A 72,089-nucleotide genomic window follows, 5' to 3' on the forward strand; every position below is an offset into this window, starting at 1 on the left:
TTCCAGGCAGTGGGATTCACTTGCTGCCAGGGCATCTCAGTAACGTGCAGGTGGTCTTTCCGCGAAATATAAGTTGGTGGCAGTAAAATTGTACTGCAGTCAGCCTCAAATGCTGGTTCTCTAAATTTCCTCAGTAGCGATTCACGGAAACAACGCCTCCTTTCCTGCAGACACTCCCACCCGAGTTCCTGAAGCATATCCGTAACACTCTCGTGATGATCAAACCTACCAGTAACAAATCTAGCAGCCCGCCTCTGTATTCCTTCTATGTCCTCCCTCAATCCGACCTGATAGGAATCCCAAACGCTCGAGCAGTACTCAATAATAGGTCGTATTAGTGTTTTATAAGCGGTCTCCTTTACAGATGAACCACTTCTTCCCAAAATTCTACCAATGAACCGAAGACGACTATCCGCCTTCCCCACAACTGCCATTACATACTTGTCCCACACTTCATATCGCTCTGCAATGTTACGCCCAAATATTTAATCGACGTGACTGTGTCAAGCGCTACACTACTAATGGAGTATTCAAACATTACGGGATTCTTTTTCCTCTTCGTCTGCATTAATTTACATTTATCTATATTTAGAGTTAGCTGCCATTCTTTACACCAATCACAAATCCTGTCCAAGTCATCTTGCATCCTCCTACAGTCACTCAACGACGACACCTTCCCGTACACCACAGCATCATCAGCAAACAGCCGCACATTGCTATCCACCCTATCCAAAAGATCATTTATGTAGATAGAAAACAACAGCGGACCTACCACACTTCCCTGGGGCACTCCAGATGATACCCTCACCTCCGATGAACACTCACCATCGAGGACAACGTACTGGGTTCTATTACTTAAGAAGTCTTCGAGCCACTCAAATATTTGGGGACCAATCCCATACGCTCGTACCTTAGTTAGGAGTCTGCAGTGGGGTACCGAGTCAAACACTTTCCGGAAGTCAAGGAATATGCCATCCGTCTGATATCCTTCAACCATGGGTCGCAAGATATCATGTGAAAAAAGGGCGAGTTGCGTTCCGCAGGAGCGATGCTTTCTAAAGCCGTGGTGATGCATGGACAGCAACTTCTCTGTCTCAAGGAAATTCATTATATTCGAACTGAGAATATGTTCGAGAATCCTGCAACAAACCCATGTTAAGGATATTGGCCTGTAATTTTGAGGATCCGTCCTTCTTACCCTTCTTATATACAGGCATCACCTGCGCTTTTTTCCAGTCGCTCGGTTTTAACGTTGGGCGAGAGATTCGCGATAAATGCTAGCTAAGTAAGGAGCCAATGCAGTAGAGTACTCTCTGTAAAACCGAATTGGAATCGCATCAGGACCTGGCGATTTATTTATTTTCAACCCATTGAGCTGCTTCACAACCCCAGGGATGTCTATCCCTAAGTCCTCCGTACGTGAATCTGTACAAGACTCAAACGACGGTATGTTTGTACGATCCTCCTGCGTGAAAGATTTCTCAAATGCTAAATTTAAAATTTCAGCTTTCGTTTTGCTGTCTTCCATTGCCAGGCCAGACTGATCAGTGAGTGACTGGGTGGAAGCCTTCGACCCGCTTGCCGATTTTACGTAAGGCCAGAATTTCCTTGGGTTTCCAGCAAGATCTTTTGCTAAGATATGACGGTGGTAGTGGTTGAATGCTTCGCGCATCGCTCTTTTTACAGCAGCACGAATCTCTAATAACTTTTGCCTGTCCTCATTCTCCCGATCTTTCTTGTACCGCGAGTGCATCTGCCTTTGCTTCCTGAGCATTCTCCGAATTGCGCTTTTAAAATCACGGTGGGTCTTTTCCGTCCGTAACCCACTTTTTCGGCACATACTTGTTCAATGCGTGATTTACAATGTGTTTAAATTTTGCCCATAATTCTTCCACGTCCATCGCACCGGAAGTAAATGAAGTCGATTCATTTACTATGTGGGATGCTAACAACTGCTTATCTGCTCTTTCTAGTAAGAATACTCTCCTAGCCTTCTTGGCCGACTTTTTAACTTTCGTAACCACTGTCGTAATGACAACATCATGATCACTAATCCCTGTCTCAACACTGACACCGTCGATGAGGTCTGGTCTGTTCGTGGCTACCAGATCTAAAATATTTCCATTACGCGTTGGCTGTCGATTTAGCCGCTCAAGACAGTTTTCGGATAATGTGTTCAAAAGTAATTCACACGACGGCTTGTCTGTACCACCTGTAATGAATCCATAGACATCCCAGTCTATACTAAGTAGGTTGAAGTCGCCTCCGACTAATATAGCATGATCCGGGTACTTCTGCGATACAGAGTGTAGACTCCCTTTGAATGATTCTAGAACTGTCACAGTGGAATCTGGTGGCCGGTAATAACACCCAACAATTAACTTTATTCCTCCTAGCCCTGTTAAACGTGTCCGGATAACTTCACAATCACACTCTACTTCGACCTCAGTAGACACAATATTTTTGTCAACTGCAATGAAGACACCACCTCCTACGGTGTCTAATCTGTCTTTCCAATACACGTTCCAACCCTCACTAAATATTTCAGAACTTCCTACCTCAGGGTACAGCCAGGTCTCAGTCCCGAGAATAATTTGCGCGCCACACGCTTCCTGGAGGGCAGTAAATTCAGGAACTTTATTCCGAACACTGAAAATTTACTGCTAATATCTTGATAGCTGAAGTTTCTTTACAATGAGCGCGTCCTGATTTCCCTGCCCGCACGTCGACTGGTGAGTGTTCATCGGGACACCTCGCACTACTGCCTAGCCTAAAGAACCCCCATGTGCACGCCACAAGTACTCTGCTACCCGAGTAGCCGCTTCCTTTGTGTAGTGCACCCCTGACCTATCTAGGGGCGTCCTACAATTCCCCACCCAATAGCGGAAGTCTAGAAATCTGCAGCCAAGACCGTCACACAGTCGACGAAGCCTCTGGTTGAGACCCTCCACTCAGCTCCAAACCAAAGGACCCCGATCCACTCTGGGAACGACGCTGCAAATAGAGAGCTCTGCTTGCACCCCGCGTACGAGGCCAGCGGTCTTCACCAAATCCGCCAGCCGCCTGTACGAACTGAGGATCGCCTCAGAACCCAAGCGACAGGCATCATTGGTGCCGACGTGAGCAACTACTTGCAGACGACTGCACCCCGTACACTCGATAGCCGCAGGCAAGGCCGCATCCACATCTCGGATGAGGCCCCCCGGCAGAAAAACCGAGTGCACGTTGGAATTCTTTCCAGCCCTGTACGCTATTTACCTAAGGGGCTCCATCACCTGCCTAACGTTGGAGCTCCCAATAACCAGCAAGCCTTTGCCCCATGTGCCTGCTCGGACCCTGCTGAAGGAGCGGCCACCTGCCCACTGACAGGAGAAATGGGTGAGGCCAGCCGGCCAGCCTCCACATTGACCCTCTGCCTCGAGCCACGCGAACCCTTTGCAGTCCGCCACTCACCCTGAGGTGAGGGCGGCCCCAATGCGCCAGGTACACTAGAAGGTGCCTTGGCGGCTGAGTCAGCGGACGCAGCAAGCGACACCTGGGGTGTCTCAAGCGATGCACCAGACCCTCCGCCGTCGCTGCACCTCGAGGCATCAGCCTGAAGGCTGCTGACCGTGGCCAACAGCACGCTCAGCTGCTCACGAACCGCTGCCAGTTCCTCCTGCTCCCGCACACAGCACACACACACCCTATCCATCCCACTGCTAATATCTGGACGTATAGAGTTGCGACAAATAAAACAGCAATACCCGACTGCACAGTTGTGTCACCAGCACCAGATTGAGCTGCGACATATTAAAAATTACTTACGAACCAAGCAATCAAATGGCCATGACTATGCCACTATATAGATATTACAATGCGATCCTACACCTGTCTTAGTACAAATGACAACCGTCTACGTGATGTTACGCTCTACCATTATTAAAATTTGATGCTAACCCTTTCTAATTAGAAAATACGCAAAGATCTGAAAAATTTCACCACGCAAGCACACAAACACACAAAGTAATTTGAATTAAACCAGCAGAAATAATACGAAAATCTGAATATACGACTAGTTTCTGCTACTGCTGCTCGCACACGTCACTCTGCAAGAACAGATGAAACTGCACTGGCCTCTGTCTGCTGCTAACTTACTCTACGAAATAAACAGAAAGCACTGGCTGTCCAAAACAAACAACTGACTAAAGACTCCGCGAATTTATACTTTGCAGCTATCAATAAGCAATATAACTCCTCTCAAATACGAGAATATGCAAGGATTTTATGTAATTAAATATGCAAGAACACAAACACTCAGAAAGAAATTAAGGATAAAACTACAAAACAAATATGCACTGCTGCTGCACTACTGCTGCACTGATACTTCACCAGCGGCTGTTCAAGGCTCACTGCGCTGTGTCAAAAGCGTTCGAGCTTTCCATGTGATTTATTGTTTCCAACTACAGTGCTGCATTCCCCATTTCCTGGTCCCGGTATGCTGAGGACGCCACCCCAGGTAAGGGCTCTGCTAATGTGTTCGCCTTGTACAGTCGTGTTGATATGACGACATCAGGGCTGCACTGCCACCTGACTCAGCAGTATTTGTCCTGAGCTGCCTCAGCGCTGCCTGCTGACAACTGGAAGGTGGCCTGCACCGTGCGTCCCCGCCGGTGTGGCTTGGGTCGTGGCAACAAGCACCTGCTATCCGGCAGCTGAGTCCATGGCCCTCGCCCTGGATGTGTCCGGTGTGTGTTGGGAGCCGAGACGACTGCCCGCAGTAGCAAGTCGTGGAGTGGCCCGCCACTGGCTGGCTACGATCCCCATGTCGGCCTCAGAGGGTCATACCTGCGACCTACCATGGACTGGAACACTGGCGCCCCATATGCGACACACCCCACCGTCAAGGTGAGCTGCCACATTTGACTGCTTTGTTAGTGACCCGGCACCTATTTATATGCAGCTGTGTGCCTCTGTTTTCTAAATGCGCCACTCTACACCACATACTCATAACACTTAGTTTCGCCAGTGGGCTCCTTCTGCCTGTGACTTGCGCCATGCAAACTGCTGCGTGTACTTTTTCCGGCGGTTCTATGCCCCTGTGGCCCCTATTTTACTTCGCAACTGCTAGTGAGTGTAACTCAGTGTACACAGGCCCGTGCCTGGCTGTAATTGTGCTCTCAGAAATATTGCAACAAAACTGACTTTTCCTATCCCAAATGGTAGTGCCGCTACAACGAGTATGTTGTATACTGTTGACCGTGGAATGGTTAATCCTCATGACAATGCATGAGCACCAGAACTACCTGTAGTCAATGCTGCATCGTCAGTTACAAGAACAGCAACCTCGTCAACAACTTCCTCTTCGAGGTGCCACACCAACCTCACCCGTGTTTCCGAATTTCATTATCATCTTCTTCAATCCATTTAATATGTAAGATGGCAAGATCTATGCCCCTTACATGAAGTCATTAAAGATCACCTAACTCACGTTGAGCGAACAGTAGGGCTGAACAAAAATGACTGACAAGGCACAATGCATCTTCTAGAGGGTATAGTATGGACGTATTGGAATAATTAATGTTGGGTGATGGTTTTAAAGTAATTCACACGACATGAAAACTTCGTGGAAACACGTCGATTTACTGGAGGCTAGTTTATCCCAGGGAAGTATTCAGAGTTGATCATGGCCGGCTGGGGAGCGGCGAAGGAAAGTGACAATAGGCAGCTTAGGGCAGCTCAAGGTTGCGGCCTCCAGCTGCCTTGAGATGTGTGACAGTGAGTGGGTGGTAGACCCCATGCTGGTGTACCAGGAAGCAGACGAAGAACTTGTACGCCTGTTGATAAATGTCCGTCATCCTGTTTTCAGTGAAACTCGCGAGAAAGCTGCGCAAAGCTAAGGTGGAGCAGTCAACAGAGGCCAAAATATGCGTGTTCGTGACTATAGCAACTTCATGCTGAATTCATAGTCCGCAGAGTCTGAAGTAAATCAGGTGAAGAGCGACAGAATGAAATACGCCGGCCTCCGATGGGAACGTAGGACCGAGGAATTTGAAGTACTCTCCTGGGACTCAGAATTTCGGAAAAATTGGCGTTTTATGCAGACGCTAACCTTGATGGGTGGCCTGGGAGGAGCTAAATAGCAGAAGTTGAGAGGAAGGGAAATTTTGTGAGAATTTGTTCACTTCCCAGAGCAGGCATTGGTCAGTGCTGGGAAGCGATGCATAATTAACGCGACTTTCGCTGCAATTGGCGTAAGTGATTTTGCTGGAGGGGAAACCGAGGCAAAGAGCGGACTAGGAGAAGTCTCTGTAGGGGTCTTTCGTCCCCAGCTTGCCTAGAGTGCGGACGTGGCTTCCTTTACTCAGCTTTCCTGAGAGAGAGTGAGCATCTCTGCAGTTTAGGACTTAGCAAACGGAACGCTTGAGCTTGGAGATAGAAAGTTTTGGTTCAGCTATGTACTGAGAAAGATAGTTAGGAGTGAATATACGAGCACAGCCTTGCAGCACCACGAGACCGGCCGACGTCCGCACAACGACGCCGCACCGCCACGCTGAATCCAGTGATATTGCACCCACTCCGGCTTGAGTTAGGCACTGATTAATTTGTTGGATCACGTCGGCAAAGTATCCACGAGGGTTTCATGGGCCGCGTATTGTGGAATTCTTCTCCCACTTCGCATTACGCCTGGGTCATTCAACAGGAATTAATTTTGATTTATCGCACTTTACTCCACGTAAATGCAATTTATTACCACTGCCTGTTACGAGAGTCATGTAATGTAATGATTGAAGGTCCGGATTTAAAATAAATTTGTGCTAATTGTCTGCATCTGTTTTCAATCAAGTAGTTGAAATCCCAAGTCACTTTCTTAATTAATTTTATGTTCAACATTTGCATCTTGTGTTCAATAGCTGAATATAACATCAATGTGCACCCCTTTTTAATTAAAAGTGATGAATTCTGAATCAATTAATTTCAACACTGCCACCGCAGTTCAATAAGGAGTCACAGGGCCTTATTACTTTCTTTGCGTCATCCGATATTGCGGCAGTTTTGCACTCTCTGTTGATCTGTTAGTCAATTAGCTAGGGTGAACACACGCCAAAACCAGATAAGTGACGGTCGGGGTCAGAGCAGGAGTTTATCGCAGACGTTTCTTTAAACTACAGTGCTGTGGGGTCCCACTTCCCTCCTAGAGCCTCTGTGACTAACCTTTTGTCGTCAACCAAGACCTGGGCCTGACAGTTTCTTAACACAATTTGGAGCCTTGTTCCTGAGTTAGCAAGCCTAGTACTTTCCCCAAAAATAGCTAAGAACTGAGTAAAAACATTTACATGTATTGCTTAGCTGTCGCCTGTCATCTCAGAACAGTTTAGGTCTAGGGCAGAAGGAGGCCAGTAGCGAAGAGATATCTCATTCTGTTCTGAGAACCACCCCTGTACCGTTGCTGACATGTGTGGAGGATACTGGCTCTACTGGAAACTGAGTACTCCCGCATGATATTGTTACACACTGTTGGGATCGTAATGTTACTCGTAATACACCCAGCTGCAACATGGTGACAATCTATCTCGTGAAGCGTCCAAGCCCGAGGGAAACCCATACAGCCCCAAACTGTCAGAGGCACTCGACCACTGTGGGATTAGTCATGGACGTATTTGGGGTCGAAACGGGCACCTTGTGGGCTGTATAATCGTACTGGACCGTCATTCGCTGAGGACAATACGGATTCGTCTGAAATATCACGTTCCATCAATCACTGTGCTAAGCAACCACATAACCTCTCCCTGATGACCACACGTTTCCCTAGAAGTAGTCCAGCCTCCTGAAACCCCCCTCAATAACCCGAGACCCACAGTTGTATGCTTCAACTGCAGCATGTTTAAGAAAGGATTTTGACGTGATGTGTTGAGTTCGTTGGCCTGGACAAATGTTGTTACGTATGAAGAAACAAACAGTCTTGGTTGAAGTGTAGTAAAATTTTTATTATATCCCAATAACGCGTTTCACCTTCATTTAGGCACTGTCGAATTGACCTACAGCAAAAATACAAAATTTTTTGATTGTAGCGTGATCCCGTTTAGTGATATTGGATTACCAAGGTAGTATTAAATAAGTTACTGATATTTCGTATTGATGGGTACATGGGTTACCGAGCATAAAATATCACACCGGGTCATTTCCCCTTGTAAGGCTTTAAAAACATTGCTCAGTGTCCTATAAAATGTGATGAAACAGAAGACGTGTAACCTGCTTTGACCCTAAATAAATTTCTAGTGGAGGATATCGATTTAGGGAGAAAGAAGGTTACATATCTTTTTAAAAATATCTTTCGGTCATCTTCTGCATTATTCTGTTTTGTAGGACACAGCGCAGTGTTTTTAGGGCCTTACATTGGGCATTTTATGCGCGGTGTCTCATGTACCCATCGCTACAAGATATCAGTAAGTTCTTTAATATTTTCTTGGTAACTCAGTCGCACTAAATGAGATCACGCCACAGTTATGAAATTTTGTTTTTTTTTTCTGTAGGCCAGTCTGAAGATGCCTAAATAAAGGTAAAACTCATCACTGGGAAATAATAAAAAAATTTTAGCACTTCAAGCAAGACTCCTTGTTTCTTGATACCATACATACTGGTTGCTATACCAACCCTGCCATGAACTCGAAGATGTTGTTACACGCCAAAGTCCGGTTCCCACACGCCTACTGTGTTCTCCAGTATCTATGAGTGTGGCGTTTTCTCAGTTGTGTTCGGGAACGCCATACCATCGCCTCCACACCTGCATCAGTACACCGCAAACAACCTGACGGTGTGCGGCGAAGAATCCTTCTGGTACCACTAACTTATACCTTCTTCCCTGTCCTATTCGCGAATGGCAGGTGGGAATAATGATTCTCGGTAAGCCTCCGTATTGGCTCTAAACTCTCGAATTTTCTCGTTGTGGACATTTCGCTGCATGTGTGTGGGAGGACGTAGTACGTTGTCTGGCTCTTCCCGGAATACACTCTCTCGAAATTTCAGTAGTTTATCCCTCCGCGGTGCGCAGCGCCTCTCTTGTAGTGTTAGCCACTGGAGTTAGTTGAGCATCTGTGTGGAGCTCACGCGTCGACTAAACGATCCCGTGAGGAAACGCGCCGCTCTTATTTGGATTTTCTCTATATCTTCTATCAGTCAGACATGGTAACGGTCCCAGACTGATGAACAAAATTCAAGACTGGGTCGAACAAGTGCCTTGTAAGCCACTTCTTTAGTGGTCGACTTACATTTCCTTGAGATTCTTTCTATGAATCTCATTCTCGCATCTCCTTTTCCTACTATTTGTTTTAAGTGGTCATTTCACAAAAGGTTGCTGTGAAGAGATACTTCTAGTTATTTGACTTTAGTTATTGTTTCCAGCATTTTTTTCATCAGTACTTTAGTTGTACAGAACTGGATTTCTTTCCCTATATATGCGCAGTCATTTATTTACGTTCGGGATCAACTGCCAGAACCTGTGCTATTCATCAGTTCTCTGCAGGACCTTCTGCAAATCGTTACTGTCTTCTGGCGTGCCTACTGTCTCACAGAAAACCGCATCATCTGCCAACAGTCTTAAAGAGCTTGAAACCTTCCCGTCTCCTCTATATCTCTTTTGTTAATGATAACCTTCCCTTTTACAATAACCTATGTAACCCCCGGATTTCTATCTCTTGCTTAATAACAACAAATGAAATCTTCCCTTTGAAATTTATTCTCTTTCTCAACCTTCGCATACAAATTTAATTGCTGCTTATTAAAAGTGATTTTCTGATTATTTCGACGAAACATAGAATGTGCTGTCGTCGTGTGGCCCTCAGTCGTTACCTGCAATAACCCAAAACTGTTCCTTACCATTTTTACTGTTACTGGATCGCCATCTGACTGCTACATCGAACTGCGACATGAATATACTTACTCTGTTTTACTATACTCTGTTAGCTGCTGGTGGGCTTTCATAATAAATGGCTGTGTTTATTATCAAAGCTGGCGTTATTCTTTAATAGCAAAGCTGACTTAATTCTTTAATTAATTTGACTGAAGTTACGTAATTCATAGTTACACTTTTTCTTGACAACAATAAAATTTTTGCAAAGTTTTACGTTAATGGTTTTTGGGATGGATTATAATCAGTAATGCAACATTACTGGCAAAAATTAATTATATTCTGAAAACGCTTCAAATATTTACTGCTGGTAATGAAATGATTTTACAAACGTTAAAATGGGACTTACTTTTTACAATAATCTTACAACTAGCATTGCGCGAACATACCTTCAGTAGTCTTGAGTTTCTCAAAAAAAAAAAAATAATTCAATAATATTAGTTCCTCTTATGATAATAGTTAGCTGATGTCCCTGTACATCCGTTTATAATCTCTTGTAAATCATAGCTGGTGGCTGGCAAGCACACCGCTCCTCTCAACCTCTTGCTTCAGACCTGCTACCGACTCGCTTCACTTCTCGCTTACTACTGACTTCCTACGAACTCTAAAGTGCGGTCTGTCCTCCCAACAATGCTTTCCGGTGCAGACAATCCCTGCTACCATTACAAAATGTATCAATGCGCGGTCTTTCCCGCTCTTTTCTTAAAATGTATCCATACGCAGTCTCTCCCGCCCTTTTTAAAATTATATCAATTTGCGGTCTCCCTTGTCAACACTACTTTGGTGCAGACATTCCCTGCTACCACATTTCCAACATGACAAATATTAATTGTTCCTACTTAATCCTATTAATAAAATATAAACATCTTTCATAAATTGTGATTTGACAATAGACAATAGAAATATACGCGTCTTACAAGCTTTCGATGCATTCTACCCGATTATTTATGTACACTGTAAATAGCAACGGTCCTACACACTTCTTTGGGGTACTCCCGAAATTACATTTACATCTGTTGATTTCGTTCCGTTAAGAGCGACATGTTGTGTACTATCTGCATGGAAGTCTTGAAGCCAGTCGCAAATCTGCTCCGGTACTCGGTAATTTCATATTTTTTTCACTAAGCGGTAGTGCGGGACAGTATCAAATGCCTTCCTAAAGTTGAGGAACACTGCTTCACCCCGAGCATCGATGTCTACAGCACTGTGGATCTCATGGAGGAAAAGAGCGAGCTGAGTCTCGCAAGGTCTCTGCTTGTAGAATCCGTGTTGATTTTTGTAGAGAAATTTTACAATTCTTGAGCATAAAACATGTTCCATAATTTTACAGCAGACTGATGTCAACTATACAGGGTGTTACAAAAAGGTACAGCCAAACTTTCAGGAAACATTCCTCACACACAAAGAAAGAAAATATGTTATGTGGACATGTGTCCGGAAACGCTTACTTTACATGTTAGAGCTCATTTTATTACTTCTCTTCAAATCACATTAATCATGGAGTGGAAACACACAGCAACAGAACGTACCAGCGTGACTTCAAACACTTTGTTACAGGAAATGTTCAAAATGTCCTCCGTTAGCGAGGATACGTGCATCCACCCTCCGTCACATGGAATCCCTGATGCGCTGATACAGCCCTGGAGAATGGCGTATTGTGTCACAGCCGTCCATAATACGAGCACGAAGAGTCTCTACATTTGGTACCGGGGTTGCGTAGACAAGAGCTTTCAAATGCCCGCATAAATGAAAGTCAAGAGGGTTGAGGTCAGGAGAGCGTGGAGGCCATGGAATTGGTCCGCCTCTACCAGTCCATCGGTCACCGAATCTGTTGTTCAGAAGCGTACGAACACTTCGACTGAAATGTGCAGGAGCTCCATCGTGCATGAACCACATGTTGTGTCGCACTTGTAAAGGCACACGTTCTAGCAGCACAGGTAGAGTAGCCCGTATGAAATCACGATAACGTGCTCCATTGAGAGTAGGTGGAAGAACATGGGGCCCAATCGAGACATCACCAACAATGCCTGCCCAAACGTTCACAGAAAATCTGTGTAGATGACGTGATTTCGCAATTGCGTGCCGATTCTCGTCAGCCCACATGTGTTGATTGTGAAAATTTACAATTTGATCACGTTGGAATGAAGCCTCATCCGTAAAGAGAACATTAGCACTGAAATGAGGATTGACACATTGTTGGATGAACCATTCGCAGAAGTGTACCCGTGGAGGCCAATCAGCTGCTGATAGTGCCTGCACACGCTGTACATGGTACGGAAACAACTGGTTCTCCCGTAGCCCTCTCCATACAGTGACGTGGTCAACGTTACCTTGTACAGCAGCAACTTCTCTGACGCTGACATTAGGGTTATCGCCAACTGCACGAAGAATTGCCTCGTCCATTGCAGATGTCCTCGTCGTTCTAGGTCTTCGCCAGTCGCGAGTCATAGGCTGGAATGTTCCGTGCTCCCTAAGACGTCGATCAATTGCTCCGAACGTCTTCCTGTCGCGACACCTTTGCACTGGAAATCTGTCTCGATACAAACGTACCGCGCCACGGCTATTGCCCCGTGCTAATCCATACTTCAAATGGGCATCTGCCAACTCCGCATTTGTAAACATTGCACTGACTGCAAAACCACGTTCGTGATGAACACTAACCTGTTGATACTACGTACTGATATGCTTGATGCTAGTACTGTAGAGCAATGAGTCGCATGTCAACACAAGCACTGAAGTCAACATTACCTTCCTTCAAATGGGCCAACTGGCGGTGAATCGAGGAAGTACAGTACATACTAACGAAACTAAAATGAGCTCTAACAGGGAAATTAAGCGTTTCCGGACACATGTCCACATAACATCTTTTCTTTGTTTGTGTGTGAGGAATGTTTCCTGAAAGTTTGGCCGTACCTTTTTGTAACACCCTGTATAGGCCTATAATTATGTGCATGTGCCTTACGACTCCTCTTGGAAACGGGAATGACCTCCCCTTTTTTTTCCAGTCCTTAGGTACCCTCGTTGCTCCAGCGACTTACGATAAACTGATGCAAGAAAGGAATCAAGTTCTTTCACATAATCTCTGTAGATCCTTACAGGTATCTCATGTGGCCCTGATGCCTTTCCACTGGTAATCAGTTATAGTTGGAAACTTCCTGGCAGATTAAAACTGTGTGCCCGACCGAGACTCGAACTCGGGACCTTTGCCTTTCGCGGGCAAGTGCTCTACCATCTGAGCTACCGAAGCACGACTCACGCCCGGTACTCACAGCTTTACTTCTGCCAGTACCTCGCCTCCTACCTTCCAAACTTTACAGAAGCTCTCCTGCGAAACTTGCAGAACTAGCACTCCTGAAAGAAAGGATATTGCGGAGACATGGCTTAGCCACAGCCTGGGGGATGTTTCCAGAATGAGATTTTCACTCTGCAGCGGAGTGTGCGCTGATATGAAACTTCCTGGCAGATTAAAACTGTGTGCCCGACCGAGACTCGAACTTGGGACCTTTTCCTTTCGCGGGCAAGTGCTCTACCATCTGAGCTACCGAAGCACGACTCACGCCCGGTACTCACAGCTTTACTTCTGCCAGTACCTCGCCTCCTACCTTCCAAACTTTACAGAAGCTCTCCTGCGAAACTTGCAGAACTAGCACTCCTGAAAGAAAGGATATTGCGGAGACATGGCTTAGCCACAGCCTGGGGGATGTTTCCAGAATGAGATTTTCACTCTGCAGCGGAGTGTGCGCTGATATGAAACTTCCTGGCAGATTAAAACTGTGTGCCCGGCTGAGACTCGAACTTGGGACCTTTGCCTTTCGCGGGCAAGTGCTCTACCATCTGAGCTACCGAAGCACGACTCACGCCCGGTACTCACAGCTACTCTGGAAACATCCCCCAGGCTGTGGCTAAGCCATGTCTCCGCAATATCCTTTCTTTCACGAGTGCTAGTTCTGCAAGTTTCGCAGGAGAGCTTCTGTAAAGTTTGGAAGGTAGGAGGCGAGGTACTGGCAGAAGTAAAGCTGTGAGTACCGGGCGTGAGTCGTGCTTCGGTAGCTCAGATGGTAGAGCACTTGCCCGCGAAAGGCAAAGGTCCCGAGTTCGAGTCTCGGTCGGGCACACAGTTTTAATCTGCCAGGAAGTTTCATATCAGCGCACACTCCGCTGCAGAGTGAAAATCTCATTCTGGAGTTATAGTTGGTTTTATAGTCGTGATAGGTTATCACAATATGTGCCAATTCGACGTCCATATGATGATTGAGAGGAGGGACCATGTTGCCATCTTCCGTGGTGAAATAGTTTCGGAAGACCGCACTCATTCTTTCGGCCTTCTCTCTCTTTGCTGCCATTATGCTCACTGAGTAATAGATGATTTCGGAACGCTTTCTGTGTTTACATAAGACAAAAGCCTCTTAATGCTTTAGTCAGATCGGTTGACAAAATTTCACTTTCATAGTCATTGAATGCTTCTTGTAGAGTCTTGTGGCGTAGGAAGCAAGGGAGAGGATGTTGTTAGGGGTGGCCAGTATCGTCCTTCTACAACACAAATACACACGTGGATTAACACGGTTCTGTAGTGTCACGGAATAGTAAAGAATATTGTCAAAGTTTCGTTGCCTATGCCGAGAGCCAGAGGCAGTAGGTTAGCCAAGAGGTAAGAGGATTGCACATGTATCGGAATGTGTCGTCACGCAGGGGCAGTGGCCTGGTTACACACAACAGGCGAGAGAGAATTGCTTAGCACGCGGGTTTGTGTTAGACAGAGACTTTCGTAGAGTGTAAGGCCGAGGTATAGCGTCAGCTGTACTGCATTTCACAACTTCGCGTGAGTCTGCCGTAACAACACGTAACTCTGTCACAAGAACACCTAAGGGGCGAGTACGACAGATGAATCAGCAGTATAAGTGGAACGAATGCGTTCATTAAAAACGAGCATGACGTCAGGACGTCGCTCGTGCTTTCTTTAAATACGCCAACTTTGATAGCAACAGAACACTCGCAGTTAGACTTGCAGTTAGATGTGTACTGGGACGCTCAGCTCGGTGATCGACATGTTAATCTTTATTAAGGAAATGTTGCAGTAAGGGCGGCCCATCCAGCAGCAGACGTGAGGGGACAGTACCAGCCCTGGTCCTCTCTGCTGCCGCTGTCAATCATTAACCCAGGATTAGCAGACTTCGTGGCAGACTCGCTAACCGCCAATGCTGACCACATCAGTGAGCCATTGTCGAGGCCTAAGCCCTGTGCATCCGCCGTCACAACCGGGTGAGCCGACGACGCTGGGGGACTGCAGCCCGTTCCGCCCGTCCACCGCAGACGAGCCACCAGGAGGAGCAGGGAAGAAGACGGGGTGGGATAGAGTACACTCCGCACTACGAGGACGCCTCTCGTGCCGACAGCACCAGGACTCCAACCCGGAGCCTCCTACGCCTACGCGCAGCGACCTGCTGTCCGCAGCCGAGCCGGCCGGCCAGCCGAGCGCCACCAGCCACGCCTGGCTGAAGTATGCAGTAAGGACATTCCTTCGCTACGTCACAGCACGCGGCGCTGCGCTAGCAAGACTGCGCAAGCTTCTTCATCTCCCAGTACCTACTGCAGCCTACATCCTTCTGAGTCTGCTTAGTGTATTCATCTCCTGGTCTCCCTCTACGATTTTTACCCTCCACACTGCCCTCCAGTACTAAATTGATGATCCCTTGATGCCTCAGAACATGTCCTACCAACTGATCCCTTCTTCTAGTCAAGTTGTGCCACAAACTCCTTTTCTCCCCTATTCTATTCAATACCTCCTCATTAGTTATGTGATCTACCCATCTAAGCTTCAGCATTCTTCTGTAGCACGACATTTCGAAAGCTTCTATTCTCTTCTTGTCCAAACTATTTATCGTCCATGTTTCACTTCCATACATGGCCACACTCCATACAAATACTTTCAGAAACGACTTCCTGACACTAAAAAACAATACTCGATGTTAAAAAATTTCTCTTCTTCAGGAACGCTTTCCTTGCCATTGCCAGTCAACATTTTATATCCTCTCTACTTCGACCATCATCATTTATTTTGCTCGCCAAATAGCAAAACTCCTTTACTACTTTAAGTGTCTCATTTCCTAATCTAATTCCCTCAGCATCACCCGACTTAATTCGACTACATTCCATTATCCTCGTTTTGCTTTTGTTGATGTTCATCTTATACCCTCCTTTCAAGACACTGTCCATTCCGTTCAACTGCTCTTCCAAGTCCTTTGCTGTCCACTACTTAATCTAACTAATTTACGCTAAGGGGAACACGCACCCCCATGCTAGAGGGAGGACTCAAACCTCCAATGGGGGAAGCCACCCGGTCCCTGACAAGACGCCCTAGACCGCATGGCCACCCCGTGTGGCTATCGAATATTTATGGGACATAATCGAGAAGGCTGTTAGTCTACAAAATCCTGCACCAGCAACGCTTTCGCTATTATGGACGGCTATAGAGGCAGCATGGCTCAATATTTCTGCAGGGGACTTCCAACGACTTGTTGAGTCCACGCAATGTCGAGTTACTGCACGCACAGGGCAAAAGCAACTACACTACTGGCCCTTAAAATTGCTACACGAAGAAGAAATGCAGATGATTAACGGGTATTCATTGGACAAATATATTATACTAGAATTGAGATGTGATTCCATTTTCACGCAATTTGGGTGCATAGATCCTGAGAAATCAGTACCCAGAGCAACCACCCCTGGCCGTAATAACGGCCTTGAAACGCCTGGGCATTGAGCCATACAGAGCTTGGATGGCGTATACAGGTACAGCTGCCCATGCAGCTTCAACACGATACCACAGTTCATCAGGAGTAGTGACTGGCGTATTGTGACGAGCCAGTTGCTCGCCCACCATTGACCAGACGTATTCAATTAGTGAGAGATCTGGAGAATGTGCTGGTCAGGGGAGCAGCAGAAAAATTTCTGTACCCAGAAAGGTCCATACAGGACCTGCAACATGCGGTCGTGCATTATCCTCCTGAAATGTAGGGTTCCACAGCGATCGAATGAAGGGTAGAGTCACAGGTCGTAACACATCTGAAATGTAACGTTCACTGTTCAAAGTGCCGTCAATGCGAACAGGAGGTGACCGAGACGTGTAACCAATGGCACCCCATACCATCATACCGGGTGATACGCCAGTACAGCGATGACGAATACAGGCTTCCAATTTGCATTCACTGCGATGTCTCCAAACACGGATGCAAGCATCATCTTGCTGTAAACAGAACCTGGATTCATCCGAAAAAATGACGTTTTGCCATTCGTGCACCCAGGTTCGTCGTTGAGTACACCATCTCAGGCGCTCCTGTCTGTGATGCAGCATCAAGGGTAACCGCAGCCACGGTCTCCGAGCTTGTAGTCCATGCTGCTGCAAACGTCTTCGAACTGTTCGTGCAGATGGTTGTTGTCTTGCAAACGTCCGCATCTGTTGACTCAGGGATCGAGACGTGGCTGCACGATCCGTTACAGCCATGCGGATAAGATGCCTGTCATCTCGACTGCTAGTGATACGAGGCCGTCGGGATCCAGCACGGCGTTCCTTATTACCCTCCCGAATCCACCGATTCCATATTCTGCTAACAGTCATTGGATCTCGACCAACGCGAGCAGCAATGTCGCGATACGATAAACGGCAGTCGCGATAGGCTACAATCCGACCTTTATTAAAGGCGGAAACGTGGTGGTAAGCATTTCTCCTCCTTACACGTTTCACCTGCAACGCCGGTCAAATGCTGTTGGTGTATGAGAAATGGGTTGGAAACTTTCCTCATGTCAGCACGTTGTAGGTGTCGCCACCGGCGCCAACCTTGTGTGAATGCTCTGAAAAGCTAATCATTTGCATATCACAGGATCTCCTTCCTGTCGGTTAAATTTCGCGTCTGTAGCACGTCATCTTCGTGGTGTAGCAATTTTAATGGCCAGTAGTGTACGATATGATGTCAGGAGGTGTCGCAAGACTTTTTTCACCTGAGTCTATTCAGTAACAAATTACAAATTGGCGTCCGCATCGAAGAAGCAGCGAAAGTGAAACTGGAGTGCATACTGTCGGAGGTAGCAATGTTTTCCAGTTGGCCTAGGCTCCGTCACAGCCATCCACTCCTATCGTTTTCTCCCAGCAGAGCTGTTACCATAGGAACGCCGAGATTACCTGCAGCCCAGCCGGACCAGAACGTGCAGAACGGGTCAGAAACCTGTTCGGCGGTGGCAGCTGGAGAGCTGTGCAGCGACAGGATGCGTGCTTGATGTACCGGCCTGATTGCAGGCCAGTGGTCTCTGTAAACGACCGAGACCCTGCCTCTTTCACGCTGAACTGCCGAAGGGGAGGTGCAGCCTGTGGGGCGAGCTGTGTGCTACGAAAACGGGCGTCAATTTACGCGACCGAAGTCCTAGCCACAGAAGACACTTTGATACAGATGAAACATCCACTTAGAAAAATTTATGAATGATTGTGCTGATAAACCTCTTACATTATTTGATTTTCAAACAGCTGAGCAAAACTGAACGTACCCAGATATTTCTCTCTTTACTTATTCCGATCAACACTAAACTGACAAACAATATTTTTAGCGCAACGCAATCTGACTTTCAAAAATCCCTACAAAAGAATGGCCCTGACTAACAATGACCTATACCTTTCACAAATCACATACCTCACAAAAATCTTCGTTTCTCGAACTACTGCAATACAGCGAGCGCCACTACTGCCAGCTAAATTAAAAGATTCTAACTAATGAAGGCACTAACTACTGATAGGCATACTTGGCAAATGAAAGATTTTGATAGAGAACAAACAATGTATTTACCTTAATAATGTTCAAAAGTCATAATATATATATATATATATATATATATCAGTTCATGACATCCAGTCTTACAAATTTACTGTGTCTGATGGACACACGTCCAGATCGTCCGCTCTCAAAACTCTGCCATCTCTCTCCCCACATACACCACTGCTGGCCGCTCACCTCCAACTGCGCAACGCTACGTGCTGTTAACAGCCAACTGCCCAACACTATAATAGCAAATTCCAGCAATGCAAATAAGCCACAGACTGCACACAGCACAGTCAGTGTTTTTCATACAGAGCGCTACATGGCGTTACCAACATAAAAACCTAAACAGCCTACTTTCATAGCCCCCACGATCCCCACAAAAAATTTTACAAATTGTTTTGGGCAGTGGCCAATACAGATTTGAAAAAAAATATCGTAATTACAATAACAAAGATATCAAATGCACACACTTATTCATACATTGTTGGTCAAAAGCAAAAATTGTTCTCATAAAGTCAGTCCTGATCATTTATCACAATAGTAATTACAGTTTTTTTCACAAAGTCTCACTAGTAAAAGAAAAGGCTCACGGAAGTAGTGGATTTCCATGCAGTCTTGAAGAAGTAGTGTTGTCCTTCCAACGGAAAGACAGTGCTGACTCTTGACATGCAGACAGGTAATGGGCCACAACAGAGCAAACCCACAGCAGAGTCACTCGAAGTTTTGAAGAATATTGGTAGGTAGGTCATCACAGAGCAGACCCACTGTAGTCCTGGTAGAGATTATGGTATTGGTGGGCCACCAGAGGTGCAGACCCACTGCAGTCCTTGTAGAAATAATGGTATTGGTGGGGTCATCGAAGGTGTAGACCCACTGTAGTCCTTGTAGAGGTTGTCTTAATAGTGTTCAAAAGTCACTTTATATATATATATATATATATATATATATATATATATATATATATATATATATATATACTCCTGGAAATGGAAACAAGAACACATTGACACCGGTGTGTCAGACCCACCATACTTGCTCCGGACACTGCGAGAGGGCTGTACAAGCAATGATCACACGCACGGCACAGCGGACACACCAGGAACCGCGGTGTTGGCCGTCGAATGGCGCTAGCTGCGCAGCATTTGTGCACCGCCGCCGTCAGTGTCAGCCAGTTTGCCGTGTCATACGGAGCTCCATCGCGGTCTTTAACACTGGTAGCATGCCGCGACAGCGTGGACGTGAACCGTATGTGCAGTTGACGGACTTTGAGCGAGGGCGTATAGTGGGCATGCGGGAGGCCGGGTGGACGTACCGCCGAATTGCTCAACACGTGGGGCGTGAGGTCTCCACAGTACATCGATGTTGTCGCCAGTGTTCGGCGGAAGGTGCACGTGCCCGTCGACCTGGGACCGGACCGCAGCGACGCACGGATGCACGCCAAGACCGTAGGATCCTACGCAGTGCCGTAGGGGACCGCACCGCCACTTCCCAGCAAATTAGGGACACTATTGCTCCTGGGGTATCGGCGAGGACCATTCGCAACCGTCTCTATGAAGCTGGGCTACGGTCCCGCACACCGTTAGGCCGTCTTCCGCTCACGCCCCAACATCGTGCAGCCTGCCTCCAGTGGTGTCGCGACAGGCGTGCATGGAGGGACGAATGGAGACGTGTCGTCTTCAGCGATGAGAGTCGCTTCTGCCTTGGTGCCAATGATGGTCGTATGCGTGTTTGGCGCCGTGCAGGTGAGCGCCACAATCAGGACTGCATACGACCGAGGCACACAGGGCCAACACCTGGCATCATGGTGTGGGGAGCGATCTCCTACACTGGCCGTACACCACTGGTGATCGTCGAGGGGACACTGAATAGTGCACGGTACATCCAAACCGTCATCGAACCCATCGTTCTACCATTCCTAGACCGGCAAGGGAACTTGCTGTTCCAACAGTACAATGCACGTCCGCATGTATCCCGTGCCACCCAACGTGCTCTAGAAGGTGTAAGTCAATTACCCTGGCCAGCAATCTCCGGATCTGTCCCCCATTGAGCATGTTTGGGACCGGATGAAGCGTCGTCTCACGCGGTCTGCACGTCCAGCACGAACGCTGGTCCAACTGAGGCGCCAGGTGGAAATGGCATGGCAAGCCGTTCCACAGGACTACATCCAGCATCTCTACGATCGTCTCCATGGGAGAATAGCAGCCTGCATTGCTGCGAAAGGTGGATATACACTGTACTAGTGCCGACATTGTGCATGCTCTGTTGCCTGTGTCTATGTGCCTGTGGTTCTGTCAGTGTGATCATGTGATGTATCTGACCCCAGGAATGTGTCAATAAAGTTTCCCCTTCCTGGGACAATGAATTCACGGTGTTCTTATTTCAATTTCCAGGAGTGTATATATATATATATATATATATATATATATATATATATATATATATATATATATATATATATCAGTTCATGACATCCAGTCTTACAAATTTACTCTTTCTGATGGAAACACGTGCGGATCGTCCGCTCTCAAAACTCCGCCATCTCTCTCCCCACATCCACCACTGCTGGCGGCTCACCTCCAACTGCGCAACGTTATGCGCTGTTAACTGCCAACTGCCCAACACTACAATAGCAAATTCCAACAATGCAAACCAGCCACAGACTGCACACAGCATAGTCAGTGATTTTCACACAGAGCGCTACGTGGCGTTACCAACATAAAAACCCAAACAGCCTACTTACAAGCATGACCATCACAGCTGATCATATCGTAATAATCGCGGACTTGTACAGTCGTAAACTGGTAAAGATTACAGCAATAATGGAAAACATGCTTAAAAAGTGCTCTTTTAAAGTTATCATTGGTGAAACCACCATACCATAGTGAATCGTCTTCCACAGGACTCCGCTCTGGCCCCACTTTCATCTAACTTTTACATCAGCGACATAGTCACCACTGATTCCGCGAAGTTCAGCTACGCTGACGACCTAGCAATTGGACACTGCCCTAACCCTGTAAGTAGGCTGTTTAGGTTTTTATGTTGGTAACGCCACGTAGCGCTCTATATCAAAATCACTGACTGTGCTGTGTGAAGGTTGTGGTTGGTTTGCATTGTTGGAGTAATATTCGCCATTGTAGTGTTGGGCAATTGGCTGTTAACAGCGCGTAGCGTTGCGCAGTTGGAGGTGAGCCGCCAGCAGTGGTGGATGTGGGGAGAGAAATGGCGCAATTTTGAGAGTGGATGATCTGGACGTGTGTCCATCAGAGACAGTAAATTTGTAAGACGGGATGTCAAGAACTGATATATATATTATGACTTTTGAACACTATTAAGGTAAATACATTGTTTGTTCTCTATCAAAATCTTCCATTTGCTAACTATGCCTATCAGTAGTTTGAATCTTTTGTTTAGCTGGCAGTAGTGGCGCTTGCTGTATTGCAGTAGTGCGAGTAATGAAGATTTTTGTGAGGTAAATGATTTGTGAAAGGTATAGGTTAATGTTAGTCAGGGCCATTCTTTTGTAGGGATTTTTGAAAGTCAGATTGCGTTGCGCTAAAAATATTGTGTGTCAGTTTAATGATGATAAGAATAAGTAAAGAGAGAAATGTCTGAGTACGTTCAGTTCTGCTCAGCTGTTTGAAAATCAAATAATGTAAGGGGTTTACCAGCACAATCATTCATAAATTTTTCAAAGGGGCGTTACAACCCTAATAAAACACAACTCAGCTCATTCCACCTAACTATGAGAATGGCAAATAGGGAATTAAATGTAATCTACCGCAACAAAAAATCACTACATTATCGACACACATCGAAAACGCTGTTGCATCACCTCGGTTCCAAGCTCTGACAACTGACGTTGAATATGTATATTACATCAATAATACAGTCCTTAGATTGTTCATAGATGTCACTCAACCGGCACACACTCATGCGCATTACGTATGTGACGGAGTTGGTAAGACAGCTCACCAGTTCCAGTTATAACACCAGGACGGAAGTACACTACTTGTTTTGTTTGTAGTTTCGGCGTGCCCAGAATGTCAATTCTGGAGATTGATCGCATCCGCATTGTTACGTAGCGCCAAGAAGGTCTCCCATCAAGGGAAGTTTTCAGACGTTTCAGAGTGAACCAAAGCGATGTTGTTCGGACGTGGAGGAGGCACAGAGATACATGAACTGTCAATGACTTGTCTCGGTCAGGCCCCTCAAATGCTACTACTGGAGCTGATGACCGCTACTTACGGATTACAGCTCGGACGATCTACACTACTGGCCATTAAAATTGCTACACCAGGAAGAAATGTAGGTGATAAACAGATATTCATTGGACAAATATATTATACTAGAACTGACGTGTGATTACATTTTCACGCAATTTGGGTGCGTAGATCCTGAGAAATCAATACCCAGAACAACTACCTCTGGCCGTAATAACGGCCTTGATACATCTGGGCATTGAGTCAAACAGAGCTTGGATTGCGTGTACAGGAACAGCTGCCCATGCAGCTTCAACACGATACCACAGTTCATCAAGAGTAGTGACTGGCTTATTGTGACGAGCCAGTTGCTCGGCCACCATTGACCAGACGTTTTCAGTTGGTGAGAGATGTGGAGAATGTGCTGGCCAGGGCAGCAGTCAAACATTTTCTGTATGCAGAACGGCCTGTACATGACCTGCAACATGCGGTCGTGCATTATCCTCCTGAAATGTAGGGTTTCGCAGAGATCAAATGAAGGGTAGAGCCACGGGTCGTAACACATCTGAAATGTAACGCCCACCGTTCAAAGTGCCGTCAATGCGAACAAGAGGTGACTGAGATGTGTAACCAATGGCACCCCATACCATCACGCCGGGTGATACGCCAGTATGGCGATGACGAATAAACGCTTCCAATGTGCGTCCACCGCGATGTCGCCAGACACGGATGCGACCATCATGATGCTGTAAACAGAACCTGGATTCACCCGAAAAAATGACGTTTTGGCATTCGTACACCCAGGTTCGTCGTTGAGTACACCATCGCATGCGCTCCTGCCTGTGATGCAGCGTCAAGGGTAAACGCAGCCACAGTCTCCGAGCTGATAGTCGATGCTGCTGCAAACGTCACCGAACTGTTCGTGCAGATGGTTGTTGTCTTGCAAACGTTCCCATCTGTTGACTCAGGTATCGAGACGTGGCTGCACGATCCGTTACAGCCATGTGGATAAGATGCTTGTCATCTCGACTACTAGTGATACGAGGCCGTTGGGATCCAGCACGGCGTTCCGTATTACCCTTCTGAACCCACTGATTCCATATTCTGCCAACAGTCATTGGATCTCGACCAACGCGAGCACCAATGTCGCGATACGATAAATCGCAGTCGCGATAGGCTACAATCCGACCTTTATCAAAGTCGGAAACGTGATGATACGCATTTCTTCTCCTCACACGAGGCACCACTACAACGATTCACCAGGTAACGCCGGTCAACTGCTGTTTGTGTATGAGCAATCGGTTGGGAACTTTCGTCATGTGAGCACGTTGTAGGTGTCGCCACCGGCGCCAACCTTGTGTGAATGCTCTGAAAAGCTAATCATTTGCATATCACAGCATCTTCTTCCTCTCGGTTAACTTTCGCATCTGTAGCACCTCATCTTCGTGGTGTAGCCGACATAGTGTAGCTGAGGCGGAATAAGGGAACCATACCGCATTCGCCGAGGCAGATGGAAAACCACCTAAAAACCATCCGCAGACTGGCCAGCTAACCGGACCTCGACACAAGTCCGCCCGGCGTATTCGTGCCGGGGACCTTCCCAATTCGGAAAGCCGTACGTTAGACTGCACTACTAACTGGGCGGGCGACCACACCATAACACCACCGCCTCTGAATTATACTGTTGGCACTAGACCCGCTGGCAGATAACGTTCACCGGGCATTCCCCATACCCACACCCTGGCGTCGGATCGCCACATTGTGTACTGTGATTCATCACACCACACAACGTCTTTCCACTGTTCAATCGTCCAATGTTTACGTTCCTTACATCAAGCGAGGCGTCGTTTGGCGTTTACCGGCGTGGTGTGTGGCTTATGAGCAGCCGCTCGACCATGAAATCCAAATTTTCTCACATCCCACGTAATTGTCATAGTACTTGCAGTGGATCCTGATGCAGTTTGAATTTCCTGTGTGATGGTCTGGATAGACGTCTGCCTATTACGCATTACGACCCTCTTCAACTGCCGGCGGTCTCTGTCAATCAACAGACGAGGTAGGCCTGTACGCTTTTGCGCTGTGCGTGTCCCTTCAGGTTTCCACTTCTCTACCACATCGGAAACAGTGGACCTAAGGATTTTTAGGAGTGTGAAAATCTCGCGTACAGGAGCATGACACAAGTGACACCCAATCACCTGACCAAGTTCGAAGTCCGTGAGTTTCGCGGAGCGCCCCTTCTGGTGTCTCACGACGTCTAATGACAACTGGGGTCGCTGATATGCAGTACCTGGCAGTAGGTGGCAGCACAATGCACCTGATATGAAAAACGTATACCGGGTGATCAAAAAGTCAGTATATATTTGAAAACTGAATAAATCACGGAATAATGTAGATACAGAGGTACAAATTGACACACATGCTTGGAATCAAAAAAATAAATAGAATCAAAAAAATAATTAGAATCAAAAAAGTAAATACAAACGTTCAAAAAATGTGCGACAGATGGCGCTTCGTCTGATCAGAATAGCAATAATTAGCATACCAAAGTAAGACAAAGCAAAGGTGATGTTCTTTACAGGAAATGCTCAATATGTCTACCATCATTCCTCAACAATAGCTGTAGTCGAGGAATAATGTTGTGAACAGCACTGTAAAGCATGTCCGGAGCTATGGTGAGGTATTGGCGTCGGATGTTGTCTTTCAACATCTCTAGAGATGTCAGTCGATCACGGTACACTTGCGACTTCAGGTAACACCAAAGCCAATAATCGCACGGACTGAGGTCTTGGGACCTCGGAGGCCAAGCATGACGAAAGTGGCGGCTGAGCACACGATCGTCACCAAACGACGCGCGCAAGAGATCTTTCGCGCGTTTAGCGGTATGGGGTGGAGCGCCATCCTGCATAAACATCGTACGTTCCAGCAGGTGTTCATCACCGAGGCTGGGGATGATGCGATTCTGTAACATATCGGCGTACCTCTCACCCGTCTCGGTAGCAGTTTTGCTGTCCAGCGCCATCTGTCGGACATTTTGTGAACTTTTTTTTTGTCTTTTTCCAGTAAAACCCCATGTCATTCCAAGCATGTGTGGCAATTTTTACCTCTCTACCTATATTATTTCGTCGTTTATTAAGTTTTCAAATTTACACTGACTTTTTGATCACCCTGTATTTCTGGGGGTGTGCGGATACTTTTGATCACATAGCGATTAAAGCAGGCGACGGCTTTCAAGGACACTGTGCAGGGTTGGCGTAGTGGTGAGCGCATGTGTCTATAGTGACTAGGAGTCCCAAGTTCGAATCATGTCCTTGGTACAAATTTTCGTTCATCGTTTCAGACTTGAAAACGTCTCTGCAACAGTAGTTTCATTTCATACCGAGGACCCTCCCATGAATCATGGACTTTGCCGTTGGTGGAGAGGCTTGCGTGCCTCAGCGATACAGACGGCCGTACCGTAGGTGCAACCACAACGGAGGGGTATCTGTTGAGAGGTCAGACAAACGTGTGGTTCCTGAAGAGGGGCAGCAGCCTTTTCAGTAGTTGCAGGGGCAACAGTCTGGATGATTGACTGATCTGGCCTCGTAACACTAACCAAAACGGCCTTGCTGTGCTGGTACTGCGAACGGCTGAAAGCAAGGGGAAACTACAGCCGTAATTTTTCCCGAGGGCATGCATCTTTACTGTATGGTTAAATGATGATGGCGTCCTCTTGGGTAAAATATTACGGAGGTAAAATAGTTCCCCATTCGGATCTCCGGGCGGGGACTACTCAAGAGGACGTCGTTATCAGGAGAAAGAAAACTGGCGTTCTACGGATCGGAGCGTGGAATGTCAGATCCCTTAATTGGGCAGGTAAGTTAGAAAATTTAAAAAGGGCAATGGATAGGTTAAAGTTAGATATAGTGGGAATTCGTGAAGTTCTGTGGCAGGAGCAACAAGACTGTTGGTCAGATGAATACAGGGTTACAAATACAAAATGGAATAGAGTTAATGCAGAGGTAGGTTTGATAATGAATAAAAAAAATAGGAGTGCGAGTAAGCTGCTACAAACAGCATAGTGAACGCATTATTGTGGCCAAGATATACACGAAGCCCACGCCTGCTACAGTAGTACAAGTTTATATACCAACTAGCTTGCAGATAATGAAGAAATTGAAGAAATGTATGATGAAATAAAATGAATTATTCAGGTAGTGAAGGGAGGCGAAGATTTAATAGTCATGGGTGACTGGAATTCGAGAGTAGGAAAAGGGAGAGAAGGAAACATAGTAGGTGAATATGGACTGGGGGGAAGAAATGAAAGAGGAAGCCGCCTTGTAGAATTTTGCACAGAGCACAACTTAATCATAGCTAACACATGGTTCAAGAATCATAAAAGAAGGTTGTATACATGGAAGAATCCTGAAGATACTAATGGGTATCGGATTGATTATATAATGGTAAGACAGAGATTTAGGAAAATGGTTCAAATGGCTCTGAGCACTATGGGACTTAACTTCTGTGGTCATCAGTCCCCTAGAACTGAGAACTACTTAAACCTAACTAACCTAAGGACATCACACACATCCATGCCAGAGGCAGGATTCGAACCTGCGACCGTAGCAGTCCCGCGATTCCGGACTGCGCACCTAGAACCACTAGACCACCGCGGCCGGCAGAGATTTAGGAACCAGGTTTTAAATTGTAAGACATTTCTAGGGGCAGATGTGGACTCTGACCACAATCTATTGGTTATGAACTGTAGATTAAAACTGAAGAAACTGCAAAAAGGTGGGAATTTAAGGAGATGGGACCTGGATAAACTGACTAAACCAGAGGTTGTACAGAGTTTCAGGGAGAGCATAATGGAACAATTGACAGGAATGGGGGAAAGAAATACAGTAGAAGAAGAATGGGTAGCTCTGAGGGATGAAGTAGTGAAGGCAGCAGAGGATCAAGTAGGTAAAAAGACAAGGGCTAGTAGAAATCCTTGGGTAACAGAAGAAATATTGAATTTAATTGATGAAAGGAGAAAATATAAAAATGCAGTAAATTAAAGAGGCAAAAAGGAATACAAATGTCTCAAAAATAAGATCGACAGGAAGTGCAAAATGGCTAAGCAGGGATGGCTAGAGCACAAATGTAAGGATGTAGAGGCTTATCTTACTAGGAGCGAGATAGATACTGCCTACAGGAAAATTAAAGAGACCTTTGGAGAAAAGAGAACCACTTGTATGAATATCAAGAGCACAGATGGAAACCCAGTTCTAAGCAAAGAAGGGAAAGCAGAAAGGTGGAAGGAGTATAGAGAAGGTCTATACAAGGGCGAAGTAGTTGAGGACAATATTATAGAAATGGAAGAGGATACAGATGAAGATGAAAGGGCAGATATGATACTGCGTGAAGGGTATGACAGAGCACTGAAAGACCTAAGTCGAAACAAGGCCCCGGGAGTAGACAACATTCCATTAGAACTACTGACAGCTTTGGGAGAGCCAGTCCTAACAAAACTCTACCATCTAGAGAGCAAAATGTATGAGACAGGCGAAATACCCTCAGACTTCAAGAAGAATATAATAATTTCAATTACAAAGAAAGCAGGTGATGAAAGATGTGAAAATTACCGAACTATCAGTTTAATAAGTCACATCTGCAATATACTAACGCGAATTCTTTACAGACGAATGGAAAAACTGGTAGAAGCCGACCTTGGGGAAGATCAGTTTCGATTCCGTAGAAATGTTGGAACACATGAGGCCATACTGACCTTACGACTTATCTTAGAAGAAAGATTAAGGAAAGGCAAACGTACGTTTCTAGCATTTGTAGACTTAGAGAAAGCTTTTGACAATGTTGACTGAAATACTCTCTTTCAAATTCTGAAGGTGGCAGGGGTAAAATACAGGGAGCAAAAGGCTATTTACAGTTTGTACAGAAACCAGATGGCAGTTATAAGAGTCGAGGGGCATGAAAGGGAAGCAGTGGTTGGGAAGGGAGTGAGACAGGGTTGTCGCCTCTCCCCGAAGTCATTCAATCTGTATATTGAGCAAGCAGTAAAGGAAACAAAAGAAAAATTCGGATTAGGTATTAAAATCCATGGAGAAGAAATAAAAACTTTGAGGTTTGCCGATGACATTGTAATTCTGTCAGAGACAGCAAAGGACTTGGAAGAGCAGCTGAACGGAATGGACAGTGTCCTGAAAGGTGGATATAAGATGGACATCAACAGAAGCAAAACGAGGATAATGGAATGTAGTCGAATTAAGTCGGGTGATGCTGAGGGAATTAGATTAGGAAATGAGACACTTACAGTAGTAAAGGAATTTTGCTATTTGGGGAACAAAATAACTGATGATGGTCGGAGTAGATACGACATAAAATGTAGACTAGCAATGGCAAGGAAAATGTTTCTGAAGAAGCGAAATTTGTTAACATCGCGTATAGATTTAAGTGTCAGGAAGTGTTTCCTGAAAGTATTCGTATGGAGTGTAGCCATGTATGGAAGTGAAACACGGACGATAACTAGTTTGGACAAGAAGAGAATAGAAGCTTTCGAAATGTGGTGCTACAGAAGAATGCTGAAGATTAGGTGGGTAGATCACATAACTAATGAGGAGGTATTGAATAGAAATGGGGAGAAGAGGAGTTTGTGGCACAACTTGACTAGAAGAAGGGGTCGGTTGGTAGGACATGTTCTGAGACATCAAGGGATCACCAGTTTATAATTGGAGGGCAGCGTGGAAGGTAAAAATCGTAGAGGGAGATGAAGAGCATTATCCAGCTGAAATGAATACACTAAGCAGATTCAGAGGGATGTAGGTTGCAGTAGGTACTGGGGAATGAAGAAGCTTGCACAGGATAGAGTATGATGGAGAGCTGCATCAAACCAGTCTGAGGACTGAAGACCGCAACAACAACAACGACAACTGTGTTCCAAAGGTGGACCAATACGTTACTGCGCAACAGGTTGTAATGTTATGGCTCGTGTGGAGGGTTAGATCGGTGGTTGCTGCTGGCAGTGACCGCTCGCTTGTGAAACGCCGGTTTCCGCTGGACGCGCGTGTTTTCCGGGAGCGGCAGAGCCGACGCGGCGCTGGTTCTGGAGACCCGACAGGCAGGCCGGCCCACGCCGTGGCTGCCCTTCGCCGGCGCGGCGCAGTGAAAGGCCTGCGGCGGGCGGCCAGCCTTGACCGCCGGACTCACTCGCGTGCTGCCGACCACTTTCTCCGGCCACTCCCTCCACCGCCTTCTTTTTTATCCCGCCTTCCTTTCATCAGCCGAGACGCTTCTTGCGCGCCGATGACCGCCGCGGCCGAACCGACAGCGAACGCTTCCGACAGGAAGTGCGTCCCAAATCCTTTCTCCACTTCCCAGCTACCTGCCCACCCACACTGACAAGTCTAACAACCCTACCACAACAAGGGTCAAAAATTAATTATGATTGTAGTGTTGCTGACTGTGGTGTGCGTACTGTAAGACCTCAGGTACACACACCATCAGATTATTTGACTTGTCGCTCTAACGAAGTAGGCGAGTGTCAGCAATATGTCTCGTGGTCTTATCGTGGCGTGTTTATCTTCTGCCGTTATGTCAGACGATAGAAATGCCACTTGCACGCTTAGAGTAGCAGATTGACGGTGACCAACTTTAAACAGAACTTGATTAATTTTCACACACATTTATTAAAATAATAACAATCATAAAACTTACTCAACTTGATTCTGGATGCTATTTACAATTGACAATCTGAAGTTCCTTTGGTCTTGGTACGTTAATCTTATTCTCACATTTCTCTGATACTTGACAAAGTGTCTATACATTTCTCTTCATGGCTATGTACAGGAATATGGTAATCTTATTAGGCGCAGACTCAAACTTCGCTATAGACTAATGCAGACTAATGCAGGCTGACTAATTGGAGGTCTGCACACTCGTTATAATACATCACGCGTTAAGGTATCACTGCGCGAGTGTGATCCGAAAAGATTCTACATTAGCAGCAATCTCATTGGCTGCGTTACATGTTAATATGCAGATCGGCGGAAGCAGAATTTGGTCCGTCTCTAAGGCAGCGCCATCTCGTAGAGCGGAGATGGACGAGCGCTGCGCCTGCGCTGTTGTGCTTAGCGGGGCGCGCTCTAGTGGGAAAGTTGTGTACGCCCTGACTACGCGGAACTATGTGCACAACACTCATGCTGCTAAATATTGCATTTCCGGCAACAACAAAGTTACCTTATGCGGCAGGTGTCATTAGAGCACAGTTAATAAAGTCAATTCTCGAAATAATGGATAAACTAGGCACTCATCTTTTCGTGTTTCCCACGCTGGTCTCGTTGTGAACTCATGGCTCAATCGTCGAAAATCTAGGTAGTGACGATTGGTCTGATAGTCCATATTCTCTTACTTTGTTCATTAAATGACTGTGGGGAACTGTATCGAACGCCTTGCGGAAGTCAAGAAACACGGCATCTACCTGGGAACCCATGTCTATGACCCTCTGAGTGTCGTGGACGAATAGTGCGAGCTGGGTTTCACACGACCGTATTTTTCGAAACCCATGCTGATTCCTACAGAGTAATTTCCAGTCTCCAGTAAAGTCATTATACTCGAACATAATACGTGTCCCAAAATTCTACAACTGATAGACGTTAGAGATATAGGTCTATAGTTCTGCACATCTGTTCGACGTCCCTTCTTGAAAATGGGGATGACCTGTGCCCTTTTCCATTCCTTTGGAAAGGAAGTACGTTACAGTACGCTTGTTCGCCCACTGCTTGAATACTGCTCACCAGTGTGGGATCCGTAACAGATAGGGTTGATAGAAGAGATAGAGAAGATCCAACGGAGAGCAGCGCGCTTCGTTAAAGGATCTTTTAGTAATCGCGAAAGCGTTACGGAGATGATAGACAAACTCCAGTGGAAGACACTGCAGGAGAGACGCTCAGTAGCTCGGTACGGGCTTTTGTTGAAGTTTCGAGAACATACCTTCACCGAGGAGGCAAGCAGTATATTACTCCCTCCTACGTATATCTCGCGAAGAGACCATGAGGATAAAATCAGAGAGATTAGAGCCGACACAGAGGCATACCGACAATCCTTCTTTCCACGAACAATACGAGACTGGAATAGAAGGGAGAAACGATAGAGGTACTCAAGGTACCCTCCGCCCCACACCGTCAGGTGGCTTGCGGAGTACGGATGTAGATGTAGAAAGCGGCCTAGGTGTTATTCTGCGATATTCAAAAGTTTTATAGATGTGTTTCATAAACCATTCTTGAAGATTAAACTTTTGCAAGTTAGGACAATGCTGATGTAAAAAAGTATTCAGCACTCCGAATTTAAGTTATACTTCTTTTTTATTACTTTTGTTGCAATATCACGTAACTCGTTCCAAAACATCACTTCACAATATAAAACATACTTGAAAATATCTTCCTCACTGTTAAAGTTCACATTTCAAAACTGACTACAATTTGCGTCTTTTTAACATGACGACCAAAGCTTGACACTCTAATAACCGCTTACGCGCCCAAAAATCAGAGTTACAAGTACGTCAAAGATCATAGTGTCAGAAGAAAGAATACACATAAGAACAATATCATTGCAATAGATACATATCGATGTTTCGAATTACCTCTATATTAATGAAATCAAATCTGAATGTTGTCACAGAAATATGTTAACTATTTTAAAGAAACTCAGTAGAATATTGCTGCTATCGAGAGGTTGAGGTGAGGTGCCGTAATGGTTACGTAATTCAAGTTCAATTACACAAGGGAATGGTCCAGCCCAGCATGAACGAAACCCACCCTGAAATATTTTATGTTGGAATGATACAAAGACACGCACTGTCAAAATTTTAGGTACTAAGACACACTGTAAGTATTTTTTTGAAAATTCTTGACTTTACTCGCTCTTTAATAAGGAATCCGTTAAAATTCGGTTGCACGATAAATCTGTCAAATCTCAAGGCCTTGAATTCAACTAAATACATAGGAATTACACTACTAGCCATTAAAATTCCTACACCAACAGCAAATGCAGATAATAAACGGGTATTCATGAGACAAATATATTATACTAGAACTGACATGTGATTACATTTTCACGCAGTTTGGGTTCATAGATCCTAAGGAATCAGTACCCAGAACAACCACCTCTGGCCGTAATAACGGCCTTCATACGCCTGGGCATTGAGTCAAACAGAGCTTGTATGGAGTGTACAGGTACAGCAGCCCATGCAGCTTCAACACGATACCACAGTTCATCAAGACTAGTGACTGACGTATTTTGACGAGCCAGTTGCTCGGCCACCATTGACCAGACGTTTTCAATTGTTGAGAGATGTGGAGAATGTGCTGGCCAGGGCAGCAGTCAAACATTTTCTGTATCCAGAAAGGCCCGTACAGGACCTGCAACATGCGGTCGTGCATTATCGTGCTGAAATGTAGGGTTTCGCAGGGATCGAATGAAGGGTAGAGCCACGGGTCGTAACGCATCTGAAATGTAACGTCCACTGTTCCAAGTAACGTCAGTGCGAACAAGAGGTGACCGAGACGTGTAACCAATGGCACCCCATACCGTCACCTCGGTGATACACGCTTCCAATGTACGTTCACCGCGATGTCGCCAAACACGGATACGACCATCAATATGCTGTAAACAGAATCTGGATTCATCCGAAAAAATGACGTTTTTCCATTCGCGCACCCAGGTTCGTCGTTGAGTACACCATCGCAGGCGCTCCTGTCTGTGATGCAGCGTCAAGAGTAACCGCAGCCATGGTCTCTGAGCTGATAGTCCATGCTGCTGCAAACGTCGCCGAACTGTTCGTGCAGATGGTTGTCTTGCAAACGTCCCCATCTGTTGACTCAGGGATCGAGACGTGGCTGCACGATCCGTTACAGCCATGCGGATAAGTTGCCTGTCATCTCGACTGCTAGTGATACGAGGCCATTGGGATCCAGCACGGCGTTCCGTATTACCCTCCTGAACCCACCGACTCCATATTCTGCTAACAGTCATTGGATCTCGACGGACGCGAACAGCATTGTCGCGACATGATAAACCGCAATCGCGATGGGCTACAATCCGACCTTTATCAAAGTCGGAAACGTAATGGTACGCATTTGTCCTCCTTACACGAGGCATCACAGCAACGTTTCACCAGGCAATGCCGGTCAACTGCTGTTTGTGTACGAGAAATCGGTTGTAAACTTTCCTCATGAGAGCATGTTGTAGGTGTCGCCACCAGCGCCAACCTTGTGTGAATGCTCTGAAAAACTAATCATTTGCATATCACAGCATCTTCTCCCTGTCGGTTAAATTTCGCGTCTGTAGCACGTCATCTTCGTGGTGTAGCAATTTTAATGGCCAGTAGTGTACAATTACGAACAACTTACATTGGAAAGAACACACAGAAAATGTTGTGGAGAAGGCAAACCAGATACTGCGATTTATTGGCAATACACTTATAACATGTAACAGATCTACTAAAGAGACTGCCTACACTATGCTTGTCCGTACTCTTTTAGAGCACTGCTGTGCGGTGTGGGATCCTTAGCAGATGAGATTAATGAAGTACATCGATGAAGTTCAAAGAAGGACTGCACGTATTGTACTGTCATGAAGTAGGAGAGAGAGAGAGAGAGTGTGTAACGGGACATCCTCCTCTAGTATTACTTTTCCTCAACAGTAGTTGTCGATACAAGTATTATTTTTCAAATTTTGGACAGGTCAGTATTATCTCAGCTGCTTATTTGAAAACTTTCATATAATTTCACATACAATGTGTGACATTTCAAGCTAAAATTTTTGAAAGGGAATTACTTTATAGAATATTTTGGTTTCAATGTTATAATCGATGAGAACTAGTTCTGAATGTACAGTTAAAATTATTTTTGTAGAAACATTTGAAATTACGAATTATTTGCACACCTAACATTTCTATTATTAATTACACCATCTACTACTATTCACTATGTTCATTTCTCGATTCATTTATGAAATAATAATCGATATTAATAAAAATTCATTTGTCAAGAAAACTGTAAACCCATTGGAATATAATTATTACCGCAGTGTGAGGTAGATAAGATAAGCGTGCCTCTGATGTGGTCTGACGCATTTTTGTATTTTGAGCGAACAATGTAATTTCGGCTTTGTTAATACGAAAATTCAAAAGACTATAATATACTGAAATATGACAAGATATACTGACTAACACAAAAATTGTGCAGCAGCAGTCTTCAAATTTATTTAGGTCAGTTCGACCATGAGGACCTAAAATGCGAGAATTTCAGCTTCAAGAATCAGACCGCTAGACCAGAAGAACTGGAGTTAAGTCTACTGTAAGTAAACTAGAAAGTTTATTGTAATTTCCCCTCCCTCGAATTTCTCGTAAAAGACTTTGCTTTTTGTGGGTAATAGCTGTAATTAGGAAGGAAGGAGGAGCTTAAAAGTGTCACTGAAATGATAGCGGATTTGGGGCGGACATCATTAAAGCAAAGGCGTTTTTCGTTGCGGCGGAATCTTCTCACAAAATTTCAATCGCCAACTGTCTCCTCCGAATGCGAAAATATTTTGTAGACGCCGACCTACGCAGGGAGAAACGATCATCATAACCAAATAAGGGAAATCAGAGCTCGCACGGAAAGATAAAGGTATTTGTTTTTTCGGGATCGTAATAATAGAGAATTATTGTAAAGGTGGTTCGGTGAACCCCCTGCCAGGCACTTAAGTGTGATTTGCAGAGTATCCGTGTAGATGTAGAAGTAGATGTTGCACGAAGAACGGCTAATGACAGCGGTTTGTACATCCCTTCGTGGCCAGCGTTCGATCTGCGTGACAAAAGAGTGTAGCGCCACTTACAACTTTTATCCGGAGTGACACAAGTGAATCTGAAACACCTAAGCAATAAAAAAAGTAAAAATATTTTGAAACATAGTTTTCGGAAATGTCAGTGGTCACAAGAAGCTATGAAAAATTATATAAGAACGGTCTAGATGGCATAAAATATTTCGTTTTAAAAAACGGTAACTTGTTTCGATCTCTGATCATCTTCAGACTGTAAGATACTCTGTAAATAGTGTAACATGGACGTTATTAGAGGAAACATGAAGATAAACACAACAGCAAAAAGCTATATAACTACAATACAAGTGAAAGAAGAGATACCCTTTGCTGACAATAAATGTTTCGAATAAGAGGCAATTCGTATAGGCAGCTAAGCTGTTGCAATTATAGTTCTTACAAAGGTGGCTAGCAAATGAAAATAAATCAAGGCAGTGTTTGATGTTCCATTACACACGACTTCCATCAAATCGTGACTTTATTTTATTGAGATGCAACATTTCTTACACATACATCATTTTGTAGCAATTCCTGCAGAACTGTTCTTACGATAATTTTTTAATAATGTGTAGCTTAGCAACAATGAAACTTCCTATTTACACCCCATAGCCGTCACAGTGAAGTGCAGTGTCATTTGAATGACGAAAACACGGATTTTCCTTACACCACACACACCTGGCGAAAGAAATATTAATGCTTTCGGGCACGTAACAGTAATTGCTAGTTTTTTTAAGACAGAATTGCTGTGGCGACAGCTTATTGTTCTGCATACCGAGCATAGTTAAGGCAGCGCGTAAATTGAGCTGCTGCAAACCGATAAAGCACGAGCGGCTGAAAATTGGGAATAATGTTCTCCTGATTAATCTCAAATAATACGGAGCTGTCGGAAATTATATTATGCGACAATTTCCCTAAAAATACTTTTCACAGTCGGAACACTTCTTTATGGAGAGTCACTTTGGTTGTTCCTGGTTGAAACTGAATTATACCAACAGTTTTCTTGTCATCCTCCGGAAAGAGAGAGGTACGTCAATTAATTTCTGCAACTGGTTAGAAACCTCATCGAATGAAATGTTAATTATTCTTTCCCGTTTTTCCAGGTTTTGTTATGTCGATTATACGATTTTTTCCACTAAAAATTCCACGTTTTATTTTTGGTCCTAACGCGCCTTGAGGTCCCTGAAGACAGATATAAAGCCGCAGAAATAGTGGTCCACCCGTACTTATCACTGGCATTGTTGGATATGAACGTGTTATAGCATTAAATGATTGCACAAAACTGTCTTTTTTCGCCGTGAAATGATAAAGTGCAGTTTGTTCGCAGTTCTTTCACGAAACCTGACTGATCAACTGCGAGGGTAACACGAAGCGTGTCTTCACGTCAGCTACGAATTAATGGCATCTCTTCGACAGTTTTACTTGAGGTAAACTTGCTTCAAAATCAGATGTTCAGAAGTGTATGAGCGTCCCTAGACTTACACACTACTTTAACTAACTTATGCTAAGAACAAAACACACACACACACACACAGACACACCCATGTCCGAGGGAGGACTCGAACCTCCAGCGGGAGGGGCCGCGCAATCCCATGACATGGCGCCTCAAACCGCACGGCTAAACTTCGTTCTTTTGCGACTTCCTGTACCATACGATCTCTTGAATCTGCTTAACCAAGTCGAAGAAGACTTGAAATCAGCAGTACTCATTTCAGCTGTGGTTTATAAGGCTCAATCTTGTAGAGCACCATCTTATCGATATTGCCCTCACAAGCAGCTCTACACAGTTCATATCTCAAGAAAACTCCTCTAACGCACTGTTGTTCATGTTATTAGGTAAAGCTTAGGTGTTGGTTATTAATTTGGGGAGGGGAGGGGGAAGTTCCAGGAATTTGTGGCCACCCTGTACAGTACCGGGTGATCAAAAAGTCAGTATAAATTTGAAAACTGAATAAATCTCGGAATAATGTAGATAGAGAGGTACAAATGCTTGGAATGACATGGGGTTTTATTAGAACCAAAAAAATACAAAAGTTCAAAAAATGTCCGATAGATGGCGCTTCATCTGGTCAGAATAGCAATAATTAGCATACCAAAGTAAGACAAAGCAAAGGTGATGTTCTTTACAGGATATGCTCAATATGTCCACCATTACTCCTCAAAAATAGCTGTAGTCGAGGAATAATGTTGTGAACAGCACTGTAAAGCATGTCCGGAGCTATGGCGAGGCATTGGCGTCGTATGTTGTCTTTCAGCGTCCCTAGAGATGTGGGTCGATCACAGTACACTTGCGACTTCAGGTAACCCCAAAGCCAATAATCGCACGGACTGAGGTCTGGGGACCTGGGAGGCCAAGCATGACGAAAGTGGCGGCTGAGCATACGACCATCACCAAACGACGCCCTCAAGAGATCTTTCACGCGTCTAGCAATTTTTTTCATCCTAATAAAACCCCATGTCATTCCAAGAATGTGTGTCAATTTTTACCTCTCTATCTACATTATTCCGAGGTTTATTAAGTTTTCAAATTTATACTGACTTTTTGATGACCCGATATATTTTTCGGATAGCTTTCCTTTCACATTTTCGTTTCAATTTGGCGTTTATTTATCATTAGAGGCGTTCAATAGCTGGCGCAACTGTTCATTAAGTAACAGAACTCATTTTTTTCTGAAAGCTTGTTGGTTTAAATCAGGATTCCAATACATCATAATATTCCGCACTCTTTTGGCTAGCAAAACCATATTTGTCAATGTAATCTCTGCTCAATGCGACGGCCCTGCTTCGCCGTACTGGGAGGACCTTTATGTCAGTATGGTACCATTCCACTGGCCGATGTGGAAGCCAACGTCTTGCTGTATCAATAACCAACCCATCTTCCACGTACTGCTTCCCGGGGAGTGCATCATTCATTGGGCCAGACAGAGGCAAGTCGGAAGGTGTGCGGACATTTGCCACGCCGGACATTTGCCACGATTTGACCTGCTCCTAAGGCTTGTGTTCCTTGTTTCCCCCCCCCCCCTTCCCTCCTCCTCCTCATCCTCCTCCGCCCGACCCCTGGATGTGCTTACGCCGCAAAGCGGATCACTGCAAGGGAAAGCTGCTTTCGAAGAACGCAGAAGCGTTGAACGTATTAGAACATCTCTGTGGACCACCTGACGATGCGTGTCTGGGTGAGAAAGCAAGTGGAAAGAGCGAAGAGAAGGTCTCGAGAAGAAACTACACCGTTATCGGAGATATACGCGGATGAAATGGGAAATCTACATAATAAAGGTTATGACTTTCTCACGGTGATGCCAAATTCAGAATCTATTAAGAGAACCATGCGTCGTCGACGGACTCAAGCGCTGGGGAAACAACAAGAGCCTAAGAACTCTTATGAAATTGATCTTCATGAAGATCTATTAAAAATGGGAGATGGCAGTAGTTTTCTTCTAGAAGACGATATATTAGAGGAGAGAATAAAGAGTTTTAGTAGAAACAAAGGAAAAGAAAGTTTAAAAACTTGTTCCCATTTTATTAATGGAAGGAACATTTAAGAGCTGCAGCAAGCAGTTTGCACAAAGCTACACCATACACGTAGAATTAGGAGGCCCGATTAAAGAAACAAACATTCTTCCTACCGTATTTGCACTGCTCCCTAATAAGAAGAAAGACACGTATGTTCGTCTATTTCGTCTCATAAAACGGGCAGTCCCTGAGTGGTTTCCTAAAGAAGTGAATGTCGATTTTGAGGCAGCTGCGATATCGGCCATTCGTCAAGTTTTTCCCACAATTGAAATAAATGGATACTATTTCCGTATGAAGAAAAGTTTATTGAGAAGAATTCAAGTTCTCGGTCTAATTGAGGATTTAAGACTTCACGTCAGCATGTGTGTAGCGCTGGCATTTGTAAAACAGAAGGACGTAAGCAATGGATGGATTGAGATTCATGCAGAAACGCCTATTAACGGAAGGCTCTCTCAATTTTTTGACTACTTTGTGGACAACTGGCTAGAGAATGAGGATATCCCAATAGAAATGTGGAACTGCTACGGATAAAGTCACCGAACAACGAATACTGTTGAAGGGTGGCACAACAAAATAAATACTATTATTGGAAACCCTCACCCCAGAATCACTTATTTGGTGGAGTGCTTGACAAAGGAAGCGGCACTCACAAACTGCAGTGAAATTTGGCGTAACAAAGCCAACATTAAACATCATTCAAGTGATGCTCCTGTAACCAGAATTTACAGTTACATCTAACATTTTTAAATAGCAATTTCCTATTTAAGTAACAGCTCCTATTGTCATCACGTTAAGATAACTTGTTTATAGCTTCTAATATTATGGCCATACTATTAAATAACTGTGAGTACTAAAATTATTTTCTCAAGTTTCAGAGTCGCAACTATCACCTAAAATATCATGGTTTGTTAAACTGATAGTATAAGCTTTTGTAAAAGAAAATGGGAACTGAACCTTTGAATTGCACCTACAATTGACATCCCAAAACTGATCTGATTCTAAGGTTGACAATTTTTGCACATCAAACATTTGCTTTTTAAGTTTAGCTGCAAACATTTATAGTAGATGTAAATCTACTTAAGTACATTTAGATACAGTTCTTTAAAAATTAAAATTCCTTACTAAATTGTTGATTATCTTTAAACAAGCCAGTAAAAGCAACTGAAACTAGGCAAGGAGCTTACTACTGAAAATTGTTACTAAAGAACATCAGAAACAAATGCATTAGACCTACTTTTGTAACAACTTTAGAGACTTTTTGACAAGATATTTGATCATTTCCTCTGTCACTGACATTTCAGGCACCTATACAACATCAGTTATTTGATAGTGTAATTTGAGTTGCTTTGCAGCGCCAGGGATATCTACTTCTATATTATGTTTGCAGCTGTTCGTATTTCGAATTCTGGAATATTTACTTCGTCTTCTTCGGTAAAGGAATTTCGGAAAGCTGCGTTTAGTAACTCCACTTTAGTGGCACTGTCATCAGTTACATTACCGTTGCTGTCGTGCAGCAGAGGTACTTACTGAGCCTTTCTGCTGGTTTACTTTACATGGGACCAGAATCTCTTTGGATTTCCCGCCACATTTCTATAGAGAGTTTCGTTGAGGAAACTATTAAATGCATCTCGCATTGAAATCCGCACCAAATTTTGAGTCTCAGTAAAACTTCCTCAATCCTGGAGATTTTGCATTCGTCTAAATTATACGTGTCTTTTTCGGTGCTCCTGCAGCAGCTTTCTGTCGTGTTTTGTGTACCGTGGGGGATCAGTTCCGTCTCTTATTAATTTATTTGATATGAATCTCTCGAGTGCTGTTGATACTATTTCTCTGAACTTAAGCCACATATGGTCTTCACTTACATATTTTGGAAGGATTGGAGACTGTCTCTTAGAAAGACGTCAACTGAATTTTTAGCTGCTTTTATAAATAGATATATTTCGCGTTTAGTCTTGGTGAATTTCTTTGTTACAGAATTGAGCCTTGATACGACTGTGTGTTCACTAATCCCTGTATCCCTCGTGATGCTCAGGATTATTTGTGACTAAGAGGTCAAGTATCTTTTCGTAACCATTTACAATTTGAATGGCCTCGTGAACTAATTGTTCCAAATAATTAAAAAAAAGCATTTAGAACAATTACGGAAGTTGTTTTCTATCTACAATAGGGTCTGAAAATGTATTTTTGTGAACATACGGAAGGTAGATTGAAGTCACTGCCAACTATAATTATATGAGTAGGGTACCTATTTGTGATGAGACTCAAGTTTTCTTTGAACTGTTCAGCAACTGTTTCATCTGAGACCGGGGATCGGTAAAAGGGGCCAGTTATTAATTTATTCCGGTTTTCGAATATAACCTCTGCCCATACTAAGTCACAGGAAGTATCTGCTTCAGTGTCGCTTGTGAGCTGAAACACACATTACATTATTTTTCTTTAAGTTGTGCTTCTTGTTTCTGTTGTAGTGATGGTCATTACAATTAAGGCTTTTCCCTCGAAAACCTAGGATGCTTTCTCTGTAACCCTGTAAATACCAGAGCTAAACAATGTAGAACAACAACGTACGTTACAAGCATAGCATTCTGTATTATTTCATTTCCTTATTTCTAAAATTTTAAAATTATACGTCGACTTTAGATGACATGTCAATCATAGATGTTCTTATCTCTATTTAGTGAACGTATTTTCAGTCATGTTTTGAACATTGTCCCGCTCCAGTTTATTAACTAATCGTAAAATGAAGAACAAACCACCTTCACTCACAAGTTGCGTTTATTTACTGCACTATGCATTTCGAGCCCTGGAGGCTCATCTTCAGGTGCTTTTTAGTGATTTACATCAGGTTTTTTAGTTGTTTGCCTGTTGATATTACATTTTTTGTGTTACAACATGGTATATAGTAGATATAAGTTTAACAGCGTCAATAATATCAAATTAACTTACAGTTTAACATTGTATGATGTCTGCTTCTGTTGTGCAGTTGGAATACTGAAACACATATCTAACGTAGCAGCGATGGTGAGGCACGTTAAAATCTTTGACCAGAGAGCCTATTATCGTGGTTAGTCTGCGCTTGACCGTGCGAGTGTTGCGAGCAGTACGCTAGTAGTCGTCGTGGAGTACGCTAGTAGTCGTCGTGCAGTACAGTCTGTCGATAGCAGTAGCTCAGTTCAGTTGCGTCCAGTAGTACGCTAGTAGTCGTCATGCAGAGCAGTCGGTCAGTAGTAGCAGCCCAGTGCGGTTGTGTGATGTAGTCTGACGGCAGTAATGGTTTAGTCCTGTCACGGTCGCGAGCGGGACGCAGTCGGCGAGCGTCGACATGGCATTCTGGTCAAGATGCTGAATGAGGTATATTGTTAATTAAGGTAATCATCAGATAATGTAAAGTTTATTTATTGTAATTAATTTCCAACAAGTGCCCCAATAATAATTTTGATTTCAAAGCAATTTTTACAAAAAAAAAATTTATTTAATTGAACTAACGATTTCGTTCCACTTCCCTTAAAGAAAAGTTTCAGTTAAATTTCAAAAAAAAAAAAAAATATTATTTGCAATGCAGTTCCTCCAAGCCGTGCGCAACAATAAGAGCAGAAATTTGACAAGCAGTTTCAATGAGGTAAGAAATTAATTCTGTTTTTTGCACAAGGGCCAAAGACCGATATTTCGGTTTAATTGAATTTTCATTATCACTGAGATTTTCTTATCACTGAATCGACTTTCATTATTTTCGTGAGAGCTTACACCTTGAGTCAGATTGCGATTCTCATTTTTATTGTCATTAAATTTAATTGCTAGGGAGGTTACGCTTGGGTCCATTTCTATTAAATATTGTCTATTATAAAATTTTTGTGGGGAGGTTACACTTGGCGACCCTGCCAGGATCGTATTTCGTTGATAATCTTTTGAAAAACAGTCAGATATCTGCTCTTATTTGCTTAGATATAATTAGGATTTGGCGCAACGCTTTTACTAATATTGTGACTTTCTTTCTACAGGTCAACGGCAATTCGTTGCTCTGTTGTATTTGTTTGTTGCCTTTTTGCATTTGTGCTTATTTGTTTTGTGAATATTTGTGACTATTGTAAAAATGCCGCGAAAGACTGTGAATAGTGTATCGCGAGGTATTTTGAATGAAATTACCGACTTAAACCGCGTGACCGATAGTAATTGTGACACGCAGTGTAATGATGACAATCCTGCGTTCACTGACAATCAATGCATTCCAACCACTAGTGATGACTTTTACCTTAATGATGAACAAACGAACTCAATTGTCTCGTCTGTTAATTTGACGACAATTGATGACGCGGAACGCTCTATTGTAATGAGCGCTGCCCAGCTTAACACACCCGATTTGGAAAATTCAAGTAACGTACAGACAAATTTGTCTAATGAAAATGAACAGGATACACAAAGTACGACGGATTTATTTAATTCCGAAATAGTGGCTGACAGTGTACGTTCGACTGACAAATCTTTTTGCAAATTACGGAATGACCAAATGGTCACACAGAACGTGACAATTGCATGTACTCCATCACAGAGCACTGAGAATGCAACTGCTACTTTTGATTTGAATCAATTTATGGCAATAATGCTACAGTTTAAGAACGACCTTACTGTAAATTCCAAACAACAGAGTGAAGATCTCAAACAACTTAGGGAAGATAACAAACACTTAAATGAAAAACTTGACAATAATGACGAAAATCTCAAACAACTTAGTGAACAGGTCAGACAACAGAGTGAAAAATGGGATAACAATTCCAGACAGCTTAGTGAACAAATTAGAGCCGTTGCCGCGCAGTGCCACGACACTAAGGAACAGTTGCGCGTGGAAATTGAGGCTCCAAAAAAAAGTAGCGAAGAAATTAAGTCTGTTGCTCAGGAATTAAGGGAATTGCAAACAGCTGCAACAGAAACACTAAGAGACGAAATTAGCGGAGTCGCTAAACAACGCTCTGAAAAAGCTACACAATTACGGGATGAGTTTAAAGCAATGACGGTAGAACTTTCGCGCACAATGGATGAAAAGATCGACGCGAAATTCGACCAACAGAACACTCAGATTGACGAACGCTTTAATCGCCACATACAAAACAGTGATACGCGTTTCCGCAAATTTATTCAGGATCAAAACAAAGTAAAACGACAAGTCATGGAAACAATCACTGCACAAAGACAAGAAGACAAACGTAAAATGTTCGCGAAAGCGAAGACGTATGTAGACAATAATATTACTACAGTGTCCGACAAAATTAATACCATAGAACAGTTGAACGCGGAATTACGGGATGAAATTTCTGATCTTAAATCAAAAACAGATACACACACAGTAAATATTCAAACAGTGACAGACAGATTCGAACAATTAGAACTAACACAGGATTGCGATGTCATCAAAGCTGATGTTAAAAAACTGAGCGAAACTACATGTAAGTTGCAAAAACAGATTAATGCGTCCGATTCTAAAACCGATGATCAGGCAAAAATACTGACTGAAAAATATGATGAATTAGCCAGTCGTATTGATGCTATTGAAAGTAATAATGATAATAAATCAGACGATACTGCACCGATTTCATTTAACCAAACACCTGAATTTCAAAATTTACAGCAGACCATTAATGAGATCGATTCGTCTAATAACACGTTGCGTAGAAAATTGTCGTGTTTACAACAAGAAGTAACAGAGATGAAAAACATTTCAGTTAATAATAACATACCACAACAGACGCCACTTTATGAACATTTGTCTGACTCACGCAGCGTGTATAATGTGAACAATTTACAGAGACTGCGAGACGTAAAATCCGAAAAGCCACGCGACTTAAAATCTGAAAAGCTATGCAACTTGAAGTACGAAATGACACAGACAAACAAATTCTCACACAAACCCGAACGTGTTCTCAAATTCAATGACGAGAACGTAGATTACGAGCAATTTTTATCGGCAAGAAAATGTAAAGAATTTAATAATGACAGAACACAGGTACACGCTTTGTGGTGTATACGACAATTTGTTTTTATGCTTTCACCGCTATTACGTGTAATGCAGAAACTAGCTTTGAATCTGATGCGACAATTTGCAATTGTATTTTCATCAGCATTGCCTATAATGCAGAAATTTGAATTAGCACGGATACAACAATTTGCCTTTGGAATTTTACCGCCATTTCCTGCAACGCAAAAGCTAAAATTGATTTGCAGTGCGTAATTGACCTCAGGGGATTCATTACGCTTTAATGAATATGTGCCGTAGCGAGCATAGGGCCCCGAGCTGTAGTAGTGCTGTATCATCTTTAATTTTCTGCACTGCTGCCTTCTCTTCTACTATCCTTTATATCTATCAAAACAGCTCTTTAACTATTGCTCTATCTAGGATTAAGAATATGTAATGAAAACCGGATATGACAAATCTTTACCGAATGTGACAATTTTCAGTAGGCACTCCCGTAATGACAACTACCGCCGTAATTTTAATTACAGATAAAATCGTAATCATCAGTATGTGTAAAATTAACAGCAAACGCATTTTTTTGTAACAATAGACGTTTTTCACCGCAACAGCATGAAAGTCAACCGCTTAGCATACCTAACCAACAATGCAGTCTACAAGGTCAACCAGGCTTTAATGTTCCGCCGCGTGCACGTATAGTCCAAGATTCAACAAATAGTAACGCACGGCAGCAAGGAAACAACTACGTACAGAGAAGACAGTATTTCAATTCCTATCGCAATGCACCGTATAGGAATGACTTTTACGACAGACGTAAAAACAATGAGCATAATTACCAACATACGTTTAATAACAGTCGGTCTTACCAGCAACAAAATAATCAACAACAACAAATAATCACGAATGAAACAGACAATAGGTGTCATCCATAGCGTAACACGTCAGTAAGAAATAACAGAACAGTTCATATAGTGGATATGCCACAACATTCTCCCGTAAATAATAACACATACGATAGATTTTAACCAGATACAGCACAGATTGCATATTACAGTAACGCAAACATTACTTTTGACACGCAGAATTTTGCTCACGAGAATGTTATTTGAAACATGCTTTGTTGAATGCTCCACTTTTATCGCACCCAGATCTTACCAGAAATTTCTCCATTGCCACCGACAGTTCTAACACGGCTTTAGGCGTACACATTTTTCAGGAAATAGAAGAAGATGGCTCTACAGTAATTAAAAACATCGCATTTGCAAGCCGCATTTTGTCACCCGCTGAACGAAATTATTCCGTTACAGAACTGGAAACATTATGTGTTGTATGGGCTTTTACGAGATTTAGGCACTTTCTCTATGGCAGACATACCACCGTTTACACAGACCACAGAGCGATACAATTTTTGCTTTCAGCTAAATTTACTCACGACAGGTTAAGTAGATGGAAACTGTATTTACAGGAATTTAATTTTACGATTGTTCACATTCCCGGCACACAAAATGTTATAGCAGACGCACTATCGCGCTCTCTGAGCAACAATCAGCAAGACGTAGCAACCAACTTCTGCAAAGCAAATTTCAGTGTCATGTACATTCAGCAAGTTGCATTTGAAAACTTTATTTCATCGTCATTACAGGACATAGCACAAGAACAAAATAAAGACAACGTGTGGAAAGAAATTAAACACCTTTGGCAAGATAGGAAAAATGTTACGATTAGGAACCACTACACTGTACGCAATGACATTCTGTTTCGCCGCTCTCATCCTGACAGCAACAATTGGTTATTATGCATTCCTGACGAACTGGTTAACAAATTAATATGATACACTCATTTAAGTTACGCACATTACGGAGCAAGAAAATGTTTTCTTATACTGAGACAGAACTGTTATTTTACTAACATGGAGAAACGTATACGACGAGTTTTAGCGTCTTGTAAAATTTGCCAGAAAGCTAAATCAGACACCACTTCACATATTCCTCCATTATATCCCATTATACCTGTTAAATTAAGACATATGGCCGCAGTAGACATTTTTGGTCCAATTCCGAGAACTAACAGAGGTTTTTGCTACATCTTTGTCGCTGTTGAGCTCACTTCAAAATTTGTTACTTTCACTCCATTACGCAAAGCTACTGCTAAAACTGTTTCGAAAGCATTTGTAAAACATTTTCTATTTCATGTAGGGCATGTGATGAGAGTAATTTCTGACAATGGATCTCAATTTCGTTCTAGCATATGGACACGCATGTTACGAGCTAGAAACATTTCTCCGATCTATATATCCAAGTACCATGCTTCTTCGAACCCCTGTGAACGGTTAATGAAAGAAATTGGTAAGCTGTGCCGAATATACTGCCACAAAAGACATATTGGTTGGGATACACACATACTCTCATTCCAAGATGTAATTAATTCCATTCCAAATGAATCCACTATGCTATCTCCGTCTGTTATATTGAAAAACATTGAACCACCAAACAAAATTAAAGAATTAGTAAACTTCCCTAAATGTCGTCGACTAAGACACCACGAAATAATTGACATTGCGCTGAACAACATCAAACGTGCCGCAGAGCGCCGGAGAAGACAGCAAAAACAGGTTTGTAGACGCCGCGACTTTCACGTTGGACAGAAGCTATTAGTACGTACACACTATTTATCCAGCAAATTAAAAGGTAAGTGCAGTAAATTTGAACTTCTATACGCAGGTCCATATCGGATTCGCACCATCCCTCACCCCAATGTTGTACACGTCGAAACTTTGAGAACCAGAAAATCGAAAGGCAACCACCATTGGTCAAATATTAAACCCTTTATTGAATGAAGACACTGTATGATTCAACACACTATGATGCCATTTACTAATGCAATTATATTCACCTGACTAATTACTGATGATTATCGTATTTTTTATTGGCAAGTGCCCGGCAAGGTAAGGTTAGCAGGTCGCTCTTCTTGTCGTTACACATCAGACCGTGCATATTTTTCCAGACGAACTTACGTATTTTATGAATAATTATGCAATTCTATGTAATGACATATTAATTTTATCAAATTCTCTCTCCATTAAAGTCTTTAAGTCTCGCCTCGATTAACTATACTACATACAAGCAGAACACAACGAACGTCACATTTTGTCTTTTTATATACGATTGCTTTCATGTTTTGTTTATATTAATTGTGAAATAGCTAAGATATAACACACACCAGTTGACTTTGACATTTTTGTTGCCCTATGATATCTCAACATCGTGACTGTTTTACATTTTCTTTTGCTGCTGCATTGTGATATTCTCTGTACATTTTGGCTTTGAACACTGTCAATGTCTTTGACATATTACGTTTTCTGTCATGTTATGCTGTATACTTAATTATGTTACCATAAACCAGTCATTATTTAGAGGGTATATGATTTAAATGCAAGACATTAATCTTTGTCCATCAATTTCAGAAAGAAATGATGCGTGTAAGAAATAAATTCAACAGAAATGGGAATTTCACCTACGGAATAAACGAAAGAAGATGCAATAACTTTATGAGGAAGAGTAAATGGATCAGGATTAACAATCATTGACAAGAATATACTATGCTCATCGTAGAATAGCAGTCTTAACTAATTTTTTCTTTCAGAATACAAGGTGATTGATGCAGGCTGTCAGACAGAACTACACATCTTAATTTTAGTGATGAAATATGTCAGAGATAAGGAATAGTTGTGTAATGAGTAATGAAGTGATTTTTTGCAGGTGATAATGAATTCTGACGAATAATGATGAAGTATATGGTATTATGAATAATGAAGTTTTTCTTTACAGGTGATGATAATAATGAAGTTATGATAATATGGATAATGAATAATGAAGTTTTTTCTTTACAGATGAGGATAATGTTGAAGTTATGTATTTATGCTATGTAGTTATTTAAGTATTTGTTGCAGTTTGCTTTGACAGCAGGTGTTATATTGCATAGTAGGATGACAGAAAGTTTTGGAAAGGACAGCTATGGAACACATTTTTATACACATTTCACTACCTGTTAATTCGAAGTTCACTACTTTTCAGCATAGTGTGCGTTTCTTCTTTCAGGTCAATAATCCATTTTGTATTTTTTTTTCAGGAGAAGCTTTTCATGATACTTACTACCTGTTCTAGTACTTGCATTTTTATTTTTTACCCATTTGTGTTTATCATTTATAAATATGATCACATATACTGCCTTGTTACAAAACCTTGCTACAGCTGACTCATGACGAATGACGTTAACTATCCTCATTTGCAGCAATAGGTCAAAAGCAAATAGTGTTATGCCTCAGAAATTAATTATCGATCCCAACACAATGCATTGCTAACAAAAAAAATGTATTACCAGTCCCAAATAGTGATACCAGTTTGTGAAAGTTCTGAGTAATGCTGAACAGCAAAGAATAATATGTCACTTGGAAAATGATTAATTAATTATGCTATGCTTTGTTGTTATGCAAAGAATAATATGTCACTTGGAAAATGATTAATTAATTATGCTATGCTTTGTAATTGGAAATGAATGCGATTGTTTCATAATGCTTTGTAATTAGAAAAAAGCTAATGATTAATACTATATTGGAATGACAAATAATTAATTAACTATGCCATACTTTGTAACTGGAAAAGAATGCGATTATTTAATAATGCTTTGTAACTAGGAAAAGAAGGCTACTGATTCTATGTAAAACAATTAATGAACATTTTTCTGTAATACTACATACATGGTACAGAAATGTTCAATAACTGGGCTATGAATGCCGCAAACTACTAATGAAGAATGGTATGTGACTTAATGTCCTTCACCTTATGAGCTAACTACCCTGAATTACTGCAATGTCCATTTGTCCTGTCTATCCTAGTGATCATGGAGCACTATCTTTGGTTTTGCACTAATTCTACGTTGGTGTGCCTTGTAAGAGCGTGGTGTTGACACGACATGCTGTCCACCACCGTGAGCGATGAAGACGTTATTATGGTCCCACTGTTTGGTGTACCTAATGTACTGCCAAAATGAAAACATGGAACATTACTACGACAGTTCAGTGTCTTGGCTACGCTGATAAATTCTGATGGGAAAAGAACTTCAAATTGTGTCACTTGGTGTTGTACTTCTGTGGAAAGATATGGACTTTCAGAACAGCTGTGTGCATTCTAAAGTGCTACAACCATGATGCAATCCTTCCCTTTCCTATCCTAATTCTTGTCACATAGTGAAGATCATTTTTTTTGCTAACATCATTTATGTTCATGGGTTATACATTTTTTTCGATTCGCTGAACTCCAGTGCGAGTACACTTATGTCACTTGTCGATATGATTTTTTTTTTGCCATTATGTTTATTTGTTGTGAAAATGCTAAAGACATTTTTTCGATTTGTTCTGAAGTACAGTATATGTGCACTCTTGTCTTTTATATTGTATATACATTTTTATTTTGATGATATGTTCTGAACTACAGTGCATGTGCACTTATGTTAGGTGTTAATATGTTTTCTATTGAACTTCAGTGCCTGTGCACTTTTCTCATTTTTCAATATGATTTGTACTCATTCTGTATATTCAATACTTCAGTGCATATGCACTTATGTCATTTGTTAAGAATTTTTTCAGTGCACTTTGTTTTCTGTCAAATAATTTGTATATACAGTTTTCTGATTTGCTACTATGTTTTGTACTCACATTTTGTCTTTGTCTGATATATTTTGTACTCTGTGCATGTGCACAACATTTAATTTATGTACTAAATTTGAATATTCTGTAAATTGTAGAAGTTTGTTAATTAAAGAAAAATTTTGCCGCGCTTGGCAAGTCCAAATGACTCACCATCGCTGCCAAATTTTTGCCCCCCCAGTGGAGGGTTATGAAACACGTATGTAACGTAGCAGCGATGGTGAGGCACGTTAAAATCTTTGACCAGAGAGCCTATTATCGTGGTTAGTCTGCGCTTGACCATGCGAGTGTTGCGAGCAGTACGCTAGTAGTCGTCGTGCAGTACAGTCTGTCGATAGCAGTAGCTCAGTTCAGTTGCGTCCAGTAGTACGCTAGTAGTCGTCATGCAGAGCAGTCGGTCAGTAGTAGCAGCCCAGTGCGGTTGTGTGATGTAGTCTGACGGCAGTAATGGTTTAGTCCTGTCACGGTCGCGAGCGGGACGCAGTCGGCGAGCGTCGACATGGCATTCTGGTCAAGATGCTGAATGAGGTATATTGTTAATTAAGGTAATCATCAGATAATGTAAAGTTTATTTATTGTAATTAATTTCCAACAAGTGCCCCAATAATAATTTTGATTTCAAAGCAATTTTTACAAAAAAAAAATTTATTTAATTGAACTAACGATTTCGTTCCACTTCCCTTAAAGAAAAGTTTCAGTTAAATTTCAAAAAAAAAAAAAAAATATTATTTGCAATGCAGTTCCTCCAAGCCGTGCGCAACAATAAGAGCAGAAATTTGACAAGCAGTTTCAATGAGGTAAGAAATTAATTCTGTTTTTTGCACAAGGGCCAAAGACCGATATTTCGGTTTAATTGAATTTTCATTATCACTGAGATTTTCTTATCACTGAATCGACTTTCATTATTTTCGTGAGAGCTTACACCTTGAGTCAGATTGCGATTCTCATTTTTATTGTCATTAAATTTAATTGCTAGGGAGGTTACACTTGGGTCCATTTCTATTAAATATTGTCTATTATAAAATTTTTGTGGGGAGGTTACAATACACAATACACATCTTTAATTTTGCAGTACATACTGGGATATATACATAGTCACATACTATTTTGAACATTGTAGTAGCAGAACGTAAACACACCAAAGATTCTCGTTCATGCAGATGTTCTACTTCTAAATATAATTGATTTTCTTGTTTGACAGAAGATAATATGATATAGTATTACTAGTACACAGGTATTATTAAAATAACAATGGTGCCAAATAATGCGTTTTGTATGAGGCGTCGTTCTTCTCGGTGAATGGTCTCGATGGTGCGACCTGGTTCAAATGGCTCTGAGCACGATGGGACTTAACATCTGAGGTCATCAATCCCCTATAACTTAGAACTACTTAAACCTAACTAACCTAAGGACATCACACACATCCATGCCCGAGGCAGGATTGGAACGTGCGACCGTAGCGGTCGCGCGGTTCCAGACTGAAGCGCCTAGAACCGCTCGGCCACAACGACCGGCTGTGCGACCTGGTCCATCTCGTCGTGTTGTACGGCCTTCCGTTCAAAATGTTCAAATGTGTGTGAAATCTTATGGGACTTAACTGCTAAGGTCATCAGTCCCTAAGCTTACACACTACTTAACTTAAATTATCCTAAGGACAAACACACACACCATGCCCGAGGGAGGACTCGTGCCTCCGCCGGGACCAGCCGCACAGTCCATGACTGTAGCGCCTGAGACCGCTCGGATAAAGGTCGGGACACACACGTCCGGGCCGCGTCAGGGCCGAGCATCGGACAAGTGACGGCCGTGCTCCGGTCCGTTCCTGCAGGGCCCACACATGACCGGGGCACGTCCGCGTCTTTGTTGTTCCTTGTAGTGACTCGGACGCGGTGATCTGTGTTTCTGTTTGTGAAAGCTGTAAAACATGTTCACTAATTTTCGTAATAGTGAATTAGGACTTACAGCACTTGCTTTAGACGAAGAGGAAAAAGAACGAAGGCAAACAAGAAGAAAATTATGGATCCACAGTGCCTGGAAAACAAGACCAGTACAGGGAGAGTTTCGATTCATTATTTTCTCATCTCATCTTTAGATGGAAAGCACGTAACAATACAGGCTCCAAACAACTCAGGAAGTCTCTATTGGAATTACAAAAAAACATATTCCATTGTGCTTCTTGCTCTGGTTAACCCATGTTATAATTTTATTGCAATAGACGTGAGAGCGTACGGAAAAAAGTCTGATGGAGGCATTCTAGTAAATTCAAACCTAGGAAAGCCATTGGAAAACAATACGCTTAGCGTCCGAAAGAGTAAAACTTTACTCGGAACTGATGTTGAATTTCTAATGCTAATTGTAGGCGATGAAGCTTTTCCTCTCAAAAAATACATGATGTGACCATATCCTGACAGGAACTGAACAAATGACAAGGCTATATTTAATTATTGTTTGAGTCGGGTAAGAAGAATATCCATAAATGCATTCGGTATATTGCAACAGAAATTTCGAATTCTTCAGGGAGATCCTAATAACCTTACAATGATTGTGACGGCTGCGTGTGTGTCCTGTACAACTTTATTCGAAATATCTAAGGTTATAGGGTGCCCGAACAGAGGATGGATCAAAAGGAAACTGCTGAGGAATCCGGAAGATCATCAAATCTTCGAAACCTACCTCGAATTCGTGGGAGATCAACATATGCTGCATTTGCTGTACGAGAACAACTCAAAAAATTCCTGAATTCTCCACAAGGAACTGTGGAATGGCAAGAACATGTCACCTTGGCGATATAACGATGACATAAACCAAACATTTGTTTGTAAACTAAAAAGTAAATAAATATCTTTCGGGTATTAAAACTTGTATAGTTTTTATCTTACCTTTGTCCTGTAGATCTGTTGCAATTGTCTTCCAAACTCTGTCTTTGTACTCGATATTCCTGTAGTTTTCGCTTCCCTGATCGCAAAGAACAGGAAACTTACGAACTTCTTCTATTAGTCGTTCCACATCCATGTTTTGTACACGGAACAGTCTTGCGCAGTTGCACAGCTCACAAGACATTTCTACCGTCAGGCCGTGTCCGTGACGTGAAATATTAAACACGGCGAATCCCGCCCGGCCCGGCCCCGGCCCCTTGACGTTCCCCTTGCACGGCTCGGTCAAGTGGGGCCCGCTACATTTGTTTTAATGATGCATTTCGATGTCCGGGTGACGGCCGATACTCGGACGTGTCTCGGCACGGACACGGTCCGGACATGTGTGTCCCGACCTTAATCCTGCGCGGCCGGCCTTCCGTGAACCATTCTGCACACACCCGCTGCACTGCCGAAACACTTCGTCCCACGAGAGCAGCGATTTCCCTGATGGATGCATCACGTTCTGTCATGCCAATAATGCGCCCTCTTTCAATCTCACTGATTTCACAGTACCGTTCGGGCATACGTCTGCGAGGCACCCTGCACGTGTGCTCAAGTCACACTGATCCATTACCTTCGGTTTGGAGCGACAACGAGAACCGCTGGCATATTTTACCGGTTGGTGGCGTTGCGCCGCGATTTCGATGTTAACCTTATGAAACGTCCCCTTAGAACAATTATACATGACTGTGTTTAAACTGACAGACAATATATTTAGCGAAACGCAATCTTTCTTTCAAAAAATCCCTACGAAAGAATGGCCCTGACTAACATTAACCTATGCGTTTCACAAATCGCTTACCTCACAAAAATCTTGGTTACTCGAACTACTGCAATATAGCAGGCGCCACTACTGCCAGCTAAATAAAAGATTCAAACTACGGAAGGCACTAACTACTGATAGGCATAGTTAGCAAATGAAAGATTTTAATAGAGAACAAACAATGTATTTACCTTAATAGTCATAATATATATAGCAGTTCATGATAAATTACAAAACTCCGCCATCTCTCTCCCCACATCCACCACTGCTGGCGGCTCACCTCCAACGGCGCAACGCTACGCGCTGTTCCAATCCAGCTGCCGCTGCCCAACACTACAATGGCAGACAACAATGCAAACTAGACACAGACTGCACACAGCACAGCCAGTGATTTTTATACAGAGGTGACGTTACCAATAAGAAAACCTAAACAGTCTACTTACATAGCCCCCATGCTCCCCACAAAAAATTTTACAATTTGTTTTGGGCAGTGGCCAATAATGATTTTATAAAATTTTTCATAATTACAATGACAAAGATATCAATTGCACACACTTATTTATACAATGTTGGTCAAAAGCTAAACTTTCTCACAGTCCATAAAGACAGTCCTAATCGTTCATGACAGTAAAATAGCAGTGTTTTTCTCAAAGTCTGAGCAGTAAAAGAAAATGCACACGGAAGTAGTGGATTTCCATGCAGTCTTGAAGAAGTAGTGTTGTCCTTCCAACGAACAGACAGTGCTGACTCTTGACATGCAGACAGTTAATGGGCCACAACAGAGCAAACCCACAGCAGAGTCATTCGACGTTTTGAAGAATGTTGGTAGGTAGGTCATCACAGAGCAGACCCACTGTAGTCCTGGTAGAGATTACGATATTGTTGGGCCACCAGAGGCGCAGACCCACTGCAGTCCTTGTAGAAATAATGGTACTGGTGAGTCAGCAAAGACGCAGACCCACTGTAGTCCTTGTAGAGACGGCCAGCAGCCATCTGTTGCAAATGTGCAGGTGCACAATCACCATTGAAGAGTCTTGCGGACAATATAGCAAGTCCATAAACCACCACTTTTGCACTCACAAAGTTTCTGGAATTGTCCTTAGAACCAGCAATGCTGTTATCCAGTCCCTTGCTGAATCATTAACACACGTGCAAACACTATCAGTCCCTACTTCTCACATATTGTCCATATACTATGACCAACAGAAATGTGTGCAGTGAAATGTAACTTACAAGTTAATAATATGATGAATGGTGTCAATTACAATTTTACAACATAAGAATACAAGTACAAAGGTACAAAACACATCATTAAAAACATAATAATACAGATAACATTTGTAGTAATAGGGGCATTACAAAAGAATAGAAATAAACACATACATCAGTGTTACAGGAATTATGACATAAGTAAATACATAAAAGAACAGAATAACTTTTGAAACATCAACTTCACACATGAGCATTAAAACAAAACAGAACAAATAATGTCTAAGCATATTTACAAGGTAAATAACATATTATTAATGCCAATTATATTTGAGGATAACATGATATTAGTACATATATTAAATTTTATAATAACCAATGCTGCAGTGCAGCTAGGAACTAAATATTAAACAAAATAGGCAAAGCAAGGCGTCAAACGTCATTCACTAGCCATATGGCATTTCATAATGCAGTAAACAATCTTTCAACTAGCAAGACAATAGACATAAAATGTTTCTCATCATTTCATTTCAGTAAATGTCATAAATTAAGAACTCTACAGTGTAATCATGTTTTCAAGTTTGAGGGTGTCGTATTTATGATGCTTTCTACAAAGGAACGTCAATAGCGAGGATAATGGCCTCCCCTTTTTTTTTCCACCTGTACCTCTGGAAGGCACACGCTAATGGCTTTTTTCAAGGCGACTGTCGCCCAGCTGGTTGCCCACGACGCATTAGGTGCAGGTGGTCACTTAACTTTCTTACCGAAATATTTACGACACCAGTTTCCACTATAGTGACAGTCTCATATGAAAATTTCACAGGTCAAAAATTTACGTTACAAATGTGTAGAAACAAAATCCTGTAAATATAACAGTGTCCAAAAAATTTTCGTTGGCATTGTGGTACATTCAAGCATTTACACACATTTCATAACTCTTAAAGTACGATTCTTGGTTTCCAACATCCTGTTCCACAAATCAGAGTCCCTAACCACTACTCATTATTCCTTACCTCATTATACATATACATATTCATCGACACTTCTTCAATATTTCATCATGAGAAATACGTAGCATAATAAACATTCCTCAACAACATAATACACATCGTCGTCATAATAATAACATCATAACACCTCAGTCAAATCTCAAAAACGTCGTAGCTTTCTGCAATAATTTCAAACCCTAAAAAATATTCTCTGCTCATTTCAATAATGTCATCTACCTCAAACGTACTTTAAAAATTATGATCTCATACCAAATACATCATTCAAAGCTCTCGTAGTATCACAATGGTTCCGAAAAATATGAGCATTTCTCAAAGTACAGACAAAATACAATTTCATAAGTGTGAAGTTATCCAACTGTGTAATTACGTAAACATCTGTCACTGATGTAGTAAAATAAATATTTGTCTCTCTCAGTTAAATGATCAGATAGCTGTGTAATTTGTGTGTTAGAGAAATATGGTACCGATGTGTAAAGTTGTATAAGCAAATACCATATTAGATAGGGCTCTTTGTGCTTGCCAAACACATGATACACAAAGTAGGCGTGTACCCCCCCGAGGATTAATGTAATTATACCCTCATGTGTTACAAATTACAGCAATGAAATGAAATGTATCACTGAAAACCTTTGTATCATTGTACTTCAAATATCTTTAAAAATAAATATTTTAAGTACAAAATTAATCACTCAAATGCGTGTCCTGTAGCGCTAAATGTGCGTCTTGCTGTAAGATAATTCTGTGGAAGTGTCGTACTTATCGTCCTCCGAAAGCTAAGTTCTGCAGAAGTCAATGTATTTACCTCATGATAAACAAAAGTGAAATCCTTTATGTATAGATATCTTAGTTATTACGCTTATTGCCATGATGAAGAAAGTACTGTGCTATAACGTATTGTTGTGCTATGGAAAAGGCAGTCTCATTGTAGCTATACCACAAAAGTTACTACTAAAACATGTTTTACTTTCCAGAATAAAACAGAAAACTGTGCAGATATAAAACAGAAACACTGCAAAAGTAACATTGTAAATTGTCACTCATTAGTAGCGTCGTGATAAAATCGTGTAGCTGTCACATAAACTAACCACTGCGTCATCTGGTATCTCACTGAAAGTACTTTAAATCCAGAATATATTTTCAAGTAAACCAAAATGTTGCATTAAAATCTCATTAGCAGTACTGGTAAATGTTCTAAGTATGTAAGCCTTATAGTCGTTCCATAATCGTGCAACTAACAAACAAGAATGTACACACACAATAACACTGTGACGTCTGTTCACTATAACAATGCATTCGTCATTTCTGTTTAAATAAGTTCTCTTGGTTCTTGATTGGATATTTAACTTCAAACATTGTTGTATGTTAACAGTTTCTTAAGTCTGACACAGCATACTAGAAATGTGAAGTGAAAAGTTTTATACCAAAGACTAAGTTAAAAAGCAGATTATCTCTCAATAAATGGTTTTACATGAGAAATGTGGTGTAACCATTTGCTCTTCCTAGTACGCAGAGTTTCAGCTTTAACGCAATTATCAAGTGGTATACGTCGGTAAAGAATATTGGAATTTTTCTCAAGGTTAGCGTCTATGTTATTTTTCTCTGAGCCAGCCGGCGCACGTGGGTGCCTGCGGCGCGAGTCATTGTCTGTCTCTCTGTTGGCGCGCGTTGTTATTGGAATTAGGAGACCTAACTTCTACAAATTCACCGTGACGAGAGGGCCCTGCCCTGTTTAAATCCCGCCAGTTCTGATGCAATTCAGGTCTGTCGTTACGATCACATCGTCTGTCGTCATGTCGGTAGTTCCTGTAGTTTCTTTCTTGTCGGTTAAGTGGTGGAGAATTTCTCCCTGAATCGTAACTGCGCGCTGGACTGTTGCGTCTAAAGTTATTCTGTCACCCTTGATAATAATTATTTTGGTTCCCAAATTGTCTGTTTCTCTGATTGTCTCTGTGATAGTCACTACCGCGGAGAGGTGATCTTTCCCTGTAATTATTACTACTCTGCCAATGGTTGTCATACGGGTGGTGTCTGTTTTGGTCACGATATGTGTTGTGAGAATAGCCTTGTCGTGTCCAGTTATTATCTCTTTCATCGCGGAATTGTGACAGATGTGACCTGCAATTCTTGTGCTCCTGTTTCCACGTTCCCCGATTGTCGGTGTCAATTTCCAGTTCTTGTAACAGTCCCTGAAAAGCCTCAATGTCTTCTTTGCAACGTCCTGCTAAAATAATATGTCGTAAATGTTCAGGTAATTTGATTAAGTAAATGCGGATGAGTTCTGAGGGGCTGTATGGGTTTGACAGGTACTGATTCTTGTGCAACATGTCTTCAAAATATTTCACAAGACTGGAGAATTCAGATTGTTCGAAATGTTTCATCATTATGATGCTATGTTTTACTCGGTCTTGTGTAGCTTGAGACCAATATGCTGAGAGGAAGGCATGATAAAATTCTCCTTCACTGTGGCAATCGTGAATGACCGATCGCATTCTTACAGCTGGTTAATTCTCTAACTAGCCACACATAAATTCTAATCTGTGTTCTAACGACCAGTTGGGAGGAAAACAATGAGAGAATTGATGGAGCCATGCTTGTGGATGAATGTCGTTGGCAGAATTCTTAAACGTTTTGAATTTACGTGTAGTAATGAACAGCTTATAGTCAAAATCATCATGTCGGCGAGTCGCATATCGGTCATTGTTACGTCGTTTCGGCGGTTCCATTTCAAAATTCGGTGCACCTTGCCAATTTCTTTCATAATTTCCGAAATGCGCTGTGTTATTATTTTGTGGCTGTTCCGTATTTCTATGTTCCTCTTCCCGTATTGGGGCGCGAGTGTCCTCTGAAATACGTAATTCTTGTACTACCTGTGTCAGCTGATCTTGTACTTCGCGGATTTCTCTTTGGTGTTGCGTATTAATTTGATTCTGATTTTGTTTGAATTTCCTAATTTGTTCGCACTCTTCTGTGTCATTAAAGACTACCGGTTTTGTGTCATTCAGATTATCATCTACCTTCGTAGATAAATTATTTAGCTGATCCGAAAGTTCAAGTACTTTCTCTGATAAAGTACTAATTTCCTCCATGTGTCTTTCTACTGTGTCCTTTTAGTTTTCCTGAGTTTTTGCAAGTTGCGTAACTGAATCGGTAGACGCAACTGAGTCAGTTTTAGCTTGCAAGGTCTCATGATTTTCATGAACAATAATTTGCAGTTCTTTTATGGCTGCTTCGTGATTCTGTAATGCATTTTCATGCCGCCAAAAAATAGGTTGAAAATGCTCACAAAATTGAGTTTTTACGTCACTACAGACTTTTTGACATTTCGATTTAATGTTATGTAACTCAGTAGTTAAATCTTCAAGAGTTTGTTCCAATGAGTCTAACTTTTGAAGCTGTTGCTGTGTTTGTCTCTGATTTTGTTCCAGTGTGTCTAACTGTTGCTGTGTTTGTCTCTGATTTTGTTCCATTGTGTCTAACTTTTTAAGATTTTGTTCCACTGTGTCTAACTTTTGAAGAGTTTGTTCCATTGTGTCTAACTTATGAAGATTTTGTTCCATTCTGTCTAACTTTTGAATCTTTTGTCCCATTTGTTGGATTAATTGTAATAACAATGCACTGATGTCTGAAACATGTTCCTCAGTGCTTTTCGGCAGTGAATTTGCACCGGCAACATTCACATTTTGACAAGCGGAAAATGTGTCTTGACTCATTTGAGAAAACGGTGAGAACCCAAAACCTGAGTCTGCAGTATTTGCAATATTGTGTTCTGTCATTCCCGATTCCTGAGACGAGCTGTTGCCGACCGATCGATCGATAACGCTTCCCTGTTCACTACCTGTTTCACTGTCTACACCATTATTTGACGCCCGCTCCATTTCCCTATGCACAGTTACCAAATTACTACTTTGAATGTCTGTTACTTCATTACACAGTGGTGCTGATAAGCTACGCTCGTCGTCACTATTATTTCTCAGTTCACTTTGGAGTCTAGTGTTACGTTTTTCACACGCCATTATTGTCACAATATTTCACACGATAACACAGAAAAGTACAATTTGAAGAACAAAATAAGGTAACACATTAACATAGAAATGGAAATAATGTCTACTTAAATACTTGGTGCAAATCTACATGCATGTCACAACTGTTTTACCGTACAACAATGAAAGACTGCAACTACAAAGGAGATTCTCTCTACAATTACGCACTAGCAATAAACAAAATCTACGCTAATTACACAAACTACAAGGAAAAAATCAGAAGATTCCAGTGAGGTATCTTCGGCTAAGGGTCGACATATGAAACGTCCCCTTTGAACAATTTTACATGACTGTGCTTAAACTGACAGACAATATATTTAGCGCAACGCAATCTGACTTTCAAAAAATCCCTACGAAAGAATGGCCCTGACTAACATTAACCTATGCGTTTCACAAATCGCTTATCTCACAAAAATCTTGGTTACTCGAACTACTGCAATACAGCAAGCGCCACTACTGCCAGCTAAATAAAAGATTCAAACTACGGAAGGCACTAACTACTGATAGGCATAGTTAGCAAATGAAAGATTTTAATAGAGAACAAACAATGTATTTACCTTAATAGTCATAATATATATAGCAGTTCATGATAAATTACAAAACTCCGCCATCTCTCTCCCCACATCCACCACTGCTGGCGGCTCACCTCCAACTGCGCAACGCTACGCGCTGTTCCAATCCAGCTGCCGCTGCCCAACACTACAATGGCAGACAACAATGCAAACTAGACACAGACTGCACACAGCACAGCCAGTGATTTTTATACAGAGGTGGCGTTACCAATAAGAAAACCTAAACAGCCTACTTAGAACCTTGAACACGCGCGCCTACCTCATATTGCAGTAGTATTTTGGAGCATATACTGTACTCAAACATTATGGATCACCTCGAAGAAAATGACTTATTGATACATAACCAACACTCCAAAGGTGGTAGGGGTAAAATACAGAGAGTGAAAGGCTATTTACAATTTGTACAGAAACCAGATGGCAGTTATAAGAGTCGAGGGGCATGAAAGGGAAGCAGCGGTTGGGAAGGGAGTGAGACGGGGTTGTAGCCTCTCCCCGATGTTATTCAATCTGTATATTGAGCAAGTAGTTAAGGAAACAAAAGAAAAATTCGGAGTAGGTATTAAAATCCATGGAGAAGAAATAAAAACTTTGAGGTTCGCCGATGACATTGTAATTCTGTCAGAGACAGCAAAGGACTTGGAAAAGCAGTTGAACGGAATGGACAGTGTGTTGAAAGGAGGATATAAGATGAACATCAAGAAAAGCAAAACGAGGATCATGGAATGTAGTCGAATTAAGTTGGGTGATGCTGAGGGAATTAGATTAGGAAATGAGGCACTTAAAGTAGTAAATGAGTTTTGCTATTTGGGGAGCAAAATAACTGATGATGGTCGAAGTAGAGAGGATATAAAATGTAGACTGCCAATGGCAAGGAAAGCATTTCTGAAGAAGAGAAATTTGTTAACATCGAGTATTGATTTAAGTGTCAGGAAGTCGTTTCTGAAAGTATTTGTATGGAGTGTAGCCATGTATGGAATTGAAAAATGGACGATAAATAGTTTGGACAAGAAGAGAATAGAAGCTTTTGAAGTGTGGTGCTACAGAAGAATGCTGAAGATTAGATGGGTAGATGACATAACTAATGAGGAGCTGTTGAATAGAATTGTGGAGAAGAGGAGTTTGTGGCACAACTTGACAAGAAGAAGGGACCGGGTGGTAGGACATGTTCTGAGGCGTCAAGGAATCACAAATTTAGCATTGGAGGGCAGCGTGGAGGGTAAAAAACGTAGAGGAAGACCAAGAGATGAATACACTAAGCAGATTCAGAAGGATGTGGGTTGCAGTAAGTACTGGGAGATGAAGAAGCTTGCACAGGATAGAGTAGCATGGAGAGCTGCATCAAACCACTCTCAAGACTGAAGACCACAACAACAACAACAACAACCACACGGATCAGAAAATATCTTTCTTGTGCAACACAGCTAGCTCTTTATTCCCAAGAAGTGAGTGCTGTCGAGAAGGGATCTCAGATCGAGTCCATATTCCTAGATTTCCAGAAGGCTTTTGATACCGTTCCTCACAAGTGACTATTAATCAAATTGTGTGCATATGGAGTATCGTCTCAGTTGTGTGACTGGATTCGTGATTTCCTCTCAGAGAGGTCACAATTCATAGTTGTAGACGGTAAATCATCGAGTAGAACAGAAGCGATACCTGGCATTCCGCAAGGTAGTGTCATAGGTCCTCTGCTGTTCCTGATTTACATAAATGATCTAGGTGATAACCTGAGCAGCCCCATTAGATTGTTTGCAGATGACGCTGTAGTTTACCGTCTAGTAAAACCATCAGACGATCAATTCCAATTGCAAAATGATCTAGAGAGAATTTCTGTATGTTTTGAAAAGTGAGAGGCCATCTACATGGGTACTAAAAGAAATCCGATGAATTTTGGGTATACGATAAATCACACAAATCTAAAGGCTGTCAATTCGACTAAATACCTAGGAATTACAATTACAATCAACTTAAATTGGAAAGACTACATAGATAATACTGTGGGGAAGGCGAAACAAAGAATGCGCTTTGTTGGCACAACACTTGGAAGATGCGACAAACCGACTAAAGATACAGCCTACATTACACTTGTCCGTCCTCTGCTGGAATATTGCTGCGCGGTGTGGGATCCTTACCAGGTAGGACATCGAAAAAGTGCAAAGAAGGGTAGCCCGTTTCGTGTCATCGCGCAATAGGGGTGAGAGTGTCACTGATATGATACGCGAGTTGGGGTGGCAGTCACTGAAACATAGGCGCTCTTCTTTGCGGCGAGATCTATTTACGAAATTTCAATCAGCAACTTTCTCTTCCGAATGCGAAAATATTTTGTTGACGCCGACCTAAGTAGGGAGAAATATTCATCATAATAAAATAAGAGAAATCAGAGCTCGAACGGAAAGATTTAGGTGTTCCCTTTTCCCACGCGCCATTAGAGAGTGGAATGGTAGAGAAGTAGTACGAAAATGGTTCAATGAACCCTCTGCCAGACACTTAAGTGTGAATTGCAGAGTAACCATGTAGATGTAGATGTTGATGTAGGTCAAATGTTAATCATTTCTTCAGTACATACTAATGTACATGCCCTGTGAGTATGAATGTCCTATCTCTAGCCACTCAAGGTGCTCCGTTTCTTCTGTACATGAGCGTATAAATAAATAGACATTATTACTAGTCTATGGAGAACTTTCGGAAATGCTTACAGGTGGCTCTCTGTTTACGTAGCAGTGTGCAGCTACGCTCTGAACAGACCAACATACCCAATTTTCACACACAGTCTGTAGAATAGTATTATCATCTGTCAGTGTTCATACGTTTTCCCGACCACTTGTTAAATGAAATGTCATTGTAAGACCCCTTGCCACTCAGCTTCAAAGAATCGGACATCTACAAAAATTGCTGTCGCCAAATCTTATTGATAAAGATACTGATCTTGTTTTGCGAAGTGTTGAACCATACAAAGATGATCTCCCTTCTTCCGTAGCATTGAAGGGAGCTCTACAAACTTGGCAACAAATGGATGATTCAAATGGCTCTGAGCACTATGGGACTTAACATCAGAGGTCATCAGTCCCCTAGAACTTAGAACTACTTACACCTAACTAACCTAAGGACATCACACACATCCATGCCCGAGGCAGGATTCGAACCTGCGACCGTAACAGTCGCGCAGTTCCTGACTGAAGCGCCTAGAACCGCTCGGCCACCGCGGACGGCACAAATGGATGAAAACATGGAAAAGTTTCACAGTAGAGGCATATAAAAGAGCAGCGGCGCTGGCACATATTACACTCTCATGTCAGCTGTACGGACTGCCCGCAGTAATCAGCCCAGTGAAGATATCTGTCTCAACCTTACACGATCTCAAGCCATATGTTCTCAGCAGGATGACAGCCCGACAAATCGTGCAGTTCCCGAAATGCTCGTGCTAAGTCTCCGAGCCATCACATCTGCCCTTGGTCAAACTCAGATGGATCATGCGTCTTCCCCGTTCTACACGCGGGCAGCATGCTCAGTGATACTATAAGCATCGTGCATGTGTCTGACTAGCAGTCATTCCTCGCCAGGAGACGCTGCTATCGCCTGGACGGGTTTATATCGATAGTAGATCTGTGGTCATAATGCTCTGGCTGATCAGTGTATAAGCACTGCTTACCTTTGACATCTTCCCCCACTCGTATAACTACATCACAGTATCTGCACAAGCTGTAGATAACCATTAGTTCTCTGTATACACAACTGGCCATTAAAATTGCCACACCACAAAGATGACGTGTTACAGACGCGAAATTTAACCGAAAGGAAGAAGATGCTGTGATACGCAAATGATTAGCTTTTCAGAGCATTCACACAAGGTTGGCGCCGGTGGCGACACCTACAACGTGCTGACATGAGGAAAGTTTCCAACCGATTTCTCATACACAAACAGCAGTTGACCGGCGTTGCCTGGTGAAACGTTGTGATACCTCGTGTAAGGAGGAGAAATGCGTACCATCACGTTTCCGACTTTGATTAAGGTCGGATTGTAGCCTATCGCGATTGCGGTTTATCGTATCGCGACATTGCTGCTCGCTTTGGTCGAGATCCAATGACTGTTAGCAGAATATGGAATCGGTGGGTTCAGGAGGGTAATACGGAACGCCGTGCTGGATCCCTAACGGCCTCGTATCACTAGCAGTCGAGATGACAGGCATCTTATCCGCATGGCTGTAACGGATCGTGCAGCCACGTCTCGATCCCTGAGTCAACAGATGGGGACGTTTGCAAGACAACAACCATCTGCACGAACAGTTCGACGACGTTTGCAACAGCATGGACTATCAGCTCGGAGACCATCGCTGCGTTACCCTTGACGCTGCATCACAGACAGGAGCGCCTGCGATGGTGTACTCAACGACTAACCTGGGTGCACGAATGGCAAAACCTCATTTTTTCGGGTGAATCCAGGTTCTGTTTACAGCATCATGATGGTCGAATCCGTGTTTGGCGACATCGCGGTGGACGCACATTGCAAGCGTGTATTCGTCACCGCCATACTGGCGTATCACCCGGCGTGACGGTATGGGGTGCCATTGGTTACACGTCTCGGTCACCTCTTGTTTGCAATGACGGCACTTTGAACAGTGGACGTTACATTTCAGATGTGTTACGACCCGTGGCTCTACCCTTCATTCGATCCCTGCGAAACCCTACATTTCAGCAGGATAACGCACGACCGCAAGTTGCAGGTCCTGTACGGGCCCTTCTGCATAGAGAAAATGTTCGACTGCTGCCCTGGCCAGCACATTCTCCACATGTCTCACCAATTGAAAACGTCTGGTCAATGGTGGCCGAGCAACTGCCTCGTCACAATACGCCAGTCACTGCTCTTGATGAACTGTGGTATCGTGTTGAAGCTGCATGGGCAGCTGTACCTGTACACGCCATCCAAGCTCTGTTTGACTCAATGCCCAGGCGTATGAAGGCCGTTATTACGGCCAGAGGTGGTTGTTCTGGGTACTGATTTCTCACGATCTATGCACCCAAATTGCGTGAAAATGTAATCACATGTCAGTTCTAGTATAATATATTTGTCCAATGAATACCCATTTATCATCTGCATTTCTTCTTGGTGTAGCAATTTTAATGGCCAGTAGTGTATTATCTCAGCTTGAGAGGTTCCGTGCCCTCCTTTGTATGTCGCCTCTAATTTTCATCAATTTTATTAATGTTCTATGTCATTGCACGCTGGTACCAGACCAAATGAGGTTACTGTAATGATAGTATTTGTACTAGAGCTCAAAAAATACTTTTCACTTGATTCCTATGCATGTGTGGCCTGTGCGAGGCGAGCATCGGAGGACGCGGCACACAGGATTTCCAGTTGGGGGCTGCACTTCCCCGAATCCTGAGGGGTTCGTACAATGGGCTTAAGCGCCTGGCGGAACGACTGACGTCGGTCGAGTTTCGCCTATTGTATGCAGGGCGAAATGACCTGTGAGAGAGTGTCGCCGCAGTTTATGTGTTTACCGTTCCGGCGCGTCCGGAACGAAGACTGCTGGCACCGACTGACTGCATTGTCCTCTTGATTCTGAGAACACTTGTGGACCGTGCCCTGCTGGATGAGACTGGCTGGCGCTGGATGGCCGGAGGTTTAGGCATGTTTTCGTAGCTGGTCAAATGACTAGTTGAGTGCCCTCAGCCGAATAGCAGAGGCATGATTGGTCAACTTAAACTGAGGATAGTTGACGTCATAATGTCCTGCTCGAAATTGGAGGGAACAGTCGCTAGTGGCGCGAATGATGTTCTGAGACAGTGTGGGGGAATTTTGGAATCAGCACTGAATAGTGATTCGTAGTTTTCAAGGAGAGTAGGGAGTTGAGCAATATTGGCTTCACTCTTGCGTTGCCTGGACAGTAGGATTCGGGATCTGATCTTCGTCAGAGTCGGACGGTCTTGCGACTTAGTCGCACTTTTTTCGGCAGAGAATTCTCGGACAGCCTTCGATGCCAGGGGTTGAAACAGAGAAGTTGGCGCCTACATCATCACAGGATTGGTAAAGTATTTTGCGGCTCCGGCATTGTAGGACCTATCAGTTTTATGCTGAAGACCTCAGCAGCACGCGCGCTCGCTTTGCCGCAAGTCCACCTTGCTTGTTTCTCCATGTGAGCTCTCACTACTAATTGCGATACTGCAATACAGTCGAGAGAGTAATATTTGATTGATTAGGACCTCCAGTCATAATCGTCAAGCTATTGCATTACAGAGAGTAGGAGCCCTTGGTCTCGAGCCAACTCTTATTCGCATAATAGTTCAGAATACCCCATCCATTAGCCTACTGTTTGCGTCGATAATTATGTGACTTTATGTTCTGATGTGTAATAAATCTCATTGTAATATTTAAGCTGCATATCATTGCGTAGATATATGCATAATCCCGTTTCCTGTTGTTTATTATGATAAAGTTCTTTTTTTTATCAGAGTGGATTACGATTTTTATTAAATTATTGTGAGTGCGCTGCTTATTATACCGACTAACAGGCTCCACCATCATTTCCTTTCGTTACCGTTGTGCTCATAATTAATTAGGTGGTAGATGTGGAGGGGGTCAAGTGCATGTCTCGTTCTCATGCAAAATTCGTCAGAATTAAAGAGGTCCAAACGCTTCTCCACCCCGGCACCTTCAGAATTTCAGAGAGAGTATTCCGCAAAAGCTTTCTTTAACAATACAAATCCTGTAACAGTAGGTTCGCCTTTCTCTGATCTGTCCTCTAAAGTCGTAGGCTCAGTTTTGCCTCGCGTGTTCCTATATTTCTCCGGAACCCAAATTGATCCTACCTCATTCTTCTGTGAAAAATTTGTGTGTTTTACAGCCATGACTCATTAAATAGGTAGTTCGGCAATATTCACATGTGTCGACACCTGATTTCGTAGGACTAGAATTATTACATTATTCTTGAAATCTGGAGTATTTCGCCTATCTCATATACCTTGTGCAAGCACTGGAAGACTTTTATCGTGGCTAACAATTCCAAAAAAAACTGTGGGAGGGTCGTCTACCCCAGGGCCCTTGGTTCGGTTTAGACTTTCAGTGTTCTATTTTATTCCTCACGCAGTATCACATATCCTCCATCTTTTCTTCATCTACCTCCTCATCCTTTTCTATAATACTGTTCTCATGTTCATTTGCCTTACATCTAGCTATTTGCATCAGTTGTCTGATGCCCATCCCCGGTAGCTGAGTGGTCAGTGCGACAGCATGTCAATCCTAAGGGCCTGGGTTCGATTCCCGACTGGGTCGGAGATTTTCTCCGCTCAGGGACTGGATTTTGCCTTACTCATCATCATTTCATACCCCTCGTCGCGCAAGTCGCCAAAGTGGCTTGCACCTTGCGAACGGTCTGCCCGACTGGAGCCCTAGCCACACTGCATTTTTAGTTGACAGATTACGTCTGTAACACACTGATATTCTAATTACAGAATTTTATTTCTGAAAGTTTCATTGTGATGTCACCCTGCTTCTGCAAGTTTTTCATTTGAAGCAAAAATGTATGTGAGGAACTGTGCAAGTAATTTATACGGATCAAAGATGCATTACGACTGCGAGAGAGAGAGAGAGAGAGAGAGAGAGAGAGAGAGAGAGAATCTCTGACTGCTAATAGAAAAAACTCAGTGGTAATAGTATAAACATTACGTGTACTATGAATTTACTTCTGGTTCAAATGGCTCTGAGCACTATGGGACTTAACATCTGAGGTCATCAGTCCCCTAGAACTTAGAACTACTTAAACCTAACTAACCTAAGAACGTCACACACATCCATGCCCAAGACAGGATTCGAACCTGCGATCGTAGCGGTCGTGCGGTTCCAAACTGAAGCGCCTAGAACCAATCGGCCACACCGGCCGGCGAATTTACTTCTGATTTAGCAGTTGCGGACGCTATGATCGTAGCGGAACTGTGCATAGAGGCATTGTTGGAAGCTGTCATTTTGAATAGAAAATGTAATTTTATTAGTTATGACCCGTGTGGAGTTTGCTGGTCTCCCATCGGGCGCCTCCCCAGGTGGCGGATAGGAGAATGCTCACCAGATATGGTGGGTACCGGGGAAATAAAATACCCGGGGTGGACCAAAACTAGCAACTGCTGCCTTGTACTATGATATTGGCTTATCAAAGGCTAAAGGAAGAAAACCTTGAGTAAAAATTACCTGGTCCTCCGGGTTGGGGGTTGTGCAGTGGGCCAGCTCCTCACTCACATAAAAACATAAAAACGCTAAAAAACCTAATAATATGCCTCGGAAAAATTGGAACTTTGGACGACGAACTGGCGATGAGAAACGGAAAATTATGTTTGGATGCTGGAATGTGCAAGGTATTTCCACTAAAATAAATTTACTACCTGCAGAACTTGACATGTTCACCATGGATGTTGTCGTACTTTCTGAAACAAAGAAGAAAGGCCAAGGAGAAGAAGAACTGGATAATTATGTACATATCTGGAGTGGGGTATCAAAAGCAGTAAGAGGCAAAGCAGGAGTCTCCATTATGATAAAGAAATCATGGAAAGACAGAATCACAAATTGGACATTCATCAATCAACGTATTATAACTGTTGAAATGACATTATTTGCTAGGGAAGTTGTGATTATTGGCGTATATGCACCCACGAACGACATAAAAGATAAGGAGAAAGATACATTTTGGGACACCCTCAGGGAGACTATTGAAAAAATCCCAAGAAGAAATGAACTGATTATCATGGGAGATCTGAATGGAAGGGTAGGAATTAGAGAATCTTGTAGAATAGTAGGAAAACATGGAGAGGACGAATATAATGACAATGGGGAACGATTGTTTGCAATTTGTGAACAATTTGATGTAAAAAATACCAACACATTTTTCAAACATAAGGACATTCATAAATATACTTGGCAACAGAACAACAAAGAACTTCGTTCTATAATACATTATTTTATCATTAGTCAAACAAGTAGTTTCAAAGCAGTAGATGTCAGATCTTATAGAGGAGCCAGTGTGGATCAGACCACTATCTAGTTAAAATGAAGTCTTTCTGGCCATGGAAGAATGCAAGGAGTGATACAAGTAACATAAATAAAACAAACCAGACTGAGAAAGATGAAAATTTACCTTTTAATATTGACAGCCTACAAGACGAAAGTATGAGAACACTCTTTGCGGCCAGGATGGAAAGGAAACTGGTTGAATCATTTGAAGGAAGTACAGAGGAAATATATGACTATATAAAAGCTAATGTGAAAATCATAGCAACGGAGGTCTTGGGTAAAAAAGATAGCAACCACAACCGTGCAGCAGAGTGGTTGTCAGAGGAACTAGAGGTCCTCGTTAGAGAAAAACGAAATGCGTTCCTTCAGTGGTTGAAAGATAAATCAGAAGAAACAAGATCAATATACAAGGAAAAGAAGAATGAAGTGATGAAAAAAATAAGGATGGCAAAAAAGAAGCATGAGAAAGAACATGTGCCAAGGTGAATAGCAAAGTAGGATTTGGGAGAGCAAAAGAAGCATGGTCAGTATTGAAAGGGCTTCGACAGGATACAAAAAGCAAAACTAATCTCCAACTGATAACACAAAAGGAATGGGAAGAGTATTTCCAAAAATTATTAAATGAGGACAGAGAAGAATATCTAGAAGAAGGAACAGGGAAGATAAAGGACATGAAGATGATGAGATCCAGATTTTAGAAAGTGAAGTACTTCAGGCGTTGAGAACAGGAAAGAATGGTAAATCACCGGGACCAGGCAATATCAATCTGGAGTGTCTGAAATATGGTGGTGACAAAATTGTGAAACTGATAACACAGCTCTTCAACAAAATGACACATGGAGATTCAATACCCAACGAGATGAAGCTAGGTTACATTAATACAATATTTAAGAAAGGGGATCGCAAAATTTGTTCAAACTATCGAGGAATTTGTGTTACAAACACATTAATGAGAATTTTTGCGAAAGTAATTAAAAACAAACTGGAAAAAGTTTTAGAACCCAAGAAGAACAATGTGGATTCACGGCTGGGAGATCATGTGTAGACCATATTTTCACTTTACGACAGATTTTGGAGAAACATAGGGAAAAATCAAAAAATATAGGATTAATTTTCATAGATCTAGAAAAAGCATATGATACTGTTTCAAGAAAATTATTTTGGAGAGCACTATATATGGCAAACATAAACCCTCCCTTGATTAAAATAATACAACAGATGTATAAAGATAACATTTGCCAAGTGAAAGTTGGTAATAAACTTTCACAGAAATTTAGAACAAGCAAAGGCCTTTTACAAGGCTGTCCCATGTCACCATCATTATTTAAAATCTATATAGATATTAGCCATAGAACATGGTCTCGTAAATGTAATAGTATGGGATTAGAAATAAGAGATGGAGTTTACCTACATCATTTATTATTTGCTGATGATCAAGTAGTCATAGCACAAGATGGGGAGGATGCTAACTATATGTGCAATCAACTAGCAGTAGCATACAAAACTTGGGGTTTGAAGATTAATTACCAAAAAACAGAATACTTGACTAATGATTCAGATGAGCTATACAATGAAGGAAAGAAAATCAAAAAGATAAACACTTTCTGTTATTTAGGATCCATTTTAGAAATCGAGGGAAAATCAGAGCCAGAAATCAATAAAAGAATTAGTAGCGGACGGAGGGTCATTGGGATG

This window comes from Schistocerca serialis, chromosome 10 (assembly GCF_023864345.2).
Source record: "Schistocerca serialis cubense isolate TAMUIC-IGC-003099 chromosome 10, iqSchSeri2.2, whole genome shotgun sequence".
Classification (NCBI taxonomy): domain Eukaryota; kingdom Metazoa; phylum Arthropoda; class Insecta; order Orthoptera; family Acrididae; genus Schistocerca; species Schistocerca serialis.